Source organism: Scomber scombrus, chromosome 5, assembly GCF_963691925.1.
Source record: "Scomber scombrus chromosome 5, fScoSco1.1, whole genome shotgun sequence".
NCBI lineage: Eukaryota > Metazoa > Chordata > Actinopteri > Scombriformes > Scombridae > Scomber > Scomber scombrus.
In genome coordinates, this window is record NC_084974.1 from 4,004,658 (window position 1) to 4,076,746 (window position 72,089).

The window sequence follows — 72,089 nt, forward strand, 5'->3', positions numbered from 1 at the left end:
TGGAGCTACAGGATTCAGGGATGACCTACTTCCCCTGGGTCCAGCCCCTCACCACCATATCCTCCATGCCTAGCCCAGGGGTCCAGTTTGCCCAGGGTTCTACAACCCTGCCTGGATCACCTGTGGTCCACATGCCTTTGTCCATGTCTTTAGCCACCATGATCCCTCAGATGGAGAGCCAGGGTGTGGATCCTCAGCCCGAGATCCTGGAGCTTCCACAACGTTCAGACCACCAGCTGGACCCTGTGCAACAAGACGATAGTCTTGATGAAGATTCAGTGGTAGAGCCAGGATCACCAAACCTACTGGATAAACTTCTTGAGGATCAAAAGGAAGATGGTGAAGAGGAGGGAAAGGACTCTTACAGCAGCTCGCTCTTCATTCAGCACGTCTGATGATGTTCATTTTGTTTGTGGAAGCAGTATGTTTTCTGTCCGTATCGTAAGAGCCAATATTTGTCATGTTAAATCCGGTATGTGAACATTTTATTATAACTGTGACCATACATTTTTGTTGGTTATGATAACATTGTCATTCACAAAGTAATTTCAGGGCCTTAAATGCACCACTACAATCCAATGTAAGGACTGTGTCAAAGTTTTAATACCTTTAGTATTGTAGTTGAGAATCAAGTGATACAACTAGGGAGAAGGTATATATACCCTGCGAGATTGCTTCCTGTTATCCTTGGAGCAAAATGGGTTGGGGTAATGTGAATATGTTGGGGTGGAAGTCAACAGGGGCCAACAGCTCATTTTTGCCTTGTGGCCCCTCAAGGGGTTAATACGGCCCTGGCTGAGATCTGGGAACATGGTGACATTGCTACAGTGACGATGTTCAGAGCAAAGAGCCAGAAACAAGTAGTATCGGCAGTAGTATCGTGAGTCAAAGTTGAACCATTAAGTTGATATTTAAACTGTAATGGAACACTTTGGACAATGATTCACTCATTACCTTCATTTTTTGATTGGCTAATGTTTTTTTTTCCCCTCTGGTCATCTCGCTACATGTGATATCTTTTTAGCGATGTCACTTTGTTTTCCGATGGCAGTAATTAATTAAGTCTGTACAACGCTATCATAACCGATATGAATCATGGTCAAAACTATGCCATTAAACTGGAATTATTCATTAATGTTCTTAGTTGCACTTTTCCTGCAATGACAGCTGAAATACCTTTAACAATAAGTGTTATTTTGCTTTTATATATGAGATGTAGCCAAGAGAAAAGCCACCTGAACACTGCTCTTTTATGTGCTATGTTATTCTATGCCCACATGATGCAATGTAACATAAATACTTAATATTTTACAATTGGTTTTGTCTGCTTTTAATGATTGTATAATACATTATCGCTTTCAAGACGTTCATGCCAGCAAGCATGCAACAAAAAACACCATTAAAAACAAGAATATATGTTGGAATTCAGCCTTGATGTGATTGTGTCATTGATGCTGTCGGTTAATGAGAGCGTGGGGAATTAGTGCGTTTGGTATCTAACCAGAGCTGGAGCTCGACTCATGCATGTGGAGGCAAGTTGATTCAGAAGGAACAAAGATTAAGTAACAGACTGCCAGTGTCTGTCTGTACCATCCATGAGAGTTTGATACACCGTGCAACATGGTTGGGTTTTTTTTTTTTTAAAGGAATGGGGAAGTTTTAGAGACTAAAAATGTGGGAATACTGCTTTGCCCTGTGTTTCTTCATCCCAATTAAGGAGTGAAATGCCATATATTACATTTCCATAATAAATATACAGAATATGATATGCTTCTTCAGAGATATGGTATCTGTCTATGGGTGCAGGCGGTTACAGCAGGAATGTTGGGGTGAAACAAGGGAACAAACTGAAAATCAGTGGATACACTAAAGATAAACTACCCTAGATAAATTGTTGCATTTTTCTTGGCATTACATTTCCAATTTTTGTGATGCAGTTGCATGTTAACAACGTCAGTATGCTAACCTAGTGCACCTTTAAACTTCAGTAAATGCCTCTGCTTAAATTCGTTTTGTTATGGTGTTGCTCAAGCTGAAATTATTCTTGGCTGTAAGACATTTCATGTTTTCAAGATTTATTAATTTTTGTATTAAAGAAGAGTTTATTTAAAAGTATTAGGCTGAGGATTTTGCCCCAGTGCTTGTGCTTGCTCTTGGCAGTGATGGCCTCTGAGTCTCAGGGGTTTGACCCCAGGGGAAACCGACATCGTGAGAGGGGCTGCAACTCATCTGTCACAGCTCACACCTGGAAACATCTGAGATCGTATCACAAGGGAGAAAACGTGCTGGGCTTGCGCATGTGATAGGAACATGTGAAGAAGAGAAGTAGTCTTTGGCTACGATTGTTCATAGATTGTTCAGAGGAATCCCGAGCAGGCGATACCCGGAACAGAGAGAAAGAGAGAAGATAAAGAGAGTTCGATCACAATGACAGATACATAAATTGTGATGCCTTGGTTTTGGCAGAGGACATCATGCTGTTGTTCAATCCGGCTTCTTAGAGTGACAGGACAGGTTGAAGCTCCAGTATCATGGCAGTATTTGAGATTTAATTAAACCAAACGTTCATTTTAGGAGACATCATATCATCCATCTGCTCTCTTGAAATTCTTGGCAAAGGATTTATCTGATGACTAGTCAGTTAGCATGCATTGTTGTGTCATTGTGCTAGTTTATTGCAAAACTTAAGTTTCCCTGTGGATCAAAGAAGAGGCAGCTGATCCTCTGCTGAACTGTAACACTGTTGAAAGGTGGTGTCATTTGTAACTTCTCAGCACAGTTTTTTATTCTTTTCTCCTCCTCCTTTCAGTGCATCAACCTAACTGTTTATTTATCTCCAAGGCAGAGTTAGGGTGGTGATGTCTGATGACAGCCGCCCCGTTTTTTTTTCTGCTGCATGCGCTGTATCACGCAGAGTCCCTTTAAAGATTTGCGCCACGAGGCGTTGCTGAAACATGCCTGTGCAGCACCTGCGATAGCACGGAGAGGCAGGACACATGAAGTCCTCACCGGGGCTTAACATGGAAAGGTTGCACCTCAGGTACCCAGGAATCTAGTGTATACATTTGACAAGTGGTCCAAATTAGATTCTTTTCAATAGTTTTTGTATCAAACTTGCACTTTCTAATAAGTCACCTTTTACCATGATCTTAAGACAACGGAAATTTATTTGTATATCACATTTCAGCAAAAGGAATGGGGAGGTTTTAATAGCTAACAAAATGCAAGTGAGGACTGAAAATGTGGGTATGCTACTTTGCCCAATGTTTTCTTCAACCCAATTAAGGGGGGAAAAAGGAGTGCAATGCCAACACTTTTCCATAATAAATATACAGAATATGATATGCTAATGGTGAGATATAGTATCAGTGTGTGGGTGCAGGCGGTTGCAGCAGGAATGTTGGGGTGAAACAAGGAAACAGACTGTAAATCAGTGGATACACTAAAGACAAACTACCCTAGATAAACAAACTATGGCACAGATGGAAATATGAATTCATTCTGACTCTGTCATTTTGTGTAAGCATTTTGTTGAATGTTTTCTTGGCAATGAAGTTCCAATTTTCTGATGCAGTTACATGTTAATGATGCCAGTATGCTAACATAGTGCACCTTTAAACTTCAGAAAATGCTTCTGTTTAAATGAGCTTTATTATGGTGTTGCTCAAGCTGAACACCATAAAATCAGAATCACAGAATTACATTTCAACTATAAGACAATTTAAAGTGCTTTAGATAAAACATAAAATGCACTAATGAATTAAAATTAAGTTAAAATAGTATAAGACATAACCCTATCATACATAACATGATTCATACCTGGAAGCAAATCAAGGCCACCCTTAATCTTAAACCAATCTCCCTCTTATTACCCGTTGCTAGGAGCCCCACATTTCCCCCTTCCAGTCTGGACGGAGCGTTTTCTAGATGGAGTGAGAGAGGTGTCCGGTGTATTGGTGACTTATATATAGGAGGCTTCTTTGATCCATTCACACAATTACAGAGGAAGTATGGACTGGGGAATAACAACTTCTTTCGTTACCTGCAAGTTAGGTAACGAAACATTTAAAAGATTTTGAGACTGAAACATAATCGAAATTAGATGACTGTCTGAAACTGTCATCAAACGAAAGTAAATTGATATCCCACATCTATAATACTCTATTATCAATAAGCTCCTCCTTCACTGAAAATTATAAACATAAGTGGGAACGGGGTCCACTCTTTTTGGATGGATATACAGTATGTAACACTATGTCTGAGGTCATAAATACTTCAATTAAACCTGAACCTCTGCTCAACATTCCTGGAATATCTGAGACCTTTAGGAAACTAAGTGTGACATAGCAGCGATTGCTCTCTTATTGTTTCATAATAGCAAAGAGATGACTCCTCATTTTATGGAAGAGCGCAACTGTCCTTACCTCCAAGATGTGGTTAGAGGATTTAACTAACACCCTTCATTTGGAAAGGATAAGGTACACGCTGAAAGACAGGCTCCAACAATTCAATAAAACCTGGAAACCCCTCCTATCATAGTAATCATCTAGTAAATCATTAACTAATGCTTTATAGAAGTTAGAAGACATTCATAATATTTTGGATGCCAGGTTGTTGTACTTTCTGTGTAATAATAATGAAGTCATAGTTGTAATTTGTAATCCATTCATTAATACTCAAGGGTTTCTCCATTTCTAATAAGTTATAAAGGTTGGCATGTCATTTATAACACGTTTTTAATTAATTAAGTCTGAGATTGTAAATATTAATATATGAATTCTGATATAGACAAATGGTCCAAAATGACTGATCTATAAATCACTAGAAAATCATTTATTCATCATAAATAAAAACTCAAATAACAACTTACAAATGGTGCCTCTGCAGATTTTTCTAGGTTGATATATTTATAGATTTTACTGCTTGCATCAGCATATGAAATACTTATTTCACCTTATTTAGCCTGAGTGTTTTTATTTTCAGCGTTTTGAGCGGTACAGTAAGAAGAACTCTTCTCCACCACCATATCATATGTGTGTGACCTCCGTCAATGAGTCTCACAGCACCAACTAGGAGTCTCACGACCCCCCGATGCTAATAAAAAACAGGGATCAAGGAGCCATCAACCAATCGCGGCCCCTGTTACTGCTCTCTGTGCCTCAGTCAAGTCTACAGTATAATGTGGCACATTGGCTGTATGATATGGATGAAACTGAGACTTGCAGGTTTAAGTTTGTTCTGAAGTTTTTGATCATATCACATGATCTTCCTCACTACATCCTGACTTTTCTATTTTTTTAAATGCCCAAACTTGCCTGAGAAGTCCCTGTAAATATAAAGTATACAGTATATATGTACAGTATGCTGGTATATAACACTAACCCTGATTTACTGCCTGGCAATCTGATTAAACATGCATGAAAATGGTTATTTGAATAATGTAAGCACAATGTCAGTCTGCGATAATAGCAAGTATTTGATATGGGACAATTAGTAAATGCATAAATAATAAATATACCATAAATGTGACTGTGTAGTCAGACTGGTCTGTGTCAGGTTGCAATAGAGATTACATTCATGCTAGTAACTCGCTCTGTCAACATTTCTTCACCTGAGTGGCTAAGAGTGCATATTTAACTTGTGAAGTAGCTGGAGTGCTCTGTCAATATTTTCACACCTGTGCCTCTTTGCAATTTCATAAGTGCACTATATTCATATTTACAAGATGTGACCTGTGTGTGTGATAGGGGTGTCTTTTTTTATTTTCCAGCATGATATTATGAGTATTATAAGTGTTTTGACAAGCTGTGTGCCATCAACAGCAGCAGCTCATTAAACTTTATGGGTGATGATGTTTGGTGACGTTTGATTCAGTGGATAAAACAGTCTGGCTGGTCTTAGGGGAAAACCCCAAATAAACCACTTTTGTCAAGAGGTGTGTGTGTATGTGTGTGTGTGTGTGTGTGTTTGTGTGTGTGTGTGTGTGTGTGTGTGTGTGTGTGTGTGTGTGTGTGTGTGTGTGTGTGTGTGTGTGTGCATTAAGCATTCTCATCCCAGCAGCATACATGCAAATAAATATATAAATACATGTAAATATGTATGAAAAAATATATGTCTGCCTATATCACAGATAAATAAATATATGGATGTATAAACAGTGAAGTGAAACAGTAGTAGCATATATATTAATGATGTGCCAGTGCTTCAGAACTTAAAGGAAAAATTCAACATTTTGGGAGATATACTTATTTGATTTTTGAATATAAAATAAAAGTTTGGAAACAAGGGGAATCAGTTAGCCTGGATTATGGTCAATATTTTTTGATCCATCCCAAAGTGTAAGTTAAAATGACAATGTGATGTTTTACAAGGGTTATGGGTGAGACTCATTCTTGGCCTAGAATGGCACGTAACCACCTGAAAATTGTATTGTTGTTGTTGTTTTTTGGGGTTTTTTTTTGTGTGCAAATCAAACAAACATTCTATTTGCATTTGTAAGCTTCAAAAGTGCTGGTAGGTGAATTTAGCTTAATGCTAAGCTAAGTTAATCACCTGCAGAAACACCAAAGTGATGACAGAACCTGTTGATGAAAGTGTTTTACAAAAGCAAACAAAGTTAGCGTTAGATTGATCGGTATGCCATTTTGAAATCACACAATGACTTTCCAAAGAACTTCTTATGAGCCTGAGGGTCTTTAAAGTTCTGCACATCGTGTACAGAAAACACGCTGCCTGCACATTTCATTTATCTCGGTTTTCATCTACTAAGAAAACCAGCTTTTTTAACAGGAGGCACAACATCAACAGGAGGAGTGGTACTGGAATCATTTGCAGTCATGCCGAGGCTTGTTCATCATGCTCAGTTCACAGAGAACACTTCATGTGAAGGTTACTCTTAAACAGTCTGAGATGCCACAGATCAAGATAACTGGCCACATATATGTCATCACTATTTTCTTATTCTCACATACATCTCTACAGTTATCTAATAAGAGGGGTAATGCAGGTAGAGTGTAAATGGCAGGAATGTTGTGGGAGAAAGAGTGGGTTAACAATTAGGGTGGAGCCGAATCAGAATGCGATATTTGGATAAGTGCAAATAGTGTGAATGTTACAATTATTTATATTATAAAAATATTTCAGTTTTTTTCATTTGTTAGTTAGTTTGTTTGTTTGTTAATGCTAGAGTGTAATGGGGTTGCATCACTGTCTTAATCTGTGTCATGAATGTATAAGGATGTTTTTTGTGTCCATGTGGTTTGTCAATATTATAACTTGCACACGTTCTTTTTTTGTGGACCCAGCATCGAATTTCTGCTTTTAATTCATTTTGAGAGAATATATTAGAGGAATATGGCAAAAATGTCTAAGTGGTGTAACCATAAAAAACTTTGTATCAAATAATTCAACTTGCTGAAAAACACTAAATTCTCAATAAAACACCATATCAACTAGTTTGGCATGATCTTACATTATAACTTTTATATTAAATAAAGGTAATGGAATACAATTGTTCTAAATATTACATTTCATCTGGATAACCATGAAGATCAGGAACCATTTACATTTTTAATGAAGTCATTATTTGTATAAGTCTAATTAAATACACTGTAGGTGGATAAAATATTTAATATATATCATTTTTTTGTGGTTACACCATTTGACATTTTCAGGAGCATTCAGTCTTACTTTTGGTAAAAAATGGTGCAAATGTCATTTCAAATGATATAAAACCAACAAAAAATACTAAATGTACATTTTAACAAACCTGATGCTGCTTTTAAGACAATTGTTTAAGATGTTTTTGAATTGCTCATGTTGCCAACCCTTATTTATCACTGACTCATAAAAAGCTGCAGATTTGACAGTTCAGTGCAGGTTTAGCTGAGTGGTCTGTGGTTTTGGGAGACTGGGGTGCGAGATCTGGGATCTGGGATTGGAACTCTCCTTAACAAAATAGTTAATTAATGAACACTTATTTTAACACTTTCATATCCTGAAATGATGTCGCTACCTCAACAAATACAGATACAAATACCAAGCTCTCTGCAAAATCCCTATTAACCATTATATCCCACTGGTGATTCTTTGGAGCATTTAGTGAAATACCTTTCAAAATGTCTATAGGTGGTGCTCCACTTTCTGTCTTATCTGCCATAGCAGTAATCACTTATCATGTCTGATAAGCCATCAACGTTGGAAACAGCTAACAGACAACAAACAGAAAAAAATATAAAGAGTTTGAATCACTTTATTGGACTGAAAAAAAGTTTCCAAAACTGACATTTTATTTATATGACAACTGCAAGTTTGATAGTGTTGACTAATTTACTTGACAAATAGAAACACACTCATCTCAGGTGTGTTCACCCTCCACTTACCTTCTGTTTAATGTGTAAATATAGGACTTTCCTGTCACTTTCTCACTGAGGCAGAACACTGTGTGATGTGCCGACCGAGTGTTTTTAAGCTATCGGGCTTGGGTGTGTGTTGTGTGTTATGTGCCTACAAAAAAATAAATGAATGAGTGCAAACAACCTCTGATTTAGTCAATAAAGTAACACCCTGTGACATGAACACATAGAGGTGAAGGGCTCACACTTATCAGTCGTTGCGAAACACGGTATGACATTATGTACTGTGTTCACCATCCATCTTCTCCTCACGCCTGATAAAGTTTCATTTAAAAGCTTCCGATAAACTAGATCCAAAGTTTAAAGTTACGCCGGAACACAATTGGGAAATGTTATCGTATTTATCTTGTTCTCGGAAGGATTGCGGTTACCCGGCAACCAGTTTTTAGGGATTCAATAGAAAAGCATTGATCGCTTAAATATTAACAAGGGCAAAACAAGCACCACTTTGTGTCTATACACAAAGGGTATATTCAATACAGCTGATCATAAAACTTCAAAGGAGTCTCATAAAGGCATACAGCTTGACTATAATCACTGTACAGTGCACAAAGGAGCTTCAGCTTCAGTGTAACCTCAAGAAGGTATGTACTGTGCTCTGTCACTAGTTGCTCCACTGGTTCAAATAAGACCTTACCATCATCCTCTCTGTTAATTATAACATAAAACAATAAGATTTTGCATGTTCTCCTCATACCTGCATGGGTTCTCCAGCTTCCTCTCACAGACCAAAAACATGCAGGTCAGATTATTGGTGACCATAAATTGCCCCTATGTGTGAATGTGTGTGTGAATGATTTTCTGCCTCTATACTATATGTTAGACCCTGTGCAGGGTGTACCCCACCTCTCGCACTAATGTCAGCTGAGATTGGCTCCAGAAAACTATTGCAAAATACCCTAAAATATATATATAATATATGTATTACAACATCATTACAGTAAGAAAAATGAGTGCAATTTCAACAATATTGTGTTTTGCAGATTATTTTGCACAGAAGCTGCTGATTGACAACATTTTGTACAATGTTCAATATATGAATGGTTTAAATATGACCACAATATGTATTCATTGTTTTTCAGGGAGTTGTATTCATTCATTTTTTACAATTTTCCTACTTTGCAAAGTTATCTAGAGGGCCAGATTGGACCCCTGGTTGGCCTACCAAGGTTTTTTTTTTTTCTTAAATAAATGTCATATATATTATTTTTCAATGAGTTTGTCATTTTATAAACTAAGATTTCCATTTAAAAGTTCAGAAGAGTAATCTTAGTTACTATTCCCATTAAGTCTCGGTTTACATTAAAGTAATTACATATTATGCCAATTTCTTTATGTCATGTAACTAACTGTCATGCACTATGCATCATGGCACACAGCTTTTTGGTTGGAATACTTCCACAATATTGTTTTGGACTCTCAGAGTCAGTGGCGTGCACAGACTTTTTCAAGGGCAGAGGCGAAAAGAAAAAAAAAAGGTTATGATATTATCAAAGCTGCACTGATTAGTATTTTTGTATAAACACCTGATCGAATGACCATATGTAATGTGAGAGGGATAATTCCACACAGAATTATGTTTTGGTTTACTCTCATCAGTGTTGTTTCCAGCGTTAGCAGGCATGTGTTTTCCATTAAGAAGCTCAAGAAACACAAAGCTACAACCAGCAAAGTTAGTGACTCACTGATGAACATAATGGGACATTAAGCAGCTAAAGAATCAGACATTTTTTCTCAGGAGTTAACTATAAATAAATGTTTATATTGTGTGTCCTGCTGGATGTGTTAATTGGCAACTTTCCGCTAAGAAATTCACCAAAACTTTATATGGTGATAACATGTCAAAGTCACATTTATTTTCAGCTTGTTCTGCTGCCCTCTAGTGGCCAAAACAAACAAACAAATCACATTATTAGTAGTTGATTGGTGGTTTTGAAATATGAACTAGTAAATTCTGAATCTTGCAACAATGCGACAGTTTGGGACCATATACAGTGTTAAACATAAATGTTACCATTTGATGTACTGTAGCAGAGTTAGCTTATAGCTACTTTTCATCGTTGGTCAATATTAAAACATCTAAAAGCACCATAAGAAATAATACAAAGCAAAAAACTGAAAACATACAAAATACAAAAGTACATACAAAAGCACGTCCATTACAATGTAGAGTCAGTGTAGTTATTCAAAACATTTTCATTAAATTAAGCCGGCCATTCAATTATTTATGTTTTATAATTAAAGGAGCAGCGTGTAGGATTTAATGGCATTTAGTGGTGAAGTTGCAGATTGCAACCAAATGAATATCCCTCCCGCTCCTTCTGTAGATATAAAGGCTAATTTTAAGGGAACTAAAACACAATGATTCCTATTTTTAGGTAATCATACACTAATTAAAACATATTTATAAATATTGTATTTAATTTATGCAAAGTCTGCTGTGATGGATTCCACTAAATTCTCCGCACTACACCTTTACCATGTATTTCAGTGTAGTAGTTTTCATTGTTCAAGGTGGGTTCTGCCATTCCTGCCCTGGATTAAAATGGACTGATTACTATTTCCTACAACTGGAGTGTGTTTGGCTGCAATGTAAACAGATACATCATCATACATTGCTCTTCTGGAATATTTCAGACAGACTAACTGCTCGTCGAGTGTTTGCTGTGGCAGTTTTTTTTCCGTCAAATCCAAAGGGACAGTAACTTTAAGAGGTTTATTACAACTGTATTTTGATCAAATTCTGACTGTGTTGGCCCTACACATTACTTACACACCTACAGTATGTACACACACCTCCCACAGATCAATAACCAAGTGAACAATGGTCTACTGTAAATATAACTCAAAATGTTTTTAGAGTCCAAACTGTTCTTCTAAAAGCACTAATGGAGAAAAAGTCGTCATAAAAAAAAAGATTGTTGTCTTTGTCGGCGTGCTGAAATGTCAATCCCGTTAAATAAAAGCTGATAGAAGAGCTCTGCTGAGGACTGAGCCTGGGCGTTTCTTCACACCTGAGGTTCTGCCAAGTTTCTGTAGGGGGATTTCCACAATTGCTGGTTCAGCGGGAGCATGAGGGGAGCTCGCCAACAGGATATGTATAGTACACTCTCACTCTCTCACACACACACACACACACCAATCCCTTGACGCAATGAAACCAGCATTAGGGCATTAGGGTCAAGTACAAGCTTCAAGTGCTGTAACATGAACTAGTAACACTATATCACATTCCAGGTTCCATAACTAGATACAACTTGACATTTTAATGATACGATACACAAGAAAAATATTTGAAATAGTTTCGCTGCTGTTTTATCTTTCTGATAATGAGTCAGGATATTGAGCAAAAGCCCACGGCCAAGATTCAAAGTCAAACGTGCCAAAGATGAAGAAATAGTATCTCTGTGTCTGTATCTGTGTTTTTTTCTATGTAGATTGTCAAATGGACATTTTGTGAGCCTCAGACTGCAGGACATTACATTATCAGGGTTTAGTCCCTTCGAAGATGGTCAGCATCAGTCACATGAGGTGAAATGGAAAGGAGGCAACACTACTACCCTTTCCTCAGTAGACCAGAATGCAGCACAGCTACCAAATGAGTTTTCTGTGAAGGGTTCATTCATGGATAGATAAACCAAACAAGCCAAATTGAAACATTGCAGAGCAGCACCCTTTAATGGGAAGAAACCTCAGGCAGAACAGGACTCTAGGTGGATGACCTGCCTTGACCGGTACTGGTTGAGGAAGAAAGAGAGAGAGAGAAAGGGAAAGTTAGAGAAGGAGGAAGGATAAGCACAGAGGAAAGGGAGAGAGGAGAGAGAGGCACAGTGACAAACAATCAAACAACATTGAATATAATAATAGCTGCTGTCATGGACTCAGGACATCCACAGGGTCCAGGACACTGTCCAGGCCACCTGTGAGACGAGAGAGCACAGAGAACTCCAGGGAAGACGTTTAGGTTAGTGAATGCATCAATAGCACATGAATGTAAATGGATAGAGAAAGGGAGGAGGATAGTCTCCCGGCAGTCTAAACCTATAGCAGCATAAACTAGGAGCTGGTCCAGGACAAACCTGGCCGGCCCTAACTATAAGCTTTATCAAAAAGGAACGTTTTAAGCCTACTCTTAAACGTAGAGAGGGTGTCTGCCATCTGGACCCAATCTGGGACATGGTTCCACAGGAGAGGAGCCTGATAACTGAATTACAATAATCCATCAAATGCATGGATTAGTTTTTCTGTATCATTTTGAGACAGGATGTGTCTGATTTTTGCAATGTTACGTAGATGAAAATAGGCAGTCCTTGATATTTGTTTTATATGGGAGTTAAAATTCATATTCTGATAAAATATAACTCCAGATAAAACCTCTTTCACTGTTAATATGGACACCTGACTGCTGGTTAAAGACACACTTGAAAAATTGTGAACCTTATCCTTTAAATAATCAAGATACTGAACACCAGTTGAAACTACAGACCCGCAAAGATCACTTCAGGTCACGGCGTAGACGAAAGGGGCCGACAGTTGGAGGGGTTTCGGTTAGTCAGTCAGAGTTAATGACGTGGTAATAATCATTTGGCACCATCACTGACAGGCACACTGTGGTACAATATCTATCTATCAAAGGTAAACCATTGCATTGTAATGCACGGATCGGATCTGAATTTTTGATTTTACAGATTGGTTTAATTTACTAATCCTCCTTTGTGCCTAGAGAGATAACTGAGATCGAGACATGTGATGTAGAGATGAATGGACCGAAGGGTTCACAACAGGTCAGAAAAGTGTGAGCCACTAATTCTCTGTTTTCTCATCAGAGGCTATTAGAGTCTTATCAGACACCTGAAGGGATAAAGCATGTCAACACACACCTCCCGTCTCGTGCAGCCTTGTTGAACCACTTGCCAACGCTACTCTCAACGAGGCTGCCGGGGGTGACCCTGGAGCTAAATGGTGTGTGTGTGTGTGTGTGGGGGGGAATTCACCAGAATGCAGGCTTGTTTACAATAAGAGGAGAAGCTGGAGACAGATCGGGTTAGGGTGGATCATATCTTGATCTGGTCGAACTCTGCTAGTGTCAGTTAGGAGCCATCGCATTCCTGAGCCCTTTCACATTGATGCCTGAGAGCTCTAACCTTGTCTCTGTCTGCAGCGGCTCGCTGTGCCTCGGAGGGAATTGCAGCTTTGACATTCAGCTTTTGTTTGGGCTCGGGGGGGGGAGGGGGGGAGGAGATAATTTGACAAGATACTTTTTTATAGCAGTTTATGGGCTCATAAAAAGCTTCTCTCCATCAGGTTTTTAACAAAAATGCTTCATTTTTACAGGACTGACATGCACTTACAGTCATGCTCAAAATATGTCATGCACCACTTTCTATGCAAAATGTATAAAAACAACAGTTTTGGGGGGGGGGGGGGACAAAAAAAAGGTGGAACGCAATAAGAAAGATACAAGTTGTAATACACACAGTATATACATTTCACACTCCATTTTTCTAATGACTCCACTTTCTACTAATTACAAACCGTGTCACGACATGCAGGGTAATGACCGGCCTGTGATGTGATTTGGCACGCTCCTTTTTGCACGAGAATGGGCTCACCCTCGGGCAAAGCTTTGCCAAGTTTGTTGCCCCCCTCCAGCTGTTTGGGGCAACCGCCACTGAAAAAGTAGCCTCCGCTTTGCAACTGCCGGTGGAGGTGAGGTGGTGGGGGGCATCCTCTGGTCTCTGATGTCCTCTGGCTGCACCCCCCACCACTCACACACACACACACACACACACACACACACACACACACACACACTGATCTATACAGGTGGGTCTGCAGCACCAATGTGGATTTTTTTAATTCCCATAGCGGCTCTTCTCTCGAGCTGCAGCAAACATGTCGGAGCAAGCAGTGAAGCTTTCTCTCTCTGTCTCCATTATCTAATTGTAATCTTTACTATTATTATAAGCAGCGAGGGCTATGTCTCTATGTGTCGCTATGGTAACGATAAAGCAGCCAGTCTAACATACCGTGCTGTTGTAAAAGTTTTAGACTCTAAAAGTGAAGTGAGGAAGCTTTCAAAAAAGAATTCCACGACTAGATTTTTATATTTGATGTTTCATATAAAGCTCAGAAAACAAAAGATACTTCAATGAAATCAATATATTGATGTGAGCAGCTTTAAAACAGCAACAGCAGCTCTCCCTCTGTACACCTGCACACACAGTGTTTCAGGTACTCAGCAGGTTGATTGTACCTACTTCTGTCTCTTCATGTAATCCCAAACTGCTCCAGGAAGTTGAGATCAGGGTTTCTGTGTTGTTGAAGAAAAAGTTCTTTATGACTCCGGTTGTGTATATTTGGGCTCATTTTCATTGCTCCAGAATACATTTGGGACCAATCAGATGCCTCCCTGAATGGTGCAGCATTATGGATAAGAATGTAAATATCTAAAAGCGCCTCGAACATTTGCACTGGATACTTGATTGAAGGATTTGATTTATATGCATAGCGTATTCATGTTAATATCGGGAGTGTCTTTTGTCAGTTAATTGCGATAGTTAGCGGGCACGTTGCAGAAACATGTCAAGTTGCTCGGGGCGATATAATTTCATCACGTTGCTTTTCCACACACAGAATTATCTTTACTCAATCTTATTTTAATGTTGTAAACTTTTTGTAAGAACTTGTTTTAAACGTGTCTTTACTCCACCACGACTCCTCAACGATGTGCATGAACATATTTTCCGTAAATGTATCTCTCCACATAATAGTCTTAATGTTATTTTCACAGTATGTAATACTGGTGAAGAACACTAAGCTCTTTCATTTGATGCATTTTTGCCTAAAACTTAAATTTAGTTAAAATTTTGTCAGAATCTGCTTTAAAAACACCAACATGTGTAAAATGTGTGTAATGATAAATGAACAGAGGCGATTACCTCAGTGACCTGGGTGGTAGTTATACAGCCCTACCATAAAGATATAATGCAGCTTGCTCTTATCTGTTCACTATACTGCTGTAATATTTTTGACAATGTGATCATCTAAACCAGGGTGTCAAACATAAGTCCCGTGGGACAGAACTGGCCCACCGAGGGGTCCAATCTGGCCCACTGGATACTTTACAAAGTATGAAAATTACAGAAAATGCCCCTTTAATACTATTCTCACTTCTTTTCACTCATCATTAACAGTTAAGAACATCAAACTTGAGATAACTGACTTGCAACGTGATTCAGATTTGAACGACAAATTCACCTCGATGGGCTCGGACACATTTTATCGCTATCTGTTACCAGGGTAACCCCAAACTGACACACCTGGCTGCAATAATGTTGAAGATTGTTGAAGTTGCAAATTTTTCATGAGACATCTCGGGCTGTTCATCTGTTTTGTAAATAGATGGTTTATTATAGTAAAGTTATATAGATTTTATATTACTATAAGTTATTACACAATGGTTTTACTAGTTTGGCTCACTTGAGATTAAACTGAGCTTTATGTAGCCCCTAAACTAAAATGAGTTATTTTAAAGCATCACAGTCTTGTTATACTTATTTTATTGAATAACCAGCTTAACTAATCTAAATCTGTTGTTTTCGTTATGATTTATCCATCAATAAATATCCAATAAAACTCCTCTACTGAAATATTTGTCTTTAACTTGTAGTGTGAACTTCATCCCTGCAGGTTAAAATCTTTCATAATTTTTCCACTTCAGTGCGTCTGTTATTACAGCTCAGTTCAGCCCAAACATGTTAACGCTGCCTTGTTTATTTGGTCTCTCCTCCCACATATTTGCGGCTTCTCGACACACGAGCTTACGATAAATGAAGATCTGACGTTCAGCGGCCTGACAGATCATTGTAGAGGCTTGTTCAGGGTGTGAACTGTGTACCTGCAAGCCAACATAACAATGATGAACTTGACCAAGACCGTGACTGTGACACTGCACCTGTGTCCAATCATTACTGAGCTCCTTTTTCAGTACATATACGGTAACCCACATGTTCATATTTTTGCTACATTCTAACGATCCTGTAGATAAATGAATGGCGAATGCGTTACAAGTGAGTTTAACATTTTATTTGGAATAGCGACAAGTTACGTGTATGAAAATAAATTTAGGTTGTAAAAAAAGAATCATTGATACAAAAATATCAGCCTCTCCATCCATTCAGCATTCATCATATTCACTCCACCCAAGCAAAAGCACACACTGAAATGCAAAGCAGACCATCAAGCGGACGGCGTCGCCTTATTGAGTACCTGCAGAGCATTCTATTTGCAAGAATAAAAAAATAAAAAAAGACAAAACAATACTGCTAAAGGTCTCATCATAGTACATTGTAACACATTTCGGAGCTCATCTGCAAATCCCGCTTAAAATAGTTCTCTTCCGCGGAGCAGGCGTGCAGGTGGTCTGTGGAGGGGTAGTAAGGTGCGTATTCAGGGGCGGAGAAGCTCTCCTGCTGGCTTGGCCAACAGTGGGGCAGGCAGTAACAGTCCTGGAGGTTGCAGTGCTGGTAGTGGTAGTGCTCTGAGGTGAAGCCGTGGTAGCTGGGCTCAATCCTGGTGGGTGAGTCGTAACAGGAGGACGAGGAAGAGGAGAAGGAGTCCTGCGGCGAGTAGCTGTTGTTATCTGTGGGGCTGCAGAGCTTCAGAGACTCTGGTGAGGAGCAGGGAGCCTGAGAGAGAGAGAGAGAGAGAAGGAGGAGGAGGAGGATGGTGAGCATGGGGTCACAAATGTGTCACGTGTGGAGATCAAAATGACACAAACACTACATGTTTGCGAATAATTCATTTCCTTTATTAAAACTGCTGAAATAATAATATTCCTGTAGTGGTGTTTGTATCTCATTTGGATTATTAAGTCAAGCAAAGACAGATCTGATTGCCAATTAAAAACAAACAAACAAACAAAACAAGTGGCTATAAATTCACCTGCAGACTACACAAATATAATTGCTATAAACTGAATTGAAGCCTCAGGGCAGGTGTCTGCTAGGAGGAAAACAGCCATGCCAAACCTTCATTCCAAAACAATAGAATTTGTCGTTGCCTGGGGTATTCCTTATTATAAGACCATAAATGAGGCCGTTCACCAGTGGACTGAGAAGCCTCTGCTGTTCGGCATACATCATGATAATCTAACTGACATTATTTAGAAATATTTCAGTATTCAGTGTTTTCCCATTAATTGTTGTCACCTATAAAAATGTATTTGTATTAATGAATAATAATAATAATAATGATAACAATAATGAATAATTAGGCTACATATATGTGCCGAACAGATTATATCGCCTAAATAAGGTCAGAAATGAACTTGATTTCGCTTTATACATATTTATAAAAGACAAAAAATCATAATAATACTTAAAATGACTTTTCTTGAATGGAGTTTGGTTGGTGTCAGTGGGGAAACCTACCATCCCATGGTCATAGTAGTCCGCATCTGAGGAGAGTCCATGGCACCAGGACAGTGGGAAGGTGTGAAGGGGAGGAAAGGAGGCGCTGTACCCGCCGCCGCCGCTGCTGCCGCCGCCGCCGCCGGTGCTGCTGCTGCTGCTGTTGACGCTGTAGCCGTTGCCGGGCAACATCATGTCCCCAAATTGCTGCTGGCTGTCGTTAAAGGTGCCCTCCTGCATCTGGATGTTATACGAGCTGTCAGGGACCGGGAACGCCGCGGTGCACAGCTGGAGGGCTCGCGCGTTACAGCCGCTCGTGTCCGCTTGGGGAACCGATGGATGAGGTTCCACATAGCGACCTGACGGAGTTCAATAGGAAAATATTAAAAAAAGATGCCAAACGTAAATGAAAGCGAAAAAACCTCATCACAAACTATAGATGAACTATTACAACCCTGTTACACATACTCATCTTCATATCGGCTACATACCGAAGTTTGAAAATAAACCCACTCAAGACTTGTGTTGAAATTCATATTCAAATCTGTTGATTCTTATCTAGGCAAAAAAACTTAAAAAAAAAAATGTACCGACATAGATTATTAATCGGTGAGATATCCAACAGAGCGCATCCAAATAAAGGTGCACGGTTGTCTCTGCATGGTAATAGACCACAGGAAGACATTTAAATAGGCCTATAAGTTCAGAGAGTGATGTCATGACACCATCAGCCAACACATTTGAATGTAGCTTACGTTTATAAGCAGGGACCCTGCGCTTTTGGAATGGAGCTGATAATAGTTCAACTAGAAATGCATTCCACCTTCATGTTTCTGAGGTAGAGCTTCAACCCAGCTGCACTTTCTGCTTTTATGTCTTACTGCAACCAGTGTGGAGGTTTATTTTTAACAGTTTGACAAACACTGGGAGTTAATATCTAGTTGTATGTGGCTGGGTTTCTTTTTTTCTTCTTTTTTTTTTTTTTTAATGTGGGTAGTTTCAAAACTGCATGCAAATTTTACAGTTCAATTTGCAAACGGTCGGTTCAAACCCTACGATTGCCTTGAAGTTGGATACAAATGCTGCAGGATATTAATAGGGTTTTATTGCTTTCAATGAATGTCTGACACTGGACTTTGGATATTGGATATGGCTGGGGGAACTTACTTGGGAAAGTGGACGCGCAAAGATCCTGAAGTTCCAAGACAGCCGGGGATATCTGTTGATGAGGAGGAAGAGGACAGATGGGGAGAAAGAAGAAAAGAGGAGGTGGAGGGAGAAAGAAAGAAAGAAAGAAAGAAAGACGACATTATTAGATTTTTAGTTATTTATATATTTTTCCAAGAACATTTGGATTTTACTTTGGAAGGGATGTTTTTGTGCTGATATTTAAGTGGAGGGGTTTTTTCTTCTGAATGTGTGTGTGTGTGTGTGTGTGTGTGTGTGTGTGTGTGTGTGTGTGTGTGTGTGTGTGTGTGTGTACAGAACTTGTGTGTTTAATGACTTTGTAAAAAAAAAGGGTTTTACTGGAAGAGCAATCAATCATTTACAGAGGCAGTTTGTTGCTTTTGTTCAGTGAATGTTTTCCCCCTCACCTGTTTTGCCGTGTAGTGAAAAGGCAGAGAGGCAGTGAGGATGCATTAGAGAGAGAGGGAGGGAGGGGGTGGAGGGGTGGAGTGTGTATGTGTGTGTATGTGTGTGTATGGGGGGGTTTACCGTTTTAACTTTTTTGCTGTTGGCCTCCTGGGCTCTGAGCCTCTGCAGCAGCTCTTTAACCGTGGTCTTCACTCGGACGCCCTGGTATACTCTTGGCTTATCTGCATTAAAGAGAACAGCATGTCACTCATGTTTACCAAACACACACACACACACACACGCACACACACACACAGCCGGAGAACACAATGGCAGATAGTGACTATTCTCTTCAGCCCACACTGCTCAACCCCTCCTTCTTCTTCTTTTCCTCCTCTCTCCTCTTTCAGCACAAGCCCACGATGTGTTTTTCTTCCCTCAATTTCAAATTACAAAAAAAAAAGAATTGAAAAATAAAAAATAAAAACGTCATGCATGATTTTTGTCTCCATTTTCTCCATGAGATGTCTTAATGAATGTGAAACGTGGTCAACTTTTCTGTGGCGTGAAACATATAAAACATGTTATAATAAATACATTTATAATAAAAAAAAATGGAGTTGGAGCTTTGCTCAGCTCTCAAATCTGCCAATTTTTTGTCCGAATTTGCGGTGCGTAAAAGCGGATTTGCAGGAGCTCAGTGCCCGCTGTGTATCTGGGTCTTTTTCAGCCGTTTTTCCCCGACTTCAAAGACCCCCAGTGCCCCAGTTCAGGGCTCCCTCTTTACGGCACACCGCACGTCTCAGCTTTTTTCACTGCGAGCCTTGTGTGTATGTGTACTTTGCGCTGCCGAGACACTCCACCCAAGACCAGGAAACAAAGGAAAGCGACACCGTAAGTGTATATTTCTGATTAAAAACGCACATACGATTGATTGATCAGTGAATCCGACAACTTTAGATGGAACTAGAGGTTGAAATAGGTTTAGGATCGTTTGGAAATGTTGGATAGAAAAAGACGCTTGCGGCTTCCGCGTAAAAGGCAGCGATCACCCAAACAAAGAACCGCGTTAAAAAACATGAGGAAGAGAAGTCTGCAGAGAGATCGGTGACTACAAGTTTATTCTCTTCTTGGAGAAAGTGATGAAGTTGTTGAACTGAGCTAAAGATGTGTATCATTCCGAAGAGAGACATTTGTATCGGTGAAAGCAGCTCCACTATCCATGAAAACAATGTCTACTCTTCACGCATTTCTGCTCCGCGTTATTTTTGGTCCTGACATTTAGTCAGAGTGCAGTTTGGGTTTCAGATTAGATCGTTGTTGTGTTAGGGAAAATTTCAAGAGCGCGTTGTTTATAATTCAAACGTCAGGTCTGCTCCGATCTCATGTTACTTTTATTCAAATCACATCAGCCGCACATCTGGGGATAGCCTATGTGACTGTAAAAATGCTCACAACGCTTAAACATGGGGAAGAAGTGGCCGTAAGTTTTCCTATAGGTGAAGCTTGATTAAAGGCACCACCAAGAACGCCTCGCATAGGTGCGCGTAATTCAGGCCTAAAGGCGTAATTTAAAGCATTCAGGAGTGGCGAGCCGTTTGGAAAAAGGCGATTTGATAAGAGACGAAGCCTCCGCTGCGAAACCATCATCTGATAAATATTCATACATATCTAAATGCTACTTCATGATTTGTCTTAAAAGTGGCAAATAGTGGGACAAAATCACAGTGCAGACACATCCCACTCGAACGCGGTTCCCTTTAACGTCCTGTTACGCACAAGCAGTCCGAGTACAAAGTCTATGACTCAAATCTTATTTCTTACTTCTAATTATTCTGCGTTAAAAATGAAATGTTTGAAAACGACGAGTTGCATGTTCTGACGTGTGTTAGAGGACGGTGATCAAAAGAGTGAAACATAAACCTTAAATGTCGATAAATCTGCATCTGCATGTATGTGAATGTTTGAATGGAAACAAAGTCGACAGTACTGATCCACCCATCCACACTAGGAAACAGGTGGCATTAAACTACAAAGATTTACCTCTTGAAGTTTAATGTAACTGCTGGTCAGCTTGTATATGATTTAAATTTGTGATGAAATGAACAGTTAAAGGAAATAAAGCCCTCCTCATTAAGCATGTGACACTTCTTTTAAATTTGCCACTAAACATCTCCTTTGTTCTCTTTTTCTCTTTTCTATCTAACAGGTGATAAATGCAACTAAAAAGGATTTCCAGATGAAAATCCGAGGTGAAACTCACCAGACATGATGGCAGACATGAAGAGAGGCTGCCTGTAGAAGACCTGTGGAACTCCACAACGTCCTTTTTTGCCTCAGCAAAATGGCCAAGAACGAAATTTGTACAAAAGTCTCCAAAAATCTCAACAGAAATGTGTTCCAGCACCGTCAGAGCATACAACAATATAGTAATATAGCTGGGGACATATTAGTTTGTGATTTTCTCCCTCCATGCCTACTATTTAAAACCCCTAGAACTCAATGATTTGACAATGATTTGATTGCGCGTTACTTTCAATTTGAATATTCAGAGGCAAGCAACTTATATCGATTTTTCAACAAAAATCACTACGCATTGACGTTGAATAAACTTTACTTTAATGTAATATAATAGTATTTCACACTTTGACCGAAAATAAATCATACTTTTATTAATTTTATCCTCCTTTTGCAATAACAGAGCATCACACCCCCTCATTAAGCACTACAGCACTGGGTGCTGCCTGTGCGCAATTTAAACACCACAGATGACCATATATCGATGGTCACGCGCTTATTGGAGCCCTTTTAATTGCCAATAATGTGTTCAAACATATTTTTAAGCTTTATTTTAGAGAAAAACAGATAAAAGTGGGAAAGAAGTGGGCGTGGCAAAGGGCAGCAGTCATCTTTGCCATCGCAGGCCTTCAGCTTCTCCTGCAAGTGCTGTGTGAGCACTCACCTGCTGCAGGCTACAGGTAGCAGCCTCACCTCCTAAAACATACTTTAATACACTTTATACATTTTGAATTAAAGAATATCTCAGAATAATGAAAGGTTTCCTAGTTTGGTCTCCATTTTAAAACACACCCTCTTGATACTTTTTCATGCAGCACTGAATCCGTACCATCCAAAATTGCCACTGAAGTTTAAAGTTAAAACATTTATTTGTTAAATAGTTAGTTTTATGTGTCATTAGGAGTTTTTGGCAGCTGTCTGTGTGCGTCACAGGGCAACATATTACCCGCCTAACCTCGCAGTGGACTTTTAGTATGATTTCACAATGTGAGACAAAACACAACAGAAGTAACACTGTTATTACACATTATAGCAAAATACAATGTTTTATACTAATTATGTCATCATGAGCCAGCTGTAAACATCTGGGGCAATTTCGTCTCACAGATAAAGTTGTTCATGAAACCCCGGTATATTTTAATAGTTATCACTACTATTAATACCCTGTTTTATTTTAATTTTGTATTATTAGTAGTAGTATTAGTAGAAGTAGTAGTAATAGTATCATCATCATCATTATTATTATTATTACAATTATTCTGATTATGCCTCATAGCAGAAGCAGCAATATTCCCACTCCATAAAAAAATGAAACATTTTAAACGATATTAAATATTTACATTCATATATTTGATATATGAAAGTCCTCTTTGGTCATTTCAAGCTCAGTCCTTTCTTATATAAAGTTCTCTCCTCACTGCATTACTCCACAGCAAGTGTTTTTCGTCCCAGCTCACTGCTCCCAGTTCCTTTCATTCAGTTACTGTCTCCTCTTGCAGCGGCACATGCTGCCACCTAGTGGTTATAAAACAGAACTGCTGCTCTGATGGCTGTTTGTACTGTAGCAGTGCGTGGATTCACTTATAAAGCTTTATAAACTGGAACTGGTGTGTATTTAAGTCGTTATTCTTTTTATTTAAACATAAAAACTGTGAAGTAATTAGAGCTGGACCTCATTGGAACTATTTGGAGCATGTTTGCAGTGATGGCCTCTACAATAAGATGATGCCTCACAAGCAAAAGAAAAAGCAGAAAAGTCAAAAGCTAATATTATTTTGAGCCAATATTACACAGTATTTAAGACAACTTAAAAATAAGAATCTAATCTCTTGAGTTTATTTCTTTTTTATTATTTATATTATTTGTGTGTGTGATTTTGTATTGATTTTGGAGGTGTGTATTAAGCTGTATATTCTCTTTTATTAATTCATTTTGTTAATTAAAAAATAATGTAATGGTTTACAACACACTATAGTGTAGTTGTGTGCATATATAATGATGTTTCTAAGTGTTTATTGTCATGTAACATATTATAACATATATTTTTACTTTTATATAATATATTTTTTATTTTAATGTCATTATTGTTGTATACATATGTTTTTTAAAATGTTTTTTTGTCATATCTATCTTTTTGAGATGCTGTAACGATGAATTTTCACCACTGTGGGATCAATAAATCAATAAATGTGTCTTTATTTTTTATCTTTTATATGGAATATGGTGTTTAAACAGTTAATAATGACCGTTTAATAACACACTGTAACACAGGTGGAATTATATACAATCATTTAGCTTCAGCATAAGATTAATTTTGCCTGTGTATATACACAGATGGTCACTGTTGAATCATATATCATATTTATATAATAAGAACCCAAATTAACCCCATATCATAACATTATGTCTTAATGCTTCATTAAACACTACTCATTACATTATTGCAATAATAATCATACTTTATTTATCTTAATAAACCCCCAGTGAAGAAATGTAAGTGTAAACATAAATAAAAACTACATTTATGAACAGTCCTGTCTCACCTCCAAGAAATTTTTTTAGAAAGTGGTTTGAAATTGAAGAAGATGTGTCATAGAATAGAAAACTAGAAAAAGAGGAAACGTCTTTTTTTTTAGCTTGTAGTTAAACTTCAATGCACATTTCAAATATCCTAACATCTGCTTACAGCTCCAGCACAGTGTCTTATTAACCATATATATTGTGTTTATATGGTCCATCAGCAAAAAGCAACAGTGTTTAATTTCATATGTTACATGAGACAGTTGAAAAATTGACAGTTTAGTCATATTCATACATAAATCATGTATCTTGTGCCCTCTGGACAGGTTCACCATTTTTTTTAAGTCAGTCTTAAAACAACAGCCAGGACTCTAAATGAACACTGAAATAGGTTTTGTTTTTCTTGCTGTAGTCATTCCTCCTGTTCATACTGACCATTAGAAGATCCCTTCATAATGTTTACAATGTAAGTGATGGAGGACTAAATCCACAGTCCTCCTTCTGTGCATAAATGTATTTAAAAGTTGATCTCAAGCTAATATGAAACTTCAGTCTTCCAAATGAGTCAAATCAAGTCTTCTATGTTTCAACCTTTTTAGTCTCTCTTTTTGTTACTATACTTCCACCACAGCTCAACAGGGAAACATTAAGAGGGAATATGATGTTAAAAAGACTGTAAATGTGTCAGATATCACTAGATATGACTGACTGTTGGCTTCATATCTACTTTTAAATACATTAGTGTACTACAGTAAATAACCATTTGAAGGAGATCTTTTAATAATATATAATAATAATAATAGTAACAAAGTGCTTTACAGTAGAAACAAAACTCATTTTAAATAAAGAGAGATTAAAACAAAGTAAAAGACTAAGAAAAGTAAAATAAATAAATTATAATGGGAGCAAAACATAAATTAGAAATAAGAAATGTTGAACATGAAATTAAAAAAAATAATAATAATTTAGGCAGCCAGGTTATTTAATAGCTTTTAACAGGCAGTATGAACAGGAGGAATAATCACAATGAGGAAAACCTCTTTCATATAGTTCATATGGACATCTGACTGCTGGTTTAAGATACACTTAAAAAAACTGTGAACCTGTCCTTTAAGTCATTCTGTGCTAAGACATCTTCTTAAATAAATTTTTTTTTAACAACTTTCATTTGAGAACAACTCCTTTTCATACATGTGAGAAGAAAAAAAAAAAAGACATAAGCAGGAATTCTCCATCCGATCAGGCTGGAACAAGAAAACCCTTTGTGAACTACTACACTCCTACCATCAAGTTACAGTTTTCAATAGTAAAATCTCCCAGTGAATTATCTCTGCAGTGTCAAGTGCTTGTTGAGTTCATAAAGCTGGTGTCAGCAGGTGTCTTCTCCACTTCATTCTGGTTTGTGTTAATGTCTGTAAAACCTCCTCCACACCTCAGGCCCCTCATCCAGTCAGTAGGCTCTCCTGATCTCGTAGGGCAACCAGGAGGTCCCTCCGTCCTCTTTAGCCCAGGAGGGGTGAGACTCGCCGTTGGTGGGGAGGCTGCCGTGACTGTCGGCCGACTCCTCCGTCACCATCTTGGACACCAGGTCGCTGACGGAGCTGCTCATGTAAGGGGGGCAGGGGAAGGAGGAGGAGGGGACCGCGTAGGAGCTGCCGGTTAACGGGTGGTAGTGAGCCTCCTCCAGGGAGTGCAGGGTGTAGGACTGGCCGCTGGGAACCGGGCCCATGGAAGTGCCTCTGCTTGGGGAGCGGTACTGGGAGGGGCTGCCAGGAGACTCTGGGCTGGGCATGGAGGGAGGGACGCTGACGGAGGTCAGGCTGTCCGGACAGAGAGCCTCCACCTGAGATACTGGCTCTGGAACCGACTGCTCCCATGAGTCTCTCTGTGGAGCAGAAATACAAGAGGGGGGGGGATGAATTCACTCATTCATTCATTCATTCATTCATTCATTTCCTCCACTGACTAAAGGAAGCATCATCATCAGATACTGCCAAACTGCCGGTCTCATATCAGAACAGTGGCTCTTTTGTAATGGTGTGATATCATTTATATGTCATACAAACATATTCTCTTATACTGTGCTATCAAACAGTTTTATTTGATCAGGTTTTCAGATATTTGCCTCCATATCAATATAATGAGAGTGAATTATATTTAGTTTATGGTGCTTTTAGGTTATGGTTATGGTTATGGTTTATGGCTAGTTTATGGTACACTGACAAATTCAACAGAAAAACTTCTTTTCTGGAACAATGTCGTGGTTCATCTGGACAGTTCACATCATCGTTAAGCACTTTTTTGAACTATTTATTCAGCAGAAATTCAAAGGTTACGTTTCAACCTCGTGAATGTTTCAGGGCTGCCAAACTTTAAAGATGGACATTTCACGACCTGGACACGTGAAAACGAAACTGTCAGCTTGACCAGATAGTACAACAGTTAAAAGAGGACTCTATTGAATTCCAGTACATACAAATCACTAGAGTAGGAGAACTCACGAACTCAATCCCTAGTATGGGTCAAGCCCCTAAAATGGAAGATACTACAATTCGGATAATGCTTGTGTTTCATTGCCTCCTCATCGCTCATGCCTGTCAAACTCCAGTTTATAACACAGACCTTACATGATCTTGTGTGAAAATTGTGTACATTAAGTGTCTATTTGAAAAAATATGAATTTGTTTTAGTAATTTGGGTGAACCAACTCTTTAATTACTTCTACAAAAATCTAAAAAAGTATTAAAAACAATCTTTTGAATCCATAATCAACAAGTAAAGAACATTTGTTCATGATGACTCACATACTCATGACTCACATGCTTTTAAGAACATTTTCAATGCAGCCTACTGTTTATTAAAAGTTGTCAATAGTAACTAAACAAAGTAAAACATCACAGCGGTTTTCCATGTTTTCCCTATTCTATTATTTGCCTTCCTGATACATTAACTAAATGTGTCCCACTTGGAGCTTTCCACATAAACACAGGGCCGTTGCTGCTGTTTATTTAACGAGGGAGGATAGGGGTAGACGTAGAGCTGACCGCTGCTCAGCTAACATAGCAGAGTTACTGTCCTGTTAACTGCTTCGGCTGTGATAAGATAAGATATTCCTTTATTAGTCCAACAACCGTCGGTGTTAAAATGAAAGTTTGAAAAGAAGCAAATGCAAGCCATGCATCACACATAGCAGTTTTTAGAAGTGTAAAGTCTTGTTGTATCTGCCCACATGGAATAGTCGGCTCTTTTATACGTGTTGTACGGGAATGTCCGAGGGTTTTTGGGAAAAGTACTCTTGAAGAACAAACAAGGGTAAAACAACCAATAGAGCTGCTGAATGATGACTCCTCCCACATTGGAATCCTCTTCATGACCTTTCAAGAACTCATTGGCTCCAGAGCTTTCTGAGCATTTCTTACCTGGAACTATCATCAGCAGGAGTCAATGATGCACAAATCTAATATCTAACCTTAAAGACACTCAAAATATAAAATCCTCTCTATGGATATTACTTTCCCGTTGATGGGTGATTGGGTGAAAAGTAAAAGAAAACTCAAATTGTAACTGCCAACATCTCGTGTTGAATATTCTGTTTGTTGCAATAAAAAAAAAAAGATAAAAAAGAAGCATAAAGTCTTTTGGGACGGATTTTAGGTTTAACAAAAGATCACGTCACTGTCAAAAAATTTCAATTTGGGATCCAAGCATTAGAAATGAAACTCCAAAGCATCTTGTTAAAGCAACTTGAAGTTCTCTGAAGGCTTTCCTAGTATGCACTGTGTTCAGGACATAAGGAGACATCACCTATCTCATCAATAAAAAGCACCGATTCTCATAAAGTTGTTTCTTTAAATGTGCAGGGAATTAAGTTCGGGTGGGTTTTTCTGGAGCGACTAATCCTGAATCCTACCAGAAATAAATGCGAGGACTCTCCGCTGAAGGGAGGCAGCAGGGACGAGAGGGCCGACGAGGGCAGGAAGGATCCTCCCGAACTGGAGAAGGCGGCGGCGCTGCGGTAGTCGCCGAAGGTCTCGGGGTAGTAGCTGTCGATGAGGGAAGAGTAGCTGCTCATGGTGGAGGGTTCGCAGCCCAGAGGTTTACCCCCGAGGGTGGAGGAGTAAACGTCGGGAGAGAACTGCTTGGTGGACGGGCAGAAGTCTGACTCGGAGATGAAGGGACGCCTCATGCCGTAGTAGCCGGGCAGCATGTGAGACCCTGCGGGGAAAGACATGAAATCATAACCTTTCTTAAAATTTGCAAATTGGGGTCCTCAACTAGTAGAGTGTAGATCTCCACCAGGTGTGTCTGGAGGCTTGTATAGTCTTGGTTTTCTTTAAGATGCATAGAATAGGGTCATGGTATTGTAACCGAGCATCCTCCTGGGTTCACCTAACTGTATAAACTTAACAAGGCGACAATTAACAGGAGCCAAACTTCCCAATTGAAACATTGTGCTTTAACACACCACACACACTGAAAACCCCTCCCAAACAAAGAAGAGCTAAATCTCACTCAAAAGACCTTCCAAGCTCCCTTACACTGAAGATGGCAGCAAAGCTAACAAAAATAGGGATGTGTTTATCTTGTATTGTGCCTAACCTTAGTGGATGATAACATATCAGGTGTAGAAGACCAACCTTTTCTACAGATGTCACTTTCTAACATGATAAAGGTCAATGTGTGGCCTGTAACAGACTAGGTAAGCCTTGTGTCTCGCATTAACCGATTGCCAGAAATGTTGCAAATGTAGCTGCAGGGTGTTGATCCCGTGTGGAGTGAGGCTTCAGGTGGAACAAAACTATAAAACAGATTTTTCAACAATTGTGAATCACTAAAAAAACAAGAGCATGCAGTCAAAAAATGCGACTGTAGAGACACACATGACCATACACACGCCAGGCTGGGATAATTACAGTGATGACTGGGTTTGTGTTGACAGATTTATCTCAGGGGCAACAATCCGTAAGCGCTCCAACTTTTTGATGTTTTGCTTGATTCGCAGTAGAGATGGAGAACTCTTTTTCCTGACTCATGTTTTTTGAGTCACTCACTCAAGTCACTTTGTATTTGTTCCAGTCATTCAACCAGAGCACAAACATTCACCTACTGATTAAAGCCAGCATCTCGGGCCCTGACTAATACAAATAAATACATCTTATGAAACAATTCTGTAGAAGAATGTTGGTGATTTTAGTAGAGATCAGCCATGACTGCCACATACTCAATGTGCAATACATTTATTTTATAGATAAATCCTTATTTTCATATATGTATATATACTGTTATATTTGATTTATATCTCTTTTATTTTAGCCTTTTATTGCTGAACTGACTGATTTTCTCATGCATCACATTTCATTGTACCGTTGACATACCACACTTGCAATTTGGGCAAGTGCCGATGGGCTCTTGAGCAGAAAGGGGCTCTTTTTTTTTTGTCAGGCTCCACAGAAATACAACACAAGGCATGACTCATTCTTTTGATATTAATAATTATCATCACTTTTGGAAACCTAGTATGTCCAAAATGAAATATGGAGTTAAAATTCATCCACCCGACAGCAGCCTTATGCTATTGGAATAAAATAAAAGTTCTTGTTGACTGTTTTATTTGTCCGTTTGGTGGCCGGGCAAGTGATGATTGGTTAGCGGGCCGCAATGCACTATGGGTAGGTTGTTTCAATGAGTGAGTGGGGAAAATGATCAACTAGCAGAAAATGGACAGCGCTGGCAGTAACCAAAAAAGCCTAGCAGGGCACATGAGCTTCAGGGCCCTGGGGGCCTCTAAGGGTACTAATCAAGCCTCCACCGTGCATAAGTTAAGTGGACGAGTTAGTGGAGATTCGTCACTCCTGAGTCAGTAAAAAGACTTTTTTTGTTTCAGATGATTCATTCATGACACACACATCACTAATTTGCATTCTCACCTGGCATCTGGACAAAAGAAGGTGGAGTGGTCGATCCTCCCTGTGACAGAAAAAGAAGATATGAGGATGACATTGTGATACAATTTATTTTAAGTGACATCATGCAGAAGTCTTTTACGTCAAGACCACAGTTTTTCCTATACGTTCTTTTCTAGCTGCAAAAAGGAAAACAACATATTTTCTATCAAGTGTTCTAATGAAATGAAGGAGCTATATTTTACATACTGTACCTTTAACGATATCAGTCTTTATGTGACTTTAAGGAAAGCGATATTCTATCATTTTGTCATTGTCAACAAATCCCATCGAGAGACCCAAACAAACATCGCTCCTAATAACAATACCGATATTTATAACAATTAAAACACATCATTGACTCCCGAAGTTGCACTGGGGTGACACGAGTTTCGTCACTGTAGTTGATTTCGACTCACTTACGGACACACACACACACGCACACACACACGCACACACACACACACACACACACACACACACACACACACACACACACACACACACACACACAATGAGGGAAATATAGAATATTGCCATTCTTTAAAGTTGATTTACAGCAGAGATGTTGATCCAGAGTTTCATAAAATGTAAATGAATATACCCACACTCCCATACACACACACACGACATCTAACATAAACTATATTGGAGTACAAAATGTGAACGGTAAATATGTAAATTTAAATGTTTTTGTTCTATTATACCAAACTGCTGTACATATATTTGCATGTACAACGCAACGTGTGAATTCTAAAAGAGACGAACGCATTAGACATAAACACAAGAAAAAGATAAGAGAGGACAAAATAAAAGGAAACATGTAGTCTGGTAATGATATGACAGAGATCTTTTATGTAAACCTCAACATATGTAGTCATCTGACATGTCTATAAAAATCTGTCAAAAGTTCACTGCACTTTGACACATGCCAAATGCGGAAAAAATTCAAAATAGATTGTTAAAGGAAAGTGTCAGAAAGTGTAACCCACACAACACACATCATCTTAGTAGCTGTGAGATGATAAACAGGACAGAAAAGCAGAAAAAGTCATGTTTTTGCTATATAGAATTGCATCAGTTATTACATTTCCCTCTAATCTGTGTTGCCTCTCCTGTGTAGAATTTAGAGGCATCTAGTGGTAAAGTTGATCATATTGCAACCAAATGGATACCCGTCTCCTCGTCCACGCGTGTAGAGGACCTACAGTGGCCTCAAAACTCACAAATAACATGAACAGTCTTCTCTCGAGTCAGTGTTTGATTTGTCCATTCTGGGCTACTGTAGAAACATTACAGTGCAACATGGCGGGCTACATGAAAGAGGACCCACTGCCTATGGTGATATAAAAGGCTCATTCTAAGGTAATAGAAACTGCACCTTTCATTTCAGGATAAATTCTTCTCGTCAGACCTCTAAAACGTTTTAAAGTAAAGCAAAGAAAAGAATCACTCTTCCTCTCACTTTACAGGATCTCAGGCCGAAACGTTTGGGGAAGACTATTATAATGCAATTATGTGAAGTTTCTCAACTGTTGGAACATGAGCACTCACTTCGCTGCTTACAGATGGATTACTTAAGCAAAAGAACCAATACATTAAAGAACCAATATGTAATATATTTACTGTACTACCTAAAGACGGTGATATGTTATCAGAGATTAAGGAAACGTGTGAAATTGAAATACCGGCTTCTCTGACTATAATACTACAGCATGTATCTTTTCCTTTGGAATTTCCATACCGGTACAAAACTTCTGTTTTTTTGTTTTGACCTGCGTGATGAAACCCGCTGCCCACTCAACCTGATCATGGTGCTGGCACGTTACGTGCCGCCACCACATAATGTGGTATTAAGAGGTTGTGGTCATTTTACATATTTCTGTGAGATCAGGTGTCTATATCAACACCTCAGGTTGCCAGATATGTAAACGCAAACACAGCATGCTGAAGTCATGACAGCAAGCAAACAAACTGGGATCAACTGAGATACTGAATTAGATTCCACCTGACATAAAAACCCATGTGGGCTTTGAGTCTGGGTCTCCTCAGTATTTAGAATTTGGGCTGCAGTACCCATTTTAAACGCTTGCTGTTGTTGAACCCTCAAAATGAACTGCTAGAAACACATACATCTTCTATTTGCAACTATTAATAATAAAATCCACACAGTTCAGCACAAGCACATTTTTTGTCAGCCTCTTAAAGGGCCGGCGCTCCCTTTATAAAGGGTAAGTACAACAATTTTCCCAGTAAGTAGTTATACAGGTATCAAATTTTAACCATCGTAATATTCAAAAATATGAATTAACTAAAACACTTATTTGAAAACTAGACACACTGTCCTGTAATAAACAGACACGTAATTAAAAGTACAGAATAATTATCAGTAAAATGTCAGTACCTGCAGAGAAATTGGCCCCTATGACTGATATAAATGAATGTATGCTACAATGTTAGATTGCTGATGCAACAATAATGTGTCATCAGCATTTTATCATTGTAGCTGGTTGAAGTGAAAATAGTTTAATGACTTTATATACAGGTCACATGGACGATATCTGTATTCATATTTTTGTATTTTCTCTAACCTTGGTTTTTCTGTGAAATATTGAATATAATTATACATCTTTAGGCCAAAAGGTTATTTTAATTAAGTCATCTTGAAATTTTGGGAGTCACTCTTTTGTGTAAAAACTGCTAAAAACTCATTAACATTTTAAGCATGCTGAATGGCTCCAACTGGACACACTGTAAAAGGTCGTTAAGGCATAATTTGGATTGATCTTTAAGAATAAATTGCATTTTATAGTCTTATCATAAGTTTATGCAAAATCTGCTCTGAAAAGTAACTACACACCTGCCATTTAAATTGTAGTGGAGTAAAAAGTACAGAGGCAGAAGTATAAAGTAGCTCAAGTAATGTAAAAATACCCCCTGAAATATTGTAGACCACAACTGTATTTTTGTATTCTTAAATAAAAAAAATATAAATAATTTCTTTATTAGCCTTTTGAATCTCACTCTTTGCTCTTGAGAAAATAAGAATAAGAACACATTTCATCGCTTGATGATTTACTTAAAACAGGGTTAAAAACCCAGAAGAGGTTAAAAACGGTGTTAAAATACATATTGCTTATTTCTCTTTCCCTCCTCTATGACAGTATAACATATATATACTATAAAGTTTATCAGCTTTTTTCCAGTTCTTCATTAAAGCTCCATAAAATATTCAAAATCCAGCTACTTGACTGCACAATTACATCAAATAGCATTATTTTAGATATTTGATCATTTTATACATATTTAACCCTTATTCAGCCAGACACATTTTGTATTTTGTAAACTTAGCGATGTCCTTTCAAGTTTTAAATAAAGTTAAGTAAGTTTAAATAATGATTGGCTGCGCAGCATGAATGCATGCAGGACTGAAGAGGTTAAATATCCCTCAAGTGTTCTCTGCTCATCTGCGCTGCATCCTTTTATTGTCTGCTGACTCATCTACTCGTAACAAATGATATATTATAGATTTCATTCATATAAAGATTTACATTATTCTGCCATTATTAACAATACGAGCTTGTCTGTTTCTACTCTAAAAATGGATATAGATATGTGCAGAGAGCAGAGGCATGTGGGTCAGAGACACACAGACATGGTTTCACAGGATAGGTTCTCTTATTTGCATATTGCCAACATGAAAGAGTTGATATTAAGCCTGTGTCGGCTGGGAGGCAAGCAAATTTTGAGGGCAAAATTTGAATGTGATTTGCCAGTGCCAAGACTTCCTCATGTGGCCCAGGTACGGCTCAGTGGATCTCTGAAGGCTGCATATGGAAATCAGCTTGTTCAAGCTCAGACACTGTGCGTGTGTGTGTGTGTGTGTGTGTGTGTGTGTGTGTGTGTGTGTGTGTGTGTGTGTGTGTGTGTGTGTGTGTGTGTGTGTGTGTGTGGAGGAAGGGTGGGGTAATGATCATGGATTTATTTAACCTTATCACAAAAAAAAAACCTTCCTTTCTTCGTAAAAACATTATTTATATATGTATACACACACACACACACACACACACACACACACACACACACACACACACACACACACACACACACACACACAGAGACAGACACACACACATATATATAGCGAGTGAATGGTAAGATTGTTATATTTTCACAGCCACTCTCCGTGTCCCAACATGAGGAGACTCACTCTGTGGTCAGTGTTTGCTCTGCTCTCTCAATGGCCTTTTATTCTCCGAGATAAAAAGCGGCATTAGCTAACATAAAGATGTGGATGGCTTTAGTTACTGTGTGTCTCTGTGTGTAGAGTCTTTTTCCCCCATGTATAAACATACAAGTAAACCTTCCAATTACATAGGCTCTGAAGTGCAGGAGAGGCACCCGAACCAATCACCATGAATATGGCCTGTAGTCTGCTGGTATCATTTAACTTGATATAAGAAATATGAACTTTATCATTTTAACTACTTTATTTATTTTGAACCAGAGAGGACAGCAGCAGGTTGTTTAAATGTACATCAAATGTACTGCTGTAGCCAGAAGTCATATTTACATTGTGAGAGGTTGTAAATCATGTCAAACTGTGGCCAAAAGTGGCAGCTACAGTAATGGTAAATGCTAAAACTGTAGTGTTGTTTAACGTGAGCACTTTTGTTTATGATTTTAAGTTATTAAAAAAAAAAAAAGTCTTCTTAATTCAAAACTTGAAGTCTGGTTTTAATGCTGCTACTCTTCTTTTTTATATAGTTGCAAATTCGTCTTCTATCTTGATTTTTTCATCTATAAGAAATAGTTCAGCAACATTAAAATGTACCCAATATTTCAAGCTTTTGAGTTGCACAACACTTAGCAGTTAGAGAGGTTGTTTTTCCTATTTAGGAGAAGAACAAAAAAAGAAGCTCTTGAGTTGTTGATATAGTCTCTTCTGTGGACTCACTGACCCATGGCTTGTCTCTTCTTCAGACTGCTGCTGCCTCCACATGCTCTGGTTTAAAGTCAGGCTTGGACAACAACTAGCTTTATAAGAGTCTTTCAGTACCCAGTTTAATATTTAATAAAAGCCTTTGTCATTTTTTTTTTACAACAGCTGGGCACAGTAGCAAATTTTACTCTAACAGAGGGTTAAAAAAAAGTGCATTTGTCAGGGACTATTTTTTGCGGTGCATTAATACACTTTTTGTTTTCTTGTGAGCATTTACAGCAGCACAACATTGTGTGTGTGGGACTGACTGAGTCAAAAGAAACTACAGTGTCCATGTTCATGATATCAAAGGAACACGCCACCCAGTGCCATGTAGTGGCTCACTGATGTTTTAAAGGCCTTCAAAACCTTCATTTTCTTGCTCTGAACAGTGTTACAACCAATCTCAGAACAGTTTGGGTTATTTTACAGCAATTTGTGTGGGTTTATACTCATTTTTTTGAGACGTTGCCACAATTAAGATTCAATACAATACATAAACATTTTTAATAAAAAAGTGATGACAGTTGTGGGTTTGTTCTGATGAAGCAGATTAGCAAAATGAAGAGCGTCATACTCTTAATACACAATGACTAGGGAAGGTTTGTTTTTACATTTTAATTCAGATTTTTGCTTATTTAGTTGTGAATATTTAATGTAGAAATATTTAAGATTAGAAACCAGGTTTTTTTTTTTTTTTTTGGGGGGGGGGGGGGGGGGGGGGGGGGGTCTAATAGTAACCCTAACCCTAACCCCATTGGAAGTCACTGAGGAATAAGATAGCATAGCATATATCAGCTCACTTTGAGTCACTTCTTGTGTTAATGTTAAAAATGAACATGTCCGGTCATCACACTTGCTAGGTCCAAGGCACTAGAGTTCCAATGTGTTTATTTGGCAACTAAAGTTAAAACACCACCACATGTATATTCTGTATTTCAGAGTAAGTCAGCTGCAACAATATATCTGTTTAAATAAAACTTCAATGTCAATGCTAACCCTAACCCTAACCCAGTCAAGAGTTGTTTAACTGCCCTCCCACTCTACTTCACACTGCTTCTCCTCTTATCAGGCCAGGTGGTTGTGATCTCATTGAAGTTACAAAACTCTACATGGTACACTTTTGTTTTAGTATACAGCTATAGCACGATAAGCATGAGAAGAGATACATTTTTTTGGACACTTCTCACGCATCTGATGCTATCTTCTCTTTTGTCTCCTTTGCAAAATCCCCTTGTTAGGCGAGTCGATAGCGGCGCGCATATCTATAGAGTGGACATGCCGATTCCAACGGAGAACAAATAGTGAATGCTCTTCTGTAAAAAGCCTTTTGACAGGCAGTTTAAGGATGAAAAGCCAGTCTTGCTTGTGCATGCAGATGTCTAAAGCAGAGCCTGATTTCTCTGACGGTGTGTGTGTGTGTGTGTGTGTGTGTGTGAGGAGAGCGTGTGTGTGTCGGCGTGTGTTTCTGAGACAACAATAGGAGGTTTGTCTGCGGCCTTGCACACGGCAGAGGACAATATTACTGGCAGGTGTGCGTGGATCAAACTTTGCATAGACAGCCTCCCATCGCAGCCCTTTTTCTGCCTCTCTATGGTACCTGTCCAACTCAATCCTCCCACCCCGCCCCCTCTCCCTCCCGCGCCTCCACCTCAGGGGAAGGTTTTTTTGGGTGTTTTTTTTTTTTTTGTGAAATCATGGCCGTCACCATTGCGAGCATTGTGTCAGCGTTCTTTTGTGAGGTCGGGATAGGGACCGGGCGCTTTGTGTCTCTCTCTACACATCATGCTCAGCTATTTACAGATTGGCTTTACGAGAGCCTGAGGGGGGTTTTCTGAGCGGAGAAAGATGGTGGAGGGGGCGGGGGGGGGGGGGGGGGGGGGGGGGGGGGTATACAGGTGGTCAATACATCACCCATGGATCGTTAGTCCACAAAACAAACCAAAATGTAAACAAGAGAGGAGATTTCTTTTTTTGTGAGAAAGACGACCTCTTGATTGTGCCACCAACAGAATGTCAACTGTGGCTTGCATTGTTTGGTTTTGGAGAAAAATGAAGTGGGGACAGACAGGACAGACACAAAAGCAGAGAGGTTTAGAGGAGACTGCGCTTACACTGTATCTCTGTCCGTTGGTCTGTCGGGATCGCTTCTCCGCCAGCAGGTCCTTGACTGTGTGCTTGACTCGAACGCCTTGGTAGACCCTCTTAGAATATTCTAGATGGAGCAGAAAAACAGCTGGCGATGAACGCCCGATACAAATCCGCAAACAGTTCGATTTGTCGCCAGCACAGACATACAACTTCATACAAATTTTTCATCCATTCCCACAATTGCTGTGTTCATTTGAATGTTTCACAGTTTTATGCATATAGAGGAATGCCTCTTCGGGATTCGTGTGTAAATGTCATGGAAATTGCCTTTGGTTTGGCCGATGCAAATGGACTACAAAAAAGAAGTAATTTACTACAAACGGCTTGCAGAGACTTCACAGTGAAGGAAGACTGGAGGAAGAGTTCCACAGGTATAGAACTGAGGTTTGACAACTCTAGGCACATAATACAAAATACACACGCATCACAATAACTACTCATCGCTAAATCTCAAATGTATACTGGTGTGATTTGGGAACATTCCTGGGAAGCAGACGTATAAACTCAATGAAAATGCAAACTTTATTATGCAAACGGAAATTGCATGCAAAAAACCTTATGTAAAAGATCCCAGCTTTTTGAATGGATCTTTTAGATAAGCCCCAACTTTGCTCTGCCAGTGCACATTCTTGAAAATATGAAATGTTTTCTAGAGTAGATTAAAAACAAGTTTAAATACGCTTCTCCTTTTTTTTTTTTTTTTTGCACATCACCCTGTCAGGTATCACTCCAAAAAATGATGTTATGAACGAAATTAATTAGCGGGTGACAACTGACAAGTGATTGATATTAAAAGCAGCTTTCAGATATCAAACACTGATTTCTATGGATATCTTATTGATACTTTTTGCTATATCGTTAATACTAAATCAACTTATTTCTTATCAGAAGTCAATATCAGCAAAAGGAAATGATTGATTTAATTTAACACAATTATCAATCTTATAATAGCAGAAAAAACTAATTACACTGTCATATTTTTTTTTAACACACTAAACAAAAGCTCTTAAATGCTCTACCAGTTGCCATATAATTAAAAAAGCACATCTCAGTTACATTTTAGACAAAAATACAAGTTTTCTATTCTATTCTACATTAAATGTATTTATAAGAATAGCAATGACAGCAGGAGCAGCTGTCAGCCTGTATATGAATGGATGTTTCTTACCTGTGTCCATGATGCTGTGGAGCAGTCCGACACACACACACACACACACACACACACACACAAAGGCCTCTCTGTTTTCCTCTTCTGCTGTATTTGCCTACAGTAGCTAAATCCCAGTGTGAAGCACCATACTGAGTGGCGTGTCAGGATGGGAGCTTTAACCACGTTAGTCAGGAGGGCAGGGACATATGGAACATGCCACCTCACAGTGCAGTCATGAGGAGGCAGCTTTTTCAAAATGACCTTTATCTATTTGGTTAAATGCAAATGTTTGGTAGGGACGTTTTTTAGACTATTTGCATCCGCAGTCAAGATTAGGGCTTGGAAGCATCAGCAGCATGGAAGAGAGAGAGACTGGCACTCCTCCCTGCGCCTCCACTCATCATCCAAATTTAAAAGGATATATTGTTTCCACATTTTGATTTATAGCTGCAGGAGTTTTCTTACTGTGACTTGTTTTTGTGTTGTTCTGTGGTACAAATAAAAAGTTTAAGCACTAAAGGAGTAACACCTGAGAATGGAGCGAAGCGTCTCGTATTAGCAGTTTGAGTGCTGGCAAACTCATATTAAACTCCTGCCATAAATTATCATTATTATTTTGAAAAGGTGTTTGCATAGAATGACATAATTGTGCAATTTCCTACTCAAATTGGTGCGCGGAAATTTGTATAAAGCACTTTGAGCAAACTAAAAGCAAATAAATCATCTCAGCTTTGTGTTTCAAGGAGAGAAGAGAATAGCTGGAGGCATGGACAGCTAAGTAACGCATGTGTGGTGTTGTAATGAAGCTTCCATCAGACTATCTGAACCTCTGAACGTTTTGCCCTCTGATTGTGACTCCTCGTATAGTTCATTAAAATGTGAATGTAATGATGGAAATTTGCATGGTGTTCTCATACTGTGTGATGATAAAAGATTCCAGCTGGCTACAGTTTGACACGTATGATGTCATAACGACAGCGACACCAATGAGATAGAGTAGCTTAACGTTGAAGAGAGTCCGTATAGTTAGCTATTTGTTTTGTTTTTTGTGTGTGCTAAAAGTAGCTATATTTCATAAATAAATGTTAGGTTAAGAGAAAGAGAAATGCTGTGTCTTAAATACTTCTGTTAGTACACTGTGTACGCTCTCCTACTTACTTGTAATGCGCAAATTTTGACAGGTTAGTGTTAGTGTCTCAAATCAAACACCCTGTTGCACACTTAGCAGAAATGATAATTAGCTAGTTAGTAAGCTAGCGTTAGCAAGCTAGCATTAGCATTTGCGTTATTTTTTGCGGTACCAAATCATTATAGACTGCGAAATGAACCCAATAAACCTACTGAGGGCTTATATGTGACGACAGTATAGTGGTGCTTAGTGCAAAAAAACACATGTATAATTTACATTGTATAATGTGGCGATGTTCACCATAGTAACATGGTCCTAGGCCGCCATTTCCAGTTTAAAAAATGGTCCCTCCCCTTCCACAATGTAGCCAAAAATGGTGACCGTTGAGGGCGAGAAGTGTCCATAGTTCCAAACTCAATTTTTTTGACCGTTTTGAGTTCATCATTGGGTACTTACAGTGTACTGCATTTTTCCATATTCTCAGCGTAAACACAAGAAGTACAGAAGTAAAATATTTGAGACACAGCAAAAGTGTATTTTTCTGTTAAATAGAATGCTACTGAGGTGATAATAATTTAACTACACTACATAGATGTCTTTATAATGAGTAGGGGATATTTTTTTTCTTAATTGTATGGATAATTGATTAAATCAACAGACACACAATACATTTTTTAAATTTTGATCATCCTCTATCTTTTAAGCATTATCAAGCAAATATACAAATATTACCCAAAATACAATTAGTAGTTTCCAGCCTCTTAATGTGACGATTAATACGACTTAGCTCAGTTTCATATTATTGGGAAGTGAAAAATGTTGATGCTTTGGACCTTTGTTCTGATGGAAGAAGCAGGTAATAGACCTTACCTTTGGCTCTGTGAACTGTTATTTGACATTTTACATCAAATCTTTTATGTGCCTCTGAAATTAATGTTATATCTGCTTGTTTGGGGAAAGTGTAAGAAGCCCACAATGATCAGCTGTGTAAGGTATGAATGGAAAATAAAATCCAAAACAAATGAATCTCCACACATCACTACACTTTTTTTTGGATGATTAAATATCGTATTAGCATATATTTCTCAGATGACTTGATGTTACACACATACACAAATACAATACATTCAAACCAGTCATCATGACTTATTATCCATAATAACATGACCAGCTGATCCTGGCACCGTATATGAAAACCTCTCAAGCCAGTCGTTTTTTTTTCTCTTCCTTCATGCTGTGATTCATATTGTCAAAGTGATGAAACATTTGATAAAAATCCAGGAGGCAGGAAGTTAAAGACAAAATATTGCTGACGGGTGCTTCCTTGTTGTTGGGAAACATAGGCTGGATACCCTTATCTGAATGAAATCAACTGTTTTAACTTAGTACTGAGCTAACTCCATGATCTGATACAGAATGAGTGAAAGCTACGCACCTATTTGTAACATAGAGACTGAACTGACATGGGTTGTGGCATGGCCTCTAACCTGTTTGCCCGTTTTTGAAAAATATCCCAACTGTTATGAATCAACTTTTTATTAGTGGCAGCCAGTTCAGTCAGTCAGCCACAGTTACAGTGGGGGGAAAAAGAAGGGGAATTTTATACAAGCTGATCCATGTTAATGTCAACACTTCGGACACTATTTACAAATCAACACTTCATCTGTGAACCAGGCTCTCCTGTCTGCAGTGAATTACAAGAGCTGACTTCCTTGTAAATGGCAGTAGTGTGGCTCCCTGTACTTTCTGTAACGAGGTTATGTTATGTGTGTGTGTGTGTGTGTGTGTGTGTGTGTGTGTGTGTGTGTGTGTGGACTTTTTTATCAGTTAATGACTCACAGATAAGAGGGATGCACAGCTCTCCTCTGCAACGGACATCAGGGGAAAGAAGAGGAAGGAAATAGTGTTTGCAATGTCTCATTTTGCTAATTACTAGATGGGGCTGCTATATATTACCAGATGTGTACCTGCACTATGTATCTACCTTTTTCAGATATTCGTTTCTCCAGTTAAATTTGTACATTGGTGATTCTACAAAGGAAACTTCACCATTTGATCTTGTAAACAAGGTGCAAATTCTCTGGAAGTGTTGGAATGACTTACTAGCTGACCTGATTTTACTTCATGGAACAAAACACAAGTCAACTTTACCACTGTGAAATGTCGTGCTCACAAAGTACAATGGTACTGTGTGTGTAATCATTTAACAAAGCTGTTTTCTTTTTTTAAAAAGAAATTTATTTATGGGCTTTTTTGCCTTTATTTATATAGTAACTGGCAGAGAGGCTGAGAGGAAACAGGGGGAGACTGGGGAATGACCTGCAGCATAGGTCCCTGGCTGGAGTCGAAAACCAGGGACCTATGCGATAAGGTGACATGCGCTTTAACAACTCGACCACCAGGGCGCTCCATAAGCTCTTTAAAAAAAAAAAAGGAAAAAAGCCCATTCAGTCACATACTCAGTTTGGACTTTGGGACTGAACACAGAAGAACATCAGTGATAGTTATAACAATGGTGTATCCTTGTTGCCCTAAACCAGCCAACCACTGGCACACTTGAGGGGACGGACTTTTTAATAAAAATTAGGGCTGGGTAATGAATTTAATTTAATTTGAGTCAAATTTTAGTTTTTACACCATGTGTGATCTAATGCCTTATTTATTATTATTTATTTTACTTATATGTGCATTCTATTTGGAAAATGGTTAATAAGGACCAAAATAAATCACTTGTACCACTAAGGTTTGCAGTAGTCACACAATGCAGTAAAATGTAATTCTGTACAAGTGAATCATCCCAAAAAACCAACAAACCCCTGATCTTGTCAACTCCTGGATTCGCCCCTGACAGCACGACAATCCAATAAACTGCGGCATGGTGAGTTTTCCTCCATGTTCACCCGCTACAGTTTACCAGACTGTGGTGAGTTCATGTGGCTTGAAATGAATTTAAGTCACATCTACGACAATTACAATGATCTGTGCTCTTAATATTAGATTTTTGTTGATGAAGAATGCTGAGAGTCAAATGAAAAGTATCTAGATTCTATTTTGCCCAGTTTGTCTCTACGAGCTGGGTAGCTAATTTAAGCTAGCTCGTGAGCAGTCTGCAGATATAAGGCTGTCTTGTCAAGAAATAGAAGATACAAACCATTGACTGTATATAAAGAGGGACGTACCAAGATGTGACATCAACCACTGGTTTGTATTGCAGCTGGTTTGAAGCATAGATGTATAACAACTCCAATCAGCCTTGGGGCCAATTTTTTCCAGTGGCCACTCGCGGTATTGCAGTGAATAAAGCGGTGTCTATAAAATAGTCGACAGGACACCTTTAACTGCAAATTATGATTCTTTCTTTCTATTCTGAAATTTAAACCATGAAGGTTTTATATTTGTAAAACGTTCAGTTTGAAGCCAAGAGTTGCTGCTTATGGTCAGCACCATCTTTTCCATTTGGAGCCAGCATATTCCAAATGAGAAGTGTGGGGTGTTGTCTTTCATGCTCTGGAAACATACCCTGCTACCTTGAATCCAAACTAACACTAGCTTATTGGGAACACTGAGCATTTCACACATGGGCTAATGTTAGCTACACTAGCTAAATTATACTAACATAGCAGGTAAAGTTATGAAGTAACATTAAACTTACCAAAATATTGTGACAATAGTCTGACTCAGTGTGAGTCCTGAAGCCAGTGAGAGCAGCAGGTGAGCCACCTGTCAATCACAGCTTTCAATCAACACCCACATGGCAGACATCAAAGCTACCATAAGCACTCATAATTTATTAACGGAACAATAAAAAAATTCCAAAATGACCACCAGCACACTAATTAGAGATTAAATTAGAGATTGAGATCATAATGACCCATTGACTCATCTAACAGTCAATAGCTGTCTGGGACATCCTGTATTTTATGTGTAACGATGACAGGCTTGCAGGTGCTGCAGGTCTTTTATCATTCTAACTCAACTGAACTCAACTGAAAAAAATATGATTTATCAGTCCAGCGTTATTGCAGCCAAACAAAAATCGATTAAGTGGTACTGGTTAGTACAAAGGGAGACTAACAGGAATAACTGGGTTTGTGTTCAGAGTACATACAGAATAATTACAGGGTACACACAATAGACCAACAGGTTTAGCTTAAATGTCCTTTGACAAAAGCTGTCATGAAAAGGAGCCAAACTGTGTGTCAAAAAAACAAACTTGAATAACACCATTTTTTTTGCTGTATGTTGTCCATTAAACCACATTAAACTTTCTGAGTGAAGGTATTTTTGCTCCATTCATTAATAATTTATGATACAGTGATTTGAGAGGACACTAAAAAGCCAGCCTGTACTGTAGGTATATATATACATAGGTATATATATATATGAGTCTGTATGAGTCTTTTTTAATAGTTATTTTTAAGCACCTCATTCTGCTACAGTCATAAGGTAGACCTTTCTTCCCAAGCAACCACCACACTGAAGTTTTTTTTTTTTTTTTGCAAATGTATTGTAATTGTAAAATAAATTATTTACAACTAATTTTAAATAAACATTGGCAGTGTTACCCTGTTTTCGACATAGATAATCTTGTGTGCTGACTCAAGTAAACGGTTGTCTTTTTCTACAGAAACAAAATCATCTTTCCCATGTCTTCTAGGAAAAGGGTTGTCAAGGTAGTTTTTTAACCCATCGTAACCCACTTTTATGTCAGTTTTGGACTATAGTGATTTAATTTACAGACACACATCCTCTTCAACCCTCAACCCCCTAAACTCTGTCTATCACTCTGCTACTAGCAATTTTTACAATCCACTCATTTTCCAATTATTTTTCTGTTTTGATCTATTAAACATTATATCAACATCACTAATGAAAATCTCAATTTTCTGTTGTCCAAATTGCAAATATATGACATTTTCTGTGATGTAAGACAAGGAAACGTAGCAAATTATCAAATTTGAAATGCTGAAACCATCATATTTTGGAGAATGTCGCTTACAAAGGTTACTAAATGACTAAATATATTACCAAAACAGCTGCCGATTCTTTTTCTATTAATCAACTTGTCAATTAATGGATTAATCACTGCAACTCTAGAATATATAGCTATCATATATAAATGTACAGCATAACAATTTGCATCATATCTATATGAGATTATACATTAAGGAGGGAGAGCCAAGAGGTAGAAGAATATTTTATGAATGACAATGATGTAAACACACAACTTTCACATAAAGCAGGACATAAACAGAAGAAACATGACAGAATATGACAGAAGGTTTGAGTAATGGTTAATGTTTGACATGTATAGTCCTCACTAGAGTGGTGACTCGCATAGCCATCACAGTGACACATGTGGTGTTTCTAAGCTGACCTCTGGTGGATTCCTTCAGTCATGACAGCTGATGCACTCTGCAGTTGATCCACTAGAAGGCAGTAAAAGACAACTCAATGCAAAGAGCAGTCTGACACTGATACATTGGTGACATTTTAGGTGAAGGGATTGACTGGAAACCACAAGCAAACACAGTTGAGGAAGATGACATCATTTACAGAATTATCAGACAAAAGGAATGATCTCATATGGTAAACACAAACATTAAATCAGAGATTGACAAGCGGACGGATGGGAGGAGTAGAAGAGTACAGTTTCTCTCATCTCTCTGTCATCCGGGCTTGTTCGAACAGCTTTTGCTTATCATGTTACACTGCTGACTCATGATTTATCACAGGCTGGGTCTGATCACACATCTCTTCTGCTGCTGTTAGTCTCCACTGTCAACAAAGAACAGACTGTGCTCAGGTCAGGCTGATATATGAGGCTGAGTTTTTTATTGGAAACTGGATATAGTCTGTCAGTGTCTACTACTACAACTGATCTTAAGGCTGCTGCTGCTGCTGCTGCTACACCACTACTACTGATGCTGCTTCTGTCACCATTACAGATATTCCTCCTACCAATTACTACCTATTATAAATTATAATCATACCTATAATGATCATAATAATGTATATGGTCTGCACATAATGATTATAAAGGTCTTGTGCAAAATAAGAACTCAGCAAAAATCACTGAATGCGACATTAGATGAATTTTTTTTTTTTAAAACAGTGTTGTACGTTAATAGCATATTGTGGTATTTGCTCTGTACTTCAGGTATTTCCATTTTATGCTACCTTATAATTCACAACATTTCAAAGAGGAATATAGTACTTTTTACTCTACTAAATTTCATATGACAGCTTTAGTTGCTTGTTGCTTTGCATATATGGGTCAATGACGTATAAGGATTTATTTAAAAATAATAAATATGGGAATATCTATTGCAGTAATTCAAACATTAAGAAAGGTTGAGTACACATAAATACATATGAAAATAGTAAATTAGGTGTTTTATGTGTTTTCCCATCTCGATGAATTAGAACTGACCTTAAAAAAGTCATGTGGTGCGACCATGATCTATCTTAAAATAAATGAATTTAAGTGTTTAGAAACAAATTATTTGCATGTCTTTTAAGTTTTTGTAAATAATAATCTCATATTTATGTTCTATAATGTCACAGTTGCTTTCTTATTTTTCCTCTAAATTGCTTAAAAATGATTGAAAAAAATTAAAAATACAATTCAGTTAAGCATACTGTATCAGTGATTAATATTAAAAGTGATATTTTACTCTGAATTTAATACAGTTATTGGTATTATTGGTCGCACCACATGATATTTTGTCACTTTAAATAACAGAAAAATTACTAATAACTTGTGATTTTTGAAAAGTTAAAGTGATTACATATAAAGGAAAGGTACTACATATATATGGTATTTTTTTAATCAATGTAAACCTTTTTCTAACTGAAAAAAATGCAGTTAGACTGAAAATGTCATAGTCACGTCATTGACCCTTATACGTACCAACTATATGAACAGCTCTTAAAATATGATGCATTGGTATGTATTTAACTACACTGCAGTACTAAAGTAGATAAGACAATAGAGAAAATAGAGAAAAACTGATACCATGTTTGGTCTGTACCCTAACCCTAACCCAGTGAATATTACTTAGCTTAGCATTTTTAGCAAGATTGAAAACAGGGGGAAACAAAGATTTTTCAGTCCTAAGGTTCAACAACAACAATTAGCCTGCAGTATATCTTTTATCTAAGGAAACGTAATAAGTTGTTATGCTAAACTACGCTGCATTCAACATACAAGAAATCTAGGGTTAGGGTTAGGGTTAGGTCAGTAACTTATTAACCAAAATCTCCAACCATTCCTTTAAAAATAAAAGCAGGGGCAAGCTGTAAATAACATCTTACACCTTATATATATATATATATATTACACATCACATATATATTAAACATATATCATATATATTATATCCAGCAAACATGGAGCAACATCAGCATTCATTTAGATTTGTGTTTGTGTCCAGGTGGTGAATGTAAGTCCAGTATTCTCTCTCTTTTAGCTCTGTTTTTAGTGTCCACCAACTCCTGAGGGAAATATCTGGCTCTTCAGCTGATAAATGCTTCACTATGTTCACCAGCTAGTTGTTAGTTTTGTCTGTCTGTTGTTTGGTGCTAAGCAGGTAGTGTCTACAGTGAGCTTTTTCTCTAAAAACAGCTGCCTGCTGAAGCCAAAAAAATAACACTAAAATAGCAGTGCAAGTAAACCCAAACAGTAAAGTTGAGCCAGAAAACCAAACCAATGAGCTAAATGACAGTAAAATAATCCATAGAACTAAGAGGAACTGCAGACTTAATTAACATAAAGGAAGTCATGTGATCCAGTTTCCATATAAAATAACTTAAATAATAAGTTAAATGTTCAATGTATTTGAGTGCATTTTTACAATGTGGTAATGCAACTTTCACTTTAAATTAAGGATCTGATCACTTAAAGTAGATTATACTTAGGTTTTTCTATCCAGAAATATTCATTTTCTTCAGAAACCCATACTGTTTGAGTCATAGACTTCCTTATTCATTTGTTAGAAAGGGATGCTCCCAAGAGTGCCCTCCCTTTTCCACTGCTCCCTTTTACATAAGAATGAGCTGATACTGAGGAACAACAGTCCTGCCTTCAGTTTCTAAAAGTCTGACTTCTTTCTTTCTTTGTAAAAAAACAAAAAAAAGGTTTGCCTCAGTGATATGTCCCTTTGACCACTTTTGAAAGCAACAATCAAGACAAAACCTGATTAGTCTGTCAGTTTAATTTTTGTCTGTGTGGAATCTATGACCTGAAAAAGGAAGCCAGGTTAGAAATAGCTATTTGATGCTGGACAGTCACATTTCATAACAAAGCCAGCAGTACCTCGTAAACTTTGTAACTCAATTTGGATTTTCAGCCTCTTCGGAAAAAAAAAATCCCCAATTGTTTTTTTCTCTGTCACCATTCAGAATAACACGTTTCTTATCGCAGGACATGGTCTTGGACCGCTGAGTGGAATTTTCCAGATGACAGAGTACTCTGTCTCGGACAGAGGAGGAAGCTGTATTGGAGACGATTCTTCGTGGTTCCTTTGCGTATCATGCACATATAGGGATTATTCTCATAAAACTAAATTCCAGCTTGTAAAGCTTTGGTATGTCTCTGAGCCCCGGCTACTCGCTCTTTCTTGGAAATTATAGTGCTTCGTCACACTCGAGAGAAATGCTTTAAATTCTTCAGAGGGTCTGGAAGATGTATTTTGCTGAGTGGGGTAATATAAATGTTTATTCAAGCCCTGCCTGCACAGATACTCACATCACTTTGGCACAAGGAGGACATCTCACATGAGTCTGTCCCCCGTAGAAATTCTTGATACTTGGTGTCATTATTTCCACGCTCAATCATTTTGGGTTAGACCATGAAGATCTACATTGTATTTCCTCTCTGCATTATTTATTTAAACTCATCACTGTTTTGCCAAATATGGGCAAGAGCAAGAATCCACCAGGCTTATCAACAAAAGCAGACATCCAGTATTGAACCTCTGATGCAACTCTACCCACGCAAGTCAGCAAGCCATGATTAGCTGAAGTCATACCTCTCAATCAGCACAATAACACTCTCCATCACATAAAATGGAAATGTACTCATGAAACAGAAACCGATGCCTTTAAGCATCAGAAGACAGCCGGTGTGCTCTTACATTCAAGTAGTGAGATCTTACAGCACCCTGCTCTTGGACAAGCACATGGAAACATATTATAGCGAAGGGAAACTAATCCTTTTCTTCAGCACTTAATAAACAATTCCTCTTTTTAAACGTGCGGGAGTGAGAGTGAGCAGGACACATTATTTAAGCAGGGACTTCTGTGGAGGATGAGGCAAGAAGATGGAAATATGAGGTAAACCAGACTGCTTATCAACCTGGGGAGTTAATACTCACAATACTGATAATACTGCACAGTGCCATTAAATGACGTGAGCCAAACTCTTACACAATGATTCTGGAGACGTGGATGATGTGAAGATAAGCTCTCCATGATAAGCTACTGCAGTTTTATTTCAGTTTTAATTCCATCAATGAAGACTTTATGGTGACATGAGATGTGCAGGAATAGGCAAAGTAGGATAAAATATTAATGAAAAGAGCAGCTCTCAAGCAATCTACAATGCAGCTAACTGAGTGGTGAACAAAGGTCCACTGAGGCCAATTCATCTGTGTCCAATGTGCAGGTGCGTCAGTCAAACGAAAAGCAAACAAAGAAAGAACTTGCAAAATGATTTCATACGTCAAACTGGAGAAGTCTGGAGAAAAGTGACCTAGACAACCTAGACGTCCCCTTAAAATGTGTTTTTCTTCTTGTTATCTCACTTGGATGTTTGAGCTTCTCTGTGCAGAATGATGCATGTGCAGTTTGTTTCCCTCATTCATCTGCTGAAAGTGGAAAGTTTCTTTGTGTTCATTTTAAATCTGGGACATCCATCAATCAATCTTTATTCATATAGTGCCAAATCACAACAAAAGTAATCTCAAGGCACTTTCACATAGAGCAGGTCTAGACCGTACTCTTTAATTGAATTCAAAGAGACCCAACATTCCCCCATGAGCAGCACTTGGCAACAGCAGCAAGGAAAAACTATCCTTTAACGGGAAGAAACCTCAAGTAGAACCGGACTCAAGGTGGTTGACCATCTGCATTGACTGATTGGGGTTGAGGGAGAGACTGAGAGGGAGAGAGGAAAGAGAGGCACAGTGACAATCAACCAACATTGAAAATAATAGGAGTTGTGACAGCAATCAGACATCTGGACATCCATGAGGTCCCAGATGTTGATGTATCCACATGACCTGACATATATGCACAAACATGATTTGTGACATCACAACTAGTTTGGAAGCCAATCGTGGTCAAGTAGACTTGGAAACTTGAAGCATCCAGTGCACAAACACTGAGAATGACATGTGTCAAGTGGTAATTAAACTTAAACTGAGAGTAAAAAGATTTGCATATTCTTAGATTCTGAAATTTCAATGAGGGAGAGGGAAGAAATATGTTTATAAGAATTGATTTACTGAGTATTAAAATGTCTTGAAACATCTCTGGAGGGGATCTCGACCTTCAACTGTTATGTTCCCACACAGGGATTATAAAAAAGTGATTGTTCAACTAGATAAACTCAAATGGGATTTCCCTGACATGGTTTGGACAGTTCTAGATCTACACTGCCCAAAGGTGGCAGGGCTTTAGTATGCTTCAAACTAAGTGCTTGTTGGATCATCTAACAGCATCTGAGATCCCCTCCCATTCAACGTCTATGATGGTAGAATTGGGGGTGCAGTATCCACAGATCTCTGTAAATTTCTGACAAAAGAAAATCAATGATGGTCACACCCAAGTAATGCAGCAATTGGTCAAGCAAGTACATGCCATCCATCCTAATTGTTTGTAAGTGGAGACACATAGACTGTTTGTGTGATTTCAATAAAGACTAACAAATATGACAAGCCAGACAGTTGGCAAGAGCAACCAAGATAGTATTTTTGGGCAATTTTTCCTCCATGTGATAGGTCACAGTGAGAGAAAGACAACAAATGTGCGAGGAGAGAGGAACAAAGACATGAAACTGGAGAGGTTGGAATATTTAGTTTAGTTTAGTTAGCTTTTCTTAAAAAAAACTGGGCCATGCAGTTTTTACAACAGTTTTCAAATGTAAAACTCAGGGTTGATCATTTTTACCACATTCTTTTATATTTATGTGTAACGGAGGAATGTTTGTAGCCCATTTCTCTTCAACTGCTGATCACTTTAAGGTTTTTGGTGCTGTCTTTGTGAAGTGGTTATTTTCTTTTTTGTTGTGCATCCATTGTTTTGTCTGTTTCTACTTCTCCAAATCCAATAATTTGTGGGTTTTGTGATACATTCCAGCTTCATGAGCATCCTCAGGCAAGTGAAGGGTTGTGTGCACATATTCTCACTAATAAGATCTAACATAGCTGGTATAAATCTGGTTTAACTTAGTACACAACTCCAAAGTCAAGAAATGACTGCATATTTCACTCCAATAAGCAGTATTTTTGATATTATCATGAAATCAAATGAAATTGAAAGGAGTTGCACTTGTTTAACCGAGTTGGAACTACTGCCCAACTCAGTAGCTCTATGCTTCTTTTGTTTCGGTTGAATCTGAGGAATTTATCTGACCTGTCATTTTATAGATGTCATGGCTCACGTCAATGCCCAGATAAAACTGTAGGGAGCCCTCTCTTTAACAAGCCGAGACAATGCGACTGTGCTAAAACTGCACTGCACAAAACAGCAGAAGAAGTTAGCAACTAGCTGGTGGTCAGACATCTAAAAAGTCAGATATCTTTCTTGGGAGTTAGTGGAGGCCAGAACACAACAACACTGAGATTGAACAGATATACATCAGTCAGGTGAGATCTAATGGGATGATACTGTTGCTCCTAGTCGGCACAGAACCAGCAGTTGCAAATAACTTAATTAAACTACTTTTTTGGTTGATAATACATTAGGGCTGAGTGTTCTTTTCTGCCCCCTGGTGGTGAATACAAATGCACCTTTCCAAAATTTAAAAAAATCTCAAATGGATGTTGGTGTAACAGATAATGGAGGGATGAAAGCATTTTTAAAAACTACTCTAAGTGTGTTTTTTTAACCTGCTTGTGAACCTGACCCTCAGTTGTTCATCTTATTTTGTTCATCCTGATGCGATTTTCTCTTCTAATATTACAACACTTTGTTCATCTGATGAAAATTCCTGTGGCCAAGCAAGATCATCAGATTCTCACACACCCTCTTTGGCCTAATTAGGGGATTAAGAGCAGAAGCAAATGTTTACATTTACCTCATGACTCGTGCAGTCTGGGTCACGGAGTACAGTACCAACAGGGCCCAGCTCACAGACACAAGCTGCCCTCAGTTCACAGACAGGCCAATGTTCTGCTGGGCCCAGAGGTTGGCATGCGGTGCGGCTAGACGTCAGCAGACGCTGCAGGTTCAGCAGAAAAACACAAGCAGAATTCATGTAAGAACTGTAGGAATGTGTGTAAGGGCAAAAGGTTGTGTGTGTTGTGTTAGGTGTGTTTGTGTGTGTGTGTATAAGAAAAAAGGACAAGGGTAGCGGGAGAAAGTGCAGTAAGCTGTGTGCTGACACGCGATAAATATTGTCTTTTCACTCAATGTGTGACTCTGCCTCTTTCAATCACTTTCTATGGCAAAGCACCTTTCACAGCTTCAGTCTCTTTGAATAGAATTATACAACCATGGAGGAGTTCTTTGAAGCCCTGATTGAAGCACACAAACACACACACACAAACACACACACACACACACGCACACACACACACACACACACACACACACACACACACACACACACACACACTGCGATGAGGTCAGACAGTAGCATGAATAGTGGGTGCATTAATCCACCAGACCACCCAGCGCCTAGTGTTTTAGTCCACCCTGAAAACAAAGCCAACCCTAATCTGTTAACCAGGGCTTGTTTCCACTCAGACAGTGAAAAAGAACCGAGGCAGCACCGAAGAAGCCTTACTAATGAGCTGATCACAAGGTCTTTTTTTCTACTGGAGTACTCAGTAGCAGGGTGCTCTGTATTATTCACAATTTAAAGCCCCTTTGTGTAGAATGTGTAAATAATTACAGCATCTAATACCTTATGATTATACCATCACTGGTCTTGCTTTTAGAAAAAAGAAGAAAGTCCTGGTGAATTTTTTCTATGTGTTTCTGTCACACTATGATATAAAAAGTAGGGGGCACCAAAATTTGACATTTTACAATTCTACACAGTGGCTTTAAAGCTGCACATATATTTTTCACTGTCACTGTCCACTGCTTGCCCAGCACCAAACAGCAGACACATAAAATTAGCAACTGGTAGGTGAACATTGCAGCTGGTGTGAATATTGGACTTACATTAGTCAGATGGACAAAAACATGACTTCATATGAATGCCATGTATAAATTGTTTGCTAACACAGTCACCACAACTTTATAAAGTTATAATATGTCAATGTTGTGTTCACATATTTTCATGCTACTCTCATGAGACCACCAACAAAACAAAACAAAACAGTCAACGCAGCTTTAAAATGAAAAAAAAAAAACACTCAACTTGGCTGATTGTTGACATCCGCTTCTGTGTACTTGTTTAAATATTGCATAATCATTAAAAAAAACAAAAAACAGATGGTACAGGACACTATGTCTTTGTCATAAAATAATGCACATACCAGTTGTAATGCTGTGCAGCTACATATGCAACTATGCATGTCATCCAAGTTTTTAATTTAGTTGGGTATCGCTTTTAAAATTTGTTCACAGCTTCACATCAACTTTTATTCACTATTTCCAGGATGTCTTTACTCTTACCAAAACTACTAAAAAAGGAAGACGTTTAAGTCTTCATTTCACACTTTATGTGTAATATTGAAAGTGCTGGAACACCTGAGGCAATATTATAGCTAATAGACTTTCTTCAGCAGCTCTGCGTCAGCAAATTAGGTTTTGTTCATTTGATCTGGCCAGCAGAGAAATCAAATGCAGAAAGCAATGACATATGAAATGAAGCCTGCAGATTGAAAAAGAATATGTCCAAACTAAATTGATGTACAACGTGTGAAGCCTTTGCCATGGGCACTCTGAGGCCTGATGTTGGACGAGTTGATTTCCAGATGTGTCTTCAGGCCCCGACTTATGTAAGGTAAGGAGTCTGCACAGTGGGGGCAGGCGTTGCCTGTCTGCTCTCTTGATTGAAGAAGTTCAAATGTTGATTCAGTCTCAGTACACTAAGTATTTCTCTTTTCACTGTAGCAGGCATCATTAACCCTCTCCTTATTCATTCCTCTTTTGCACAAGCTTGGATAACAGAGTTTTCAATATGCTGCACATCGTCTGTTTGCTTTCCAAACTGAACTCATGAATGAAAAAATATAGGACCATAATGACTGCATTTCATAACGTTTTGGCTGACAGAAGCAGGCCTGACAACTTCAATTCATTTGTCGTGCAAAAGCACAGAAAGGTGGGCCTGTCAATCGACTTTCCTCTCCGCATGAGCTGACACGAAGGATTAAAAGAAAACAGAATCCAGAGTTTGCTTAAATCACTCCTTTATGTACAGTGTCTTCCCTCAGGGCCCAGATATGTGTGTTTGGTTTACTCACCTGTGTGGACCTGCAAGTGCTCCTCAACAGGTGCTTCTGTGGTCCAGAGTTGTGGTTGGTACAGTGTGTGTATAAAGCTGTTTACTTAAATAATAGCAGTATGCATGTGTGTGGGTGTGTGGGTGGGGCTGTTTGGCTCTTCGGTTCTCAGAGATTACATCATTGGTGCATTGATTGAAATGTTACCAACATGCTGCTCAGAGTAGGAGAGCTGCTACGTTGCTGAAATCTTGCATGAGTAGAAGTAAACAAATAGATTTAAAAATAGTTCAGTGAGTAGTTTATGTAAAACAGATGCAGCAGAATAAGAGATAGTTGCTATGTCTCAAATCTTGTACTTCTGTACTTAAACTTAATATTAAGTGCATGAGTGCGTTCGCACTGAGAAGTATGGAAAATGCAATGCACTATGAGTACCCGTATAGTGCATTCAAAACTGTCAAAAAGTTGAGTGTGAAACCATGGACACTTCTCACCTTTAATGGTGGCCATCTTGGCTACGTAGCAGAAGGGAAGGGACCACTTTTCAAACAGGAAATGGTGGCAGAGTACGTTGTTGAACTTCACCGCATTATACAAATGTAAATTATACATGTGTTTTTTGCACTAAGCAGCACGATAATGTTGTCACATATAAGGCATCTGTAGGTTTATTGGGTTAATTTAGCAGTCCGTAATGATTTGGTACCGCGAATAATAAAGTGAATGCTAGCTTGCAAACTATCTAATCTGTGTTTGATTTGAGACAACGCTAACCTGTCGAAATCCGCACACTGCACAATGAAATGCAGAGTGTACACAGTGTACTACACTGAAGTGTACTGACAGGAGTATGTGATTTGAGACACAGTGATTGTCTTTTGACCGTTTTGTTTGGCTTATTCAGAGGCGTTATGCTAGAAGCGGCTAATTTAGCCTGGAGCTGCTATCCTTCAGCAGAGATGAGGAGCAGACTACAGAAGTCTGGTAACTTCACTTTTTTTCTAACTACACACCCCTAGACTTTTTTCATTTTTTCAAATTTGTAGCCTTCAGCCCCAACCGACGCTGACTCGAGTGACATCACCTTTATCAAATATCAACTGGCAACTGACTTTTTTTTTCACACATGCAAAAGTACTCCACAACATACGCAAGCTGATTTGTAAAATCAGTAGAGTTCCCCTTTAATAAAAAATGACACTTTTATGTGACGCTTTCTTACATGTAGACAGGACAGAGGGATTTTAACATCTTTCCCAGTAACTTTGACTCACAGATGAAACATAAACCTTTTTTTACAACTTCAGAACAGACAGTAAGACAGACTGGGAAATGACAAAGCAGACTGATTACGTGTTAAGTTACACTTACTCATATGAGTTCCACTTTACTGTGCATGTTCTTTTGTCTACTGGCCCACATGTCATCCTTCCGTGTTTGTTTGTCATTCAATAAAGTGGTAAGAATCACCATGGTAACAAATGATCCACTCATGCAGTATGACAGTAGTAATGCTGTAATGTTATGCCTGCAGCACATCTGCTCTTTTGACAATGCAACATTAGACTTTAAAGTGTTGAGAAATGATACATTTTGCGTGAGATGAGATCATATAAAAAAGTGATGAAGTGGGTCGAGTTCATTTACCCAAATCACAAGAGAAGACATCTTTTGTAAGGTCAATGCAGAAAGTTTAGTGTTTATCTGCTGAAGTTTTGGGATATTTGCCTCTGAGACTTACCAACCATTAAAAATGATTAAACATGACATTTAAAAAGCCTAAAAAGTAACTAGCAGCAATGTGTCTGTTATTTAAAAGAACCCACAGACCTCATCAGTAACAGTTTGTGAACAGTAGGCAGGTGGAAGTCAAACATAAAGGATACAGCTGGAGTTGTATATTTTGTTCAATGTCAGCAAATCAGCAAAAACAGCAATGTGTTAATTAGTTTCTTTCCAGCTCAATTTCTTCTCCTGAACATGTTAATCAGAAATATATATGTTCTATTTTTAAATAGGACAAAAAACCCCCAAATAAACTATTGTGTCCATGATCGGGCCATTTACAGTATGTGCACAGCCTTTGAGTCCAAGACAAATTTCCCTACGGGGACAATAAAGTATATCGTATTGTATCGTATCATACTTTATCGTATTGTATTGTATCATACCATATCGTATTGCATCGTATTGCATGGCATAGCATTGTATTGCATCGCATCGCATCGCATCGCATCATACCGTACCGTATAGTATCATATTGCATCGTATCGTATTGCATCATATCGTATTGCATCGTATCGTATTGACTCGTATCGTATTGACTCGTATTGTATTGACTTGTATTGTATTGACTCGTATCGTATTGACTCGTATCGTATCGTATCTAATAATACCATATCGTATCGCATGGCATGGCATTGCATCGTATCATATCGCATCGCATTGCATCGCATCATATTGTATCATACCGTATTGTATCATATTGCATCGTATCGTATTGCATCGTATTGTATTGATTCGTATCGCATTGACTCGTATCGTATCGAATTATACCATATCGTATTGTAATGTATCGTATCGTATTGTAATGTATCGTATCGTAATCAAAGAACACGTCTCCCTGTGCAACAGAGTGGCTCATTTAGTAGTTATTGGACAACAATGGAACGCCACAGCACAGAGGAAAAAGACATTTAGACATACACACAATGCTTCATTCATTGTGATTTTAATGGGGTTTGTTGACAATCATAAATATATTGAAAATGGACAGCCTTATCGTTTAAGTAGAAAATCAGCCCAGGTCGTTCTCTTGGGTACCGAAGAATTCTGGGAAAAGCGACTTGATGGAAAACAGAAGTAGAAAGAAAATGACACATTTCCAGGGGGTGGAAGTGCAGACAGTACAGGGGAAAAAAACCAAAACACTTAAGTCCTGGAATGCAGTGGACATAACTAAATTGCTGATTTGACACAATGAAAAAGCATCTGATGGTGATTTTCTAAACTCGGAGAATATGAGTTTCTCATTTACAGTAACAGCAGTAAAGACCTGTTACCACAATGGTCAACTCATTTTAAAGCTTCTATAAAAACTCACTGACATTTGAAGGTGTTGTTCAGACCTTCAAACTAATTTCATTACACATTGGCTTGGTGAAGTACAGTTTACTTACAAAAGAAGTCCATTAAATAGTTTTCTATGAGTCGTAAATGTAAAAAACTGTCAAAATGGCTCTGCTATTGTGGACATACCTGAGTTGAGCTTTTAAACAGATCAGTCGTATAACACAGCCTATCTGCTCGTCATTTTTATTATAAACTGGCTGTTTTTAATCCAAGGCCATTCCTGACGTCAGCACTTTTGGAGAGGAACCTGCACGCATTCCTGAGATGAGGAGGGATCCAGACTCATTCCCTCACCTCCCCCCTGTACTGATCAGCCAGGACAACAAACAGAGCTCTCTGCAGACAAGTTGATTGATAGATCAATTTGAGCAAATTTACAAGTCTCTGTTTTTTCTTTTTTTTCTCTTTTTTGTACACCAGACTCCCCCCCAAAAAATGACACTGCGGTGTATTTTCTGCAACAATACTTTACACGTTTATTGTTTGACATCCAGACTGACCTAAAGTTGCATCGTGAGTGGGGAAAAAAAGTTGATTATTTATGAGGTACATCTACGGACCAAGAAACCCAGGTACAAACATGCTTAAATGTCAGACAAGTGCGGACAGTGAAATATTTGCTAAATGGAATACTTCCAAAATAGCTCATATTATGTAAAACATTTGTACCAAGTGTACTTTTAAGACAGCTGTCTTGGCAAGGTTGGGCTTTCCTACCACAAAAAAAAAATCATCCTTCCATTCTTTTTTAACAGTTTTTATTCTTGATGTACCATGGCTGCAGACCAACCTTTCTCTTTTTTTTTTCTTTTTTTTTTTTACTGTTCTCTGTTTCTTCCACCTTTCTTCCACAAATCACTGGGATGGTGCTGAGAAAACCACAGTGGTGTTTGCTTAAAAACAGAAAATAGCAAAGATTAAAATACCTTCTCACCGCTACGTAACAGCATCCCTGTTGAACATGTTCCATACTGCTTTTAGGAACATAAACTTTAACTGTGCTCATTACAAGACCTGTAAATCTGCTAGTAAATACTTTCAGAAAGTCCCTTTGACATACCTCCATTATCTATGTGAGTTGTGAAACACGTGTTGGGCTACATCAACCATAACCCTAACCCTTAGATTAGAAACAGGAATACATATGAAATAAACATTAGAAAAGCCCAAAAAGCAATGATTTTAGTATTAAAACTAAAAAAGACCAACTTTTCAGAGGAAAGGGTGAAATGTCATTTTGAGACTGACTTAAGATTTTCATAAAATCAAACCCAATTTATGAGTCAATTTATAGTCTGTATTCAATTTACTTACTTTCAATGATGATGATTTGACATGTTTATTGCTATTGGTGGAGTCCGCCATTCTCATAGGAAATTTGCAGGAAAACCATGCAGCATGTAACCCAGCACAGTCTTATCTCACTGATAACAGCCACACTGTTAACTGCTTGCTGTTTGAACACCTTGACAGAGCTGTATCAAGTTACTGCTAATGCCAACCTAACACTTCCTACTGCTACTGCTTCATATTTGAAATACAGACAAATACAGGTTTCATTGTGGAACATCCACTGAAAATGCAATGTGTTTGTCATACTTAGTTATATCAAAAAAAACAAGGCAACTGACATTTTTTGAATTTTTTGACCACGAGTCAGTTTTAAATATGGCATGGAGCCCTGGAATAAAAAAAGAAGCAGCCACAGTGAGCTGTTAGATGAAGAGATGAAGGCAACAGGCTGCACACATCAAACTCCTCCAACTTACTTTACTGTGTTCTGTTGTTCTTCATCACGCTTGGTTGCGCAGTAAACAGACACACCAGCTGCTCTGCTGTTGTATTTCTCACACAACAGTGGCTCACGGAGTGTTTATTGTAGTTATGCTACATTTGCTATTGCCACAGAAACAATTGAAATATTAAAGATTGCAACTTAAAAGTCTCAGTAAGTTCAAGAGCTGAGGACGGAGAGCGTGTCACATTTGAAAGCTGAACTTCATTACCTAAAGAAGCTAAGAATTGAAATACATTGCTTGAAAGCTGGAAGCTAAATTTTAATATTGCAAGTTTTTTCACCTCTCTTGTAATACATTGTTGGAAACAGCTTAATATTTTATATAATATAAGTATAAAAATGTAGAAATAAAGTTTAATAGAAGCATTAATATCTTTAAAGAACAAGTTTAACATTTGAATGGTTTCTGTAGCTTAAAATAATCAGAAGTAGTCGACTGAAAAACAGTAAAAGGAAGAATAAATAAAGCATTGTTGAAAATGCTGAAATATGATATTAATTATTAATTTAATATCATATTTAGCTAGCTTAGCTTTTGTTACCATCTTGAGGCTTTTATTTTGAAAAGAAAGTCTCATCCTAAACCCTCTTGCTTAGATACTGTTACTCCTTGGAGCATTTATTTTTAAAAAAAGTCTGGCTCAACCGGACTTTCCTGTGATAAAGTCATTGTCTGGGGCTTTTATTTTGAAAATTGGAAAGGAAACATTCGGTCCTTTGACTTACATTGTAAAAAAAAAAAAAAAGTTTTTTTTTTTGTTTTTTAAAATATCAAACGTAAAAGGAAGGAATGCAGAAGTAATAGTCAAGCAAAAGACCTTTGGAAGAAAAATAAGTATAAAGCTTAAGAAGAAGATTAATCTGTAAAAATCAACTAATAAATCAGAAATAATCACATTTACTTCAGGTTTTGTTACCCTCAGCCGTGTGTGGAGTATGCACATATATACATAGTATATAGTAGGGTATTATGATGAAAAATGCCCCTCCATGTTCTCTGAAACTCATATGCCGGTTCTGGCATCCAGTTGCACACGCAAATTGGCCACATGTGCTGGCGGACTACTGGAAAACGTCACAGGTGTCATAGGCGTTTTACTGTCACTGCTGTCGGGTCGGCTTTTCCACGACTTCCCAGAAATGCAATGGAAAGACTTTGCCATGAAAGAATGGAAAAAACAGCTCAAGACCCTTTCTCTGATGGTCGGTCGGTGGGTTGGAAATCATCGCGTCGCTTAAAGAAATCCCTCAGGTGCTCAATATTGGTCCTGTTCGTCTGATATAAATTTCAACCTTGTTTCGAAATAAAAAAAAACGCAGCCGTTGCAGACAATGGCTGCGAGCTAATGAGGGAAAAAGTGAAAGAGTGTGCTTTTTTAATATGAGCAGCATGTGCCTAAATGTCACAAATCTGTCATCTTGAGAGCCTGATTTCATCACACGTGTGAACAGGTTGAATCGCTCGCAGCTTGTGCAAGTAAACACGTCACAGAAATGTGAATGAAATGATGATGTTACGCGGTGAAAAAAAGCAGACGTTCGCTTTGTCATACATGCCTGTGCCGGGGTCAACTATCCTGGCAACACCTTTTTCAATCTCTGGGAAGATTATTTAAGAAGATGAGACCATCGTTTGACGTCAGATTGGCTGTCGGGCAGAGATAGTGTCCTTAGCAACGGCATAAAAACAATGGATCACAAATACAATTTTGAGAGCAGCACAGCCAAGAACCTCATCCCCGGTATTGTTACAAGAATAACACATTCTTGGAAATTACTTTGAATAGCTCAGTGGTGAGTCATCAATTTCATCCCTGCTCTCCCCCCAGCACTGGAAACCTCTGCTGATCACAGAAAAATGCTAACAGGTTCCACTCTAGTGCGATAGGCTGTTAAAGCTTTTATAGGCTTTTTTCTTCTTCAGGCTTGTTGTGATATCATTTACAGTAACTTTATTAAAAGCTTACTGACCTCATGGTCACCTCATCTCACTCTCTTCTTCTGTTCCCCAGAAATGGAAATGTCATGAAAAATACCAGACGATCCTCTCCACATAACTCATACAGTATATGCAGTATTCTTTTTATGTCTGTGTTCTTTATTTATTGTGTGGTATGATAATTCATTACAACTTGAATCTTATTTTTTTTTGATAGATTTGGCCATTATTTAGACCGTTGCACTCACAAAATTAATGAATTGCTGACATCTGGGAATATGGTGACATCATTAAAAGCGAGCAGCAGTAGCTGAGGTGCCGGAGCGGGTCGTCTAGTACATTTTAATCGTAGAGTTGGGGGTTTTCGCTCCTTGACTCCTCCTGTACGAGTGTTTTTCGGTGATTTTAACCCTCCTGTCGTCCTCCCGGGTCAAATTGACCCTGTCTCTTTTGACTGTTCCTTCCTTCCTTCCTTCATTCCTTCCTTCCTTCATCCCTCTTTCTTTATTTTTTCCTTCGTTTCTTTGCTCCCTCCTCCTTCCAGTCTTCTTTCTTCACTTCCTTCCATCCTTCCTTGCTTCCTTCTTTCCTTCCTCCCTCCCTCCTTACTCCTTTCCTTCCTTCCTTCCTTCCTTCCTTCCTTCCTCCTTTCTTTCCTCCTTTCGTTCCTCCCTGCCTTCTCTCCTTAATTCCTTCCTCTTTTCGTCCATACTCCCTTCCTTCCTTCCTTCCTTCCTTCCTTCCTTCCTTCCTTCCTTCCTTCCTTCCTTCCTTCCTTCCTTCCTTCCTTCCTCCTTTCTTTCCTCCCTTCATTCCTTCCTTCCTTCCTTCCTTCCTTCTCTCCTTCCTCCCTTCCTTCCTTCCTTCTCTCCTTCCTTCCTTCCTTCCTTCTCCTGTCCTTCCTTGACCTGAGGACAACAGGAGGGTTAATGTTCACCATTGTTTTCTCTTCTCTTCTTTTTTTCCTCTCTTCCCATTGTCTTTGCTTTTCAAAATGAGCCACATGAGCATTTTCCCATCTGACAACACTATCACTGTCCGTGCTTTCCAACACTATTACAGATCACTGTGTTTTCTATTCTTCCATTATAGTTCAGGTTTGATCAGGCACAACAACATTTTGGTTAAGGGTGCCTCTGTGAACTAAGATACACAACATCTCAGTCTTTTATAACTTTACAATAATAAACCATCTATTCACAAAACAGATGAACACAATGAGATGATGCAATTTCAACAATATAATGTGCCACATTGGAATACGTTTAGTTTTATCGATGCTCCTCACAGAAAAAGCCTGTTCATGATAGATGAGTCGTCCTAAACTTGCACAAAATTCTTGCAGCCAGGTGTGACAAAATGAATAGCAGTGTGTTTTATTATTATAAAATTGGAATTAGTTTTCTCCAATTTTGCAAAGTTATCCAATGGGCAAGATTGGACACCTTGGCGGTCCGGTTCTGGCCCACGGGCCTTATGTGTGACGCCCCCGGTTTACAACCTGATTTTATGACTGCTTGTCATGTCTGACTTTTCAACGACGTCGCTAAATTCCCAGATCTCGACAATTAACTCGGTGAATACAGAGCCAACCCTGTGAAACCAAATCCAAGTTGTAATAAACCAAAAATTGTCATTTAAGCACCATAAAGTGAGAAGTTACAGGAAGGAATACATAAAATCATCATTTTTTAAAGCTTTCAGGCTTTAAAATGTCTCAGTAATAGTGCTACAGCTGCAACTGTATTTAAGATATCGGGATCCAAGCAGTGAAGACTCCTTAAAGTCAATAATGTTAGTACTAATAATGACAAAGTTTTTATTTCACACACTCATGGATCATGGATCTGTTACTCAAACATGACCTCCATGATACATGAAACAACACCTGTATTGTTTTAACACTGTTTTTCCTCTGTGAACATCCGCTTACTCATCACCCCTTCATGAGGAACCCCACAGGCCAATCACTCATGCATATTCATGTGTATTTAGATGTTTTGTTTGTGTGAAAGGAGGGGCGGCTGCTGAAACAGACTCCTATTCAGATCACAGAGATGAAGCAAGAATTTAATAGTGAGCAGATGGTTTGAAAGGGCATGAAGTGAAACAGTGAAACTTTTATTCTTCTCTAAAGCCTACAGCCTTTTCCCTCTTTAGCTCATGTAACTTTATTTGACTTATTTTGCTACTAACTCACACCCTTTGGAAACCTCCTTCTCCCGCTGCTATGACAGGATCTAGGAATCGGATTGGAAGTTTTCATTTCCTTAATATATTTGATTTTTTTATTTTTAGGTCCTTAATTTAATTTCGCATCTGGAAACACAGCTCCTGGCAAGCAAACAAAAATGATCAACACCGTCCTCTAGTTACTGGATTAGTTATTCAAATGCTGAGCATCTCCAAAGCTATAAGGGGAACGTGCCAGAAAGAGAAAATAAATTTCATTGCCTCTTTTTTTTTTTTTTTTTGCATAGCGAGGACGTGACATACATGAGATTTATGCTCACATGGGTAGATGCATGCCAGCTATCTCTTGTAACGAAAACATGTGATTCATTCTCTCCAAAATACACTGTTACGTCGACTGCTTTGACTTACCACGGCATGAATGTTTTTTAGTGGTCACATGTGCTCGCTCTTTATCCAGTGAAAGGATGCAGCGTCTATCCTCAAAAATGAAACGGTATCTTGTCACTGCCGTGTTAACCGTATTTATTGAGGATTTTTTTTTTAAATATGCCAATAAAGAAAATGTTAAAATAATATCTTATTAAATTGTACCTTTTTCCTCTCATAAAAGCTTGACAACAGCTGATTTATTATAATCTGCTTTCTCAATAAATTCAGAGAGATATGTCATAACAACCTTTCCACTCTCTTTTTTTTTTCTTCTCCTTATGAGTACAGTCGGAATCACACACAGAAATCTGTTTTGGCAACATGCATAAATGATTTTCTTTTACATTGAAGAATTCTAAGGATGCATGAATACTTAGTAGGTCAGGTTTTTATAAATATTGCACAGTTGAACTGCATTAATAGTGTACAAAAAATACTGATATTGCACAGTAATGTACATGACTGGAAATGATCCAGGTATGTGAGGTTTACTGGGAGCAGTGCTGGTTGTACAGTCTAACAGCTGCAGGGAGGAAGGACCTGCAGTATCGCTCCTTCACCTTCTGGGTGAAGCAGTCTGTCGCTGAAGGAGTTCTATAGAGCAGTCGGAATGACCCTGAATGAGGTGGGAGTCATTTTACATCAGATATGACAGCTTGACCATCATTTCTCCTCTCTCTCACTGATAGTGTTCACATGATAAGAACTAAAGATTATGCTGCCTATTAACTCTCTTCAAAATGGCAAAAATGCCATATTTCAGTCACGGTTTATGCTGAAATACATGTAAACAACAAATTGTCTAAAAGCTGCAGCAGTTCAGTTTTATACAAATATCACATGAAGAAGTGTTGTTGGAAAGGTCTTTGCATGTAATGACAAACCCACATAAAAAATGTTCACCCAGCTCTGCAGTTCCCCTCCGCTCTGTGGAACCTTTTAGTGTCTTTCAGCTGATTTGTTTTGGTTTCATGGCCTGCAGCATTTTGCTGTAGTCTCACCACTTTAGTCCAGCTTCCTTCCTGTAGGACAAGGCGGCTGTTTTCAGTGGAAACACTCGACTAGCTGGTAAACATTACAGTGGTGCATTTTAACATGTGAAAAAGCCAGATTTACATTCATTAGGTGGAAAGGATCACGTCTCCAAATGAATGCAAATTTTGCTCCCTATCTGCTAGATGAGTCCATCGGAAATTGCTAGCTAGAGAAAGAGAAAGAGAAAGAGAGTTAATGTATCAATATTGTGTTCCCAGCTTTTTCTGCTGCCATCAGGGTGCCAAAAAAAACAATGAATGCTGCTTCAGAGGACTGGTTTACATTTATTCAAGTATATATTAAAAACAGTATTCACTTACAGTATACGTTAAACAAGTTATTGGTTGCTGAAATCAATTCTCCTCTCCACATTTCTTCTTAAAACACTTGCTGTGTAAGTGAAGGGGAGAACATCAACAGTGCTCAAGTGCAGGATTGCGTTCTAAAGTAAAGTTCACCAACAGCTAACACGAGGCTTCATCAGTCTTTCAACGTCTTCTCTATTTAGACAGAGTCTGTTTAGTACTAGATTTCCTCTTCCATCTTCCATGGATAGTGTTTACTTGCTGAACCACAGTGGAGAGACAGAAACACAACCAAACAGGCTATAACTTTGAAGATACCCATCGATTTGTTTAACTGAGACTGCCGAAAGCCTCAAACTACCATCAGATGAACTCAAGCAAAATATACTGGTGTGTTTGTATTGTTTTAAGCCAGGCTTTTTAAAAAGGGAACCTCTTGTTTAATTTGTAAGGAACAGCCATATATTACTAAATGTCTCAAGTCAGGCTGAATTCAACTCTCTGGCTCCTGTTTAGTATCTAGAGTACTGTTTTAAATAGATGTTGTACTCTGCATAAACAGACACCAGTGAAGGTTTTGGCAACAAGAATAGATGGAGGATCAAGATCAGGATCAGTTACCTCTATAAAGGACACTATACAGTACATTCCTATCAGCCGTGTGGAAAACAGGCAGCTACACACTGCATTAGACAAACTGTACAGATCATTAATGGAAACCATTCAACGTGTGCAGTGACTTCATGCAAGCGCAGTCACATACTTCAATACAAGGTTGCTCTTTCTTCAGCCAAGACCACTTACTACTCAGACTTAATCAGGACAGCTGAAAACTACTGCAATAACTCCAACACTCAAGAAACATATAGTATATCTCCATGTTATTTAGTTTCCTAGGGGCTCATTTGACAAAAAGGAGATTGAATTAACATCCATCCATCTATATCTATCTGTTGCCTGGTGTATCTTAGACCACAGGCTGTCTCCCCTCACTCCTGCTTACAGAGATCCACCCTATTGGGTACCATGCTGTTCAGGAGCATTATATCTAATGGAATACACTGCTGGGAAACAGAGTATTGGGCCATAAAATGACTCTTAATAAATGTCAGCTCTTTTCTTTAATGTGAGTAAGACTCCAGAGCAGGTTGCAGTGGTTTTACTGGAAAAGGTTCCCCTTCCTTACACAGTGGATAACAGGTACCATACTGGGAAAATGGGATTTGCCTTTGTGCGTCCCTGCAAATGATTGCACACATGGCAGGAGCCCATTGTTCAATAAAGGCCATCTCATAGTCCCACTTAAATGTTTTATCCTGCATATTTCTGGAGCAGGACTATGGGCTGAGTGTGGCTGTCCATCTGTCACACATTATATTAGACACTAATGACTGGATTATGACACCATTTCTGGGAATCTTTGGTATTATTACTGACCCAGCACTTTGTAAAAATACCCTAAGTAGCCTCAAGTGGGTACAGCACTGTCCCTCTATTTGCTAAACGGCCACATGGAACTGTTTCATTACAGTTTGACATGCCATAGTAGGAAAAGCACAGCAATTAAAAGCACATGTGATTCGTAATAATGACTGTATTCCATGCCTGTGTTTCACTTCTATTGCTGTGGTGGGACTGGGACACCTCAATGGAAGGGGATTATTATTATTAATCTTATAAGTAACACCTATACTTTGCCTGTTATGACAAGTAGGAAAAAAATCCTTTCGGTGTGAAATTACGTGGGAAGGGATAAAAGTGGCTGATAATTGATTTAAGACACCTGCTTAAGCCTCCTGGGTACATGACATCACCTGGGTAAGGCACCTGACCTTTGTTGTCTTCTCAATCAGTTATTAGCAACTGACAATGATATCCTGACATACCTTTCAACAACAATTCACACCTTATTTCCTTTCTGCCATGTGACTAAGATGTAACAAAAATGATGACTCATGTTGGCAATCCTCTGACCGTGAAACTTTAGCATGACAGATACACATTATAACATCACCAGTGGATATTAACTCACCATATTAGTATCAACAAATATGTTTATTAGTTCAGAGTGTCTACAAGTTCATTTTTAGCCATATAGAAGCATGGCTTGATGGATGGCAGTGTTTGTTGTTTGTTGGCGTTCCTCTTTGGTCCAGACTGAAATATCTCAACTATAAAATTGACTACAATTACATTTTGTAGGGATGAATGGTCCTCAGAGGATGAACCATGCTGACTTTGGTGATCCAATGACATTTCCCTTATGGTCACCAACAGGTCACACATCCATGTTCCCCTCATAATAATAATAATAATAATAATAATAATAATAATAATAATAATATTGCATTTTATTCAAAGGCCCCGTTCAAAGCACTCAAGGACACCTCACAAGACACACACAAAACAACAACAACAGTACATCAAACAATATAAATCAGCTAACACTGATGTGGAAGTTAGTGCAGTTTTTGCAGAGATCAATAAATAAATATGAATGTGACAACAAAGTGCAATAGTACAATGGGTAAACAAGAATGTAATTACATAGTGTGAAACAGAGTATGCCACTCGGAATAAGTGCGTTTTCAGGCGGGATAAAGGTGGAGACAGAGTCAGAAGTGGGAGAGAGTTCCAAAGGCGGGGGGGAAAATCAGCTGAAAGCTCTTGACCCCATGGTAGTTAGGTTGGCAGATGGGGCAAAGAGCTGGATGGCGATCGGAGAGTGCGGGACGGTGTGTAGATGTGAATAAGTTCAGAGAGATATGATGGTGCCAGGTTGTGAAGGATCTTTAAAGTGAGGAGCAAAATCTTAAAGTCAATGCAGGATTTGATAGAGAGCCAATGAAGTTGCTGCAGGACAGGAGTGATGTGTTCAATAGTGGGAGTTCTGGTGATGATACGAGTGGCTGCATTCTGGATCAGTTGGAGTTTATGAAAAGATCCATGTATTCAGGGTGTTTACAAGGATAGTGGTGCAGGTTTGTGAAAGTGAGGGACGGAGACGATTGATGTTGCGTAGATAGAAGTATGCAGACCGAGTAACATTATTGATGTGTCCTTCGAAGATAATGAGCTGTCCAGGACGACACCCAGGCTCTTTACATGAGGATATGGAGGAACAGTAGAATTGTTGATAGTGATGGAAAAAGTGTTAGGTGTTGCTAGGGTGGATCTTGTACCGATGAGGAGGACCTCAGTTCTGTCGCTGCTGAGTTTGAGAAAAGTTGAGTGAGAACCATGATTGAATTTCCAGTAAGCAGTCGGATAGAGCTGTGGGTGGCAGAGTGGAAGTAGGCTTAGTGGAAAGATAGAACTGGGTATCGTCTGTGTAACAGTGGAATTGAATATGAAATTTCCTGAGAATGTAACCAAGAGGCAGAAGATAAATAATGAACAGGAGGGGGCCAAGGACAGAGCCCTGAGGAACACCACTGGACACTGGAGAGGAGCTGGATGTCAGGTTCTTGAGTTGAACAAACTGTGTGTGACCAGAGAGATATGATCTGAAGCAAGCCAGAGGGATGTCAGTGATTCCAATGGAGGCTAGCCTGTCCAGGAGTATGTCATGACAGAGTCAGATGTCATTTCACTAGGGCTGTCTCTGGGCTGTGGAGGGGACGGAAACCAGACTGAAGTTGTTGTCAGACGGATGGGTGTGGACCTGAGCTGCAACAGTTCTTTCTAGTATTTTAGAGAGAAATGGCAGGTTTGAGATAGGACGAAAGTTGTTCAAGTCATTCGGATCTGCACCAGGTTTCTTGAGTGTTGGAGTTATTGCAGCAGTTTTGAGTGATGATGGAACAACACCAGAAGTCAGTGAGGAGTGAATGACGTCAGTTATTAAGGAGGATAAGGCAGGTAGGCAAACTTTTACCAGGTGGGTAGGTAGGGGGTCTAACTGGCAGGTAGATGATTTGGATTTATGGATGAGACCAGTTATTTCGGAGACAGTTGGCAGTTTGAAGCTGGCGAGCTGAGAGCTGAAGGAAAATGTAGGGAAAGAGTGCAGAGAGGAAGCAGAGTTATTTGAAACAGTCAGTGTCAAATTGCTGATGTCAGGTTTGATGTTAGCTGACCTGGTTGGATTAACTAGCGCACAACAGGAAGGTAGGTTTATAACAGCCAATAGGAGACAGTGAACCAGAGGGAGCATGGCAAGGGCGATGAACTTGGGAAAGTGTGCTAATACTCTGTTACCCAGACTGTTGGGGTGAAGTCCGTCAGTCCGGAAGAGGGATTCCAAAATAGGTTGAAGTTATCAATGAAACCAATGTTGTGGATTCTGCAGGTGTACTGGAGCCAGGTGTTAAGACAGCCTCAGCTGTTTTAAGGGCTAATTAGCAAATGTTGGCACGCTAACAAGATTATAAACATGGTAAACACATTATACTTGCTGAATATCACCATGTTAGCATTTTCAATGGAAACGTGTTAGCATGTTAACATTAGCTTTTAGCTCAAAGTCATCACATGGCTGCTAGTGTGGGTATAGAATTTTAGTTTTGTTTGTGTGTAAACTGTACTGCTCAGTAGATCTTGGGTACTGTTCTTGAACAACTAAATATAAAGAATCCTTTAAAAATGGTTGGTTTATGGTAATGGTTAAAAAATATTGGCTTGATTTATTTTTATCTCTCAAGTATAAATATCAGTGTCCGCCTCAAAACTGCATATTATAAATTGCACTGATAAAACTGTTTGGTGTGAGTAATGACAAGTCTTCAACTCAAAAGTTACAGTCCAATCCAGTAGCTGTTTTTTTTTTTCTTTTCTTAATTTGACATTATATATATATACACATTGTATAAGGTTCAATAGATGAATTAATCATGTTAACATATTCTGGGATCTCTATTGTGAACTTCTAAAGAGAGATAGAAATGAGATGAGACAGACATCTAAAATGTAGACTCTCTTATTGCTGAGACACTGCAGAATAGGCCCACACATATAAATATACACATGAACCCTAAAAGAGCATTTGCCAAAGTTTACTCAAGCCTGCAGGATCATTTAGCCCATCCTTAAGAGGAGAAGATCTGGCAAATGCCTGGTGACACTTTTGCAAATGAACACACAGAGTCGTCAAAACAGAGCATCACTTACAGTTCGGCATTGCTGTGCTGACTATGTGCAGGCTTCTGGAACAATAAGTGATAGATAGTGACGTTATGCAGCAGTATGTAGTCAGTCCAGGTTTTGCAGTGCTCTAATGTTGATGCTTTTGACTGTGTGAACCTCCACTATGAAGGGTGTGAAGTGAATAAGCAGACATAAGCCTCTAACCTTGTGAATAAAGACCATATAAGGCGTCAGTCTGAAAGAATACACCACAATGATGCAAGTTTCGTTTTAAACACTTAGTCCTGCTCACCAAACTGTACAGTGTGACAGCAGAACTTTATACCAACCAAAAATCCTCCAGAGCCAAAAACCTCCTCAATAAATTGAGTGCTATTAGACAGCCTCATAAAGCATCTACAATGCAAGAACATCCCTGTGATGTTCCAAAGCTGTCTGAGACAAGAAACGTAAATTGCCAAACAGCTGCAGAACAGAAGCAAGATGCAGCATCAGTGATGTAGAGTGTTTCATCTGAAGCTGAAATCTCTACAATGCAGACATGCTGTCACTGTACTTTAAGTGTCTTGCCAGTCTTGGGACATGTTAGAAAATCTGTGTCTGGACAAAGTTTGGTAATACACCATAGGCAATATTTCTATCAGCCTAAATGACTAAATAGAGACTCCATTTCCTCTATCACACAGTTTCTCAATATTAAAGTTTAGACAGTTCATACACAGTTAAACGATACTTCTGGTATATTACAACTTGGATCTTATTTTTCTATGTTTGCAATCATCTCTTTAAATTATGATAACACCCATTGAGTTAATTGCTGAGATCTGGGCACATTGCTAAAAAAATGTCCAACTGTGTAAGACACAGGAGCAGTTTATCTTACATTCAAATTAAGTGGCTAACAAAGTCATATGGCTAAGGCTACAAAATCAAGGCATATGTTTTAATAACCAAAATGATCTTTTAACTCTCAGGACCGTTTGGTTGCCAGAATGTTTAATTCTGCTCCGATCAATATTTTTAGATAAAGTTAGGACCATCTGTGTAATGTGAATGACTAACCCAAAGAAAATTCTCACCCAACTCTGCAGTTTCCCTCAGCTCCACTGAGCATATTACCATCTTTTAGCTAATTGTTGTGGTTTTTGGGCCCATAACTTTGTTGTTCTAATTTAATCTCATAGTTCTCGTCAACATTGTTTTGGCTGTAGGTCGCAGCTGTTTCCTGAAAAAAGCTTGGAACTAACTATTCCATAAAGGTCCATGTGACTGTAGGTTTTCACTCCAGGCAATCAGGAGCATACCAGGCTTGACTCATTTAATCAATTGATCTCAGTCTTCAGACAGTCGATTGGTTGAATCGTGTGATCTTGATTGGTTGGAATAAAAACCTGCAGGCACATTGCTCTTTATGGAATAGTTTAGACATGCCTGGTCTGCAATGTAGCTTGCTGTAAACAACCTGCCCAGCGTCAAAACACATACTAGCTGGAAGAGTCATGTATTTTTTTCAGAAGTTGGTGGAGACCAAAACAAAGTTAAAAGCATGAATATTGGTCATTTATTCAACAGCTGAATGCAATTTGTCTCCAAATGAATGCTAAAGTTCCATGTGACTGTATAAATCAGCTACTGATTGCAAACAGGTTTGTCATATCGGCAATATAAGGTGTAATGTGCTTATATGTTGTTATGCTGTGCCCAAGTGGATAAAACTCCATCACCGCAGGTTTAAAGCCTAACACAACCATTAAAACTGCAATTGAGGTAGAATTTCTTAATTTCAGTCACCACACACAATGTAAAGTTGCCTTTTTTAAAAACTTTATTGCCATTCATAAACATTAACAGGCAATTGTAACTGTACGGAACAAAATCACCTTGAGGTTGGGCTTCATTCCACACATATGTAGGCTACATACAAATAAAATAACACTGCATAGGGTCAAAATAGACACCATAGGTACATA

At 38.5% G+C, this 72,089-nt stretch overlaps 3 protein-coding genes across 3 annotated transcripts in view; 1 reads left to right on the forward strand and 2 right to left on the reverse strand.

The window, feature by feature from the left end:
* LOC133980519 (POU domain class 2-associating factor 1) overlaps positions 1-395 on the forward strand; it is a 7,789-nt gene extending 7,394 nt beyond the window's left edge. The window contains exon 5 of the mRNA XM_062419271.1: positions 1-395. This exon is cut by the window's left edge and continues 40 nt beyond it. Coding sequence (XP_062275255.1) covers positions 1-395 — 395 coding nt within the window.
* A 16,124-nt stretch (positions 396-16,519) lies between these two features.
* linc.pou2af1 (lnc RNA pou2af1) lies at positions 16,520-19,793 on the reverse strand. The gene is made up of 4 exons (XM_062419226.1): positions 19,544-19,793; positions 18,995-19,046; positions 17,849-18,186; positions 16,520-17,104 (listed from the first exon to the last, which is right to left on the reverse strand). The coding sequence occupies exons 3-4, from the start codon at positions 18,065-18,067 to the stop codon at positions 16,754-16,756; spliced, it is 570 nt and encodes a 189-aa protein (XP_062275210.1). The 5' UTR covers positions 18,068-18,186; positions 18,995-19,046; positions 19,544-19,793; the 3' UTR covers positions 16,520-16,753.
* Positions 19,794-25,670: 5,877 nt separating this feature from the next.
* On the reverse strand, positions 25,671-38,481 carry LOC133980871 (POU class 2 homeobox associating-factor 2-like). The gene is made up of 5 exons (XM_062419700.1): positions 38,463-38,481; positions 37,258-37,358; positions 30,148-30,187; positions 28,131-28,435; positions 25,671-26,105 (listed from the first exon to the last, which is right to left on the reverse strand). The coding sequence occupies exons 1-5, from the start codon at positions 38,470-38,472 to the stop codon at positions 25,671-25,673; spliced, it is 891 nt and encodes a 296-aa protein (XP_062275684.1). The 5' UTR covers positions 38,473-38,481.
* Positions 38,482-72,089: the final 33,608 nt, after the last annotated feature.

Excerpts from the sequence above, each read along its gene's own strand:
- linc.pou2af1 (XM_062419226.1), bottom strand. The coding sequence starts at position 18,067 with ATGCAGGAGGGCACCTTTAACGACAGCCAGCAGCAATTTGGGGACATG. Across the intron at positions 17,105-17,848 it reads ACTACTATGACCATGGGATG|GCTCCCTGCTCCTCACCAGA; the intron begins GTAGGTTTCCCC and ends TCTCTCTCTCAG.
- LOC133980871 (XM_062419700.1), bottom strand. Across the intron at positions 28,436-30,147 it reads TTCTTTTGTCCAGATGCCAG|GGTCTCACATGCTGCCCGGC; the intron begins GTGAGAATGCAA and ends CTTTCCCCGCAG. Across the intron at positions 26,106-28,130 it reads AGTCCTCGCATTTATTTCTG|AGAGACTCATGGGAGCAGTC; the intron begins GTAGGATTCAGG and ends TCTGCTCCACAG.